The sequence below is a fragment of the Chenopodium album genome, chromosome 5 (assembly GCF_948465745.1).
Source record: "Chenopodium album chromosome 5, dcCheAlbu1.1, whole genome shotgun sequence".
In the NCBI taxonomy this organism is placed as follows: domain Eukaryota; kingdom Viridiplantae; phylum Streptophyta; class Magnoliopsida; order Caryophyllales; family Amaranthaceae; genus Chenopodium; species Chenopodium album.
Window position 1 is genome coordinate 12,433,221 of NC_137838.1, and position 61,017 is coordinate 12,494,237.

Genomic DNA, 61,017 nt, shown 5'->3' on the forward strand with positions numbered 1-61,017 from the left:
GTGCAAAATTCAAAAGTAAATTAGGAAGTATAATAAATAAAATTAAAAAATGGGTATAATGGTCTTTACATACTATAACAAAAAAAAAAAAAAAAAAAAAACAATATTTTGGTTCCCCAAAATATTAAAACAGGAATTATATTATGGGATGGAAGGAGTATACAATAATTAGAGAATATATGCTAAATATATTTTTACACTTAGAAATGAGCAAGTAGCTATAATTAGTCTATGCATGTAACTATGTAAGGAGTCTTATGTAGGGCTGTACACCGGTCCAAAATCGGACCTGACCCGGACCTGAATCAACAGGTCCGGTTCTGGTCCAGACCTGAAAAATTAGGTCCGATCCGGGTTTGGACCTGAATAGATCGAATTATTAATTTGTTCAATTTTTTTTTTCAAATAAAAAACTTGTTGGACCTATTTATGAACCTGTTTAGACCCGTTTATGGACCTATTTAGACTTGATATGGACATGTTAGGACCTGTTTAGACCTGTTGGGACCTGTTAAATAAATAAATAAAAAAAAAAAGCAGTTAGACGATTTCAGGTCCGTACCTGAAAATTCCGGGTTTTACCCGGACCGAACTTGGCCTGAAACTTGGAATCATGGATTTTTAAGGACCAAGATCGGACCTAAATTCACTGGTCCGGTTCCTGTCCGATCCGGTCCAATTCAGGTCCAGGCCAATGAGTGTACACCGTTAGTCATATGTATTATATCGAAATATTGACTATTGAACTTCTCATAATAACTCATTTGCACAAGCACATAACTACACAAGTGACACACACAAAAAGTTATTAGTTTCATATATAATCTCTATATATTCTTCTTTGCGCGGCGAATAGGGCTGTCAAAAGCTGACATGACACGATAACCCGACACGAAATAAGCGGGTTTGGGTCAAGTATTCTCAACCCGTTTACATAATTGGGTCGACACGAACCCGACACGAAATTAAACGGGTTAGGTTTGGGTTGAAATTTTCAACTCGAAACCGACACGCATAACCTATTTATATAAATGGGTTGAACGACAACCCGCTAACCTGAACCCAACACGCTTAATCTATTAATTAAGTAGTAAAAAAAAGAACAAAATTTTTATTCTAAACTTGTAATTTTGTAAATTGCCTTGGCACCATGTATACATTTAGGTAATTTTTGGCGGTTAATTTGGAGGATAAAATAGATTTCAACTTTTGTAAATTAAAATTTTGCTGTTAATTTGGGACAATTTTTATGTATGGTTGTGTTGCTAAAGCAGCCAACTTTAAATTCCTATAGTACTTTTGCTAAAATTAATAACTTTAAACTCTTGTAGTATTTTAAGTTTGAAATTGAATATTATAGTTTATTACATATTATATGGGTATGTAAAAGGTTACACGGGTAACCCGTTTAATAAGTGGGTTAGGTTTGGGTCAAGGGTTTTCAACCCGTTTAATAAATGGGTTAGGTTTGGGTCAAGGGTTTTTCAAGTCGTTTAACATCCACACGAACACGAACCTGACACGACACGACCCGTTTGACAGCCCTAGCGGCAAACATCATATTCTTAGTAGAAATAATTTATAAAGGAGTATGCAATGTAACTATATACCTATATTATATATTAATAAGGTGGTTCAAATTGAATTTAAGGTGATTTAAATTGGGTCAAGTCTATAATATGTTTTAGATTGAGTTTGAAATGGGTCATGAACAAGTTAAATTTGGGTCGGGTCAACAACAAGTCGAGTTGATTTCGGGTCGAATTAGTAACAATTTAGGTTAAGTCTAAGTCTGGTTAATAACAGGTTGGGTTGAAATTCAAGTCGGATTAGTAACATGTCAACTTTAATTTTGACAACTCTATAAATAACATTTAAACTTTTTTCTTTACTTAATAATAAATTAAATAAATTTGAATACTTTCTTGGCTTAGGCTGTTTTTATTTAAACTTTTCCAACAATAATGTTAGTTGCAACTCTGATCTTGATCTAGCTTTGATACATAAAATTAAGACGCTAGATTATTGATTCTAGATTACTTCATATTGTATGATAAAGAGCACAAATGACAAGCTTAAATTAGCTTGTAAACTCTGCTATTATTCAATCAGACAATCAGAACATATATAGTTAAACAAGGGATGTATAAGAAGATAGTGGGATATTAACCTATCTTATACCTTGCATACATACACTTTTATAACTGTTTAAATAATATAGATGTAGCTCAAACTTTTTCTAACATTAGGTAGTGTATCTTTCCCAATTTCTATTTTTTATCCTTAAGTAAACCATTATTGTAGGTCAAGCATAATGATCATCTCCCATCATCCAAAGGCACCAACTGCACAACTCTGCTTTGGCTGCTCGAAGAGTAGTTCATGCCGTCGTTTTCATAGCCGCCATTGTTGAAATCATCCGCCTTATCGCCAAGCAGATGTTCACTCTCTTCTTCGAGTAACACAGTGTTGTTTGCTGACCATGGATGAGCAGCACTGCCTGCTGTAATCCTTTCTAGTTCTCTTGCGACCTCCTTCATTGCTGGCCGATCCTCTCCTTTAAGTTTTAGGCACCTCCTTGCAAGATTAGCAACTTCCTTGAGTTGCTCGACTGAACCATCACTTACAATATTTTCATCAAGGATTTCAAACAAACGATCTTCTCTTAACTTCCTAAGAAAGAATACGGCAAGGCTTCTCTCATTCTCCGGCTTAGCATAACATATTGCCTTCTCTCTAGTTAGTAGCTCTACAAGAACAACACCAAAGCTATAAACATCGCTCTTATCAGTTAGCTCACCAGTTTGCATGTACTCTGGATCAAGATAACCACATGTCCCTTGTACCATAGTTCCTAACTGCTCTCGATCGACTGGAGCTAGCTTAGAAGCTCCAAAATCAGCGACTTTTGCTGTGCACTTATCATCCAAGAGTATGTTTGCAGACTTAATGTCCCTGTGAATTATCGGTATAGAAATTGTAGTATGCAAATAGGCCAAGACCTCAGCAACTTCTGCTGCAATTCTTAAGCGAATATCCCAAATAAAAGATTCAACTTTTCCTTCATCATGCAAATGATCATGCAATGTACCATTACTTATAAATTCATAAACGAGCAAAGGTACCTCCGTCTCCAAGCAACAACCTAACAGCTTTACCACATTCTTATTGTTGATTTGTGACAAGGCAACAACCTCGTTTATGAATTGCTCAACTTGTGTGGAATCTACCTTGAGGGACTTTTTGATGGCGACTACTTGGTTGTTTGGTAGTATTCCTTTAAAAACCATGCCAAAACCTCCGCGGCCAATGATGCTACTATCACTATAGTTATCTGTGGCCTTCTGAAGTTGTTCGATTGTGAACATACTAACCATACTACCAACTGATACATCTCGTCCTGAAAGTTTTTGCTGTAAAATATGACCACCATTTTGTTGAAAGCATTTCTCCCTCAATTTTTGCATCTTTTTGTTTCCATGTTGCCAATGGAACCAAAAGCCAGCCAACAAAAAAACAATGATCCCACCGCCAACACCTAAGCAATTATCATGCACAATGCTTAAGGGTTAAATGATTTAAATAAGGCTAGCATGTACTATTTCAAAATTGGAATTTTTGTTTATGTTTTTATAACCTATTACACTTGTGCAAATTTAACATTAGTAAAGCAACACTTGAACTATGAAAAATATAATTGACATTGGTTGTTGGTATGCACACTATATATAGCTTGATCCCATTAATGTTCTACAAATGTCACTCTTACCGGAAGAAAATAACAATGAAATTAAACTTCTCTTTCAACTCGATTTCAATTCACTCTTGGAAACGAAGATTTTATTATGTAGACATCCATTTTTATGGTGAAATAATATATGGTAATATATATATGTATATATTATTGTTTCATTGTAATGTTAACACTTATTAATTGCATGATATCTGAGGCAACATGAAATGATGTAAGTTGGGGCAACAAGGATGAATGACCATTATTAATTAGATAATCACTCAACAATTCAAGTAAGTGGCCGTTAAGATATTGTAAGAGGGTGTTTAGTATGAGTACTAGAAATGAGTGGAATGAATCATTATTTATCTCTTACCTTTTTATTTGTTTGGTTTAACTATGAAAAGTAATCTCTTAAACCTAAATCTACATTCCTTAGTAAGGTAATTATTACCTTAGATTTTAGACAGTTGACTAACAAATAGGTCAAAACTATTACTTAAACCATTATCAAGTAATGGTACTTTTAGCCAAGAGTGGGTAAGTCGTGGTATATAAGTAGATTAATTGTGGACTTGTGGTGGTCAAAACGAGTAGTATTTTAATATTGGATTTTTATTTATTTATTTTTTTTTTTTTTTTGGTGTTTAGAGAGCCACAAGGGCAGGGTGAGATTCGATCCCAGAATCTCCTGGAACCGGGAGGGAAGCTCTAACCACTTGAACTATCCCTCACTCTCATCTTAAGGTATATTATTGTAATGACAAATTTGTAACAAAACTATCATATGGACACTAAAATTTGATGAGAATAGGAGGGAAACAAATTTGTTGACCCCGTCAATGAAGGAATTTGGGAAGAATTGAACATACTACTAGAAAAGAAGAAAAATCAACGGAGAAATTGACTAGAATTGATATCGATATATATATAAACAGCCAATAAAGGAGGAAAGTTGCGTAAACATCAGATCGAAGAATGTAGAGCCTTACATGAATGATTTTAGATGCAATTGAAAATACTATGAAGTACTATTAGTTTTATCTTGAACAAAAAAAAAGGTACTACGGACCTGTTCACATATATTGAATTGAAGTGAACTGAACTAATTATTGGAGCTGAACTGAATTGAATAAAGTTGAAATGAATATTTTATGAGAGAAGAAAATTAGGAGCTGGATTGAACTGATTGGAGCTGAACTGAACTGAACTGAACTGAAATTAAGCTGAAGTGAACAAACCCGTACGTATTAGTTTTGTCTTTACTAACGACACGAAAAGTACTTTTTTTTTTTTTTTTTTTTTTTTTTTTTTTTTACAAGTATATTGTCCTAAAGCATGGTCACAGTGGTTTTTATTTTTTTATTTTTTTATACAAGTATATTGTCCTTAAGCATGGTCACAGTGGGTAAATCATTTATTCATTTAGTGAATCCAATTCGTAGGTATTTCCCCAATTAGAAGGTTATTGAACCAATTACAAATACAAGCCATGTGTTATGTGCATGCAACTTAAGTTAATTATCCTCCTTTAGCCTTCTCATTATGCATGCATTCCCCTCTAGTTTATAAATGTGGGGAAGCCAATTTGCTCGTTTGGTAGCTTAGAAAAGATTTAGAGCCTCATAAACTCTCATTAATATGCCATCTATGTCTCAACCTCTATAATATTCGTGGGCCAACTACCATTCTCATCCTATTAATAACAATAATCCATCCATATAGTTTTGATGTGTTTAACTTCTTGTCTTGAGCACCCAACAAATTCGTACATATTGATAATGAAATATATGATAAAGAAATGTAATTCTCTTCGTTTCTTTTCTTTAGATGAGAACTAATTATTTAACTATTCAAATGAAACGATAAAAGCAAAAAATTCTCTCGTTTTATTTTCCCCATTATGTATATGAGTTTTTATGAGAATCTATTAGTTATTGGACTCTTTGAATTTTGTTCTCTTGATAATACAACGCTTATATATATCACTTTCACTTGTTTAATTATGAGATTAGAGAATTATAATTTCATTGTAACAATTATTGAGATTTAATATTAATTGAGAATAAGGTATTTTGTACATACATTTATTATATTTTTGATGTTTATGTAAAGTACATACATCATGTAATTAAGGTTCTCTTTACAGAACTTTAATTATGTAGATATAGGATTTTGTAAAAGAAATGGGATATTAGACACCAAAATTAGAAATCTTGATCCAAATTTCTTGATCTCAAATGTGTCCTTAGGCCTAGTGGAATTGAACTTCGTACGTATCCAACTTCAAAGTTGGAATTGAAGGTTTTAATTCTGATTGATCGATTGATTTATATATGGACAATGATTTTATGTTATGTAATAATTAAATTTATATACAGTATGAATAACGAAAATAGGAAGACAATTTTATACTGATTTATGCGGTTCTTTTGGGTTACCTCATAGATTTTTTTTTACATAAATTCATCTATTACTTACTAGATATATATTCGAACTTAAAAACGAATTGAAAGGGAAAAAAAAAAGTTATATTTAAATATTAATGTATAAAAAAAAATTGCTAAAACCTTCTTATATAACTCATGTTTTTTATTTAAAAAATCACCTAATAATTTTTTTTTATTTTTTTTATTTTGTAAGAACATGATTTACGAAAGTATGGTTATTTTAAAACTTATTTACACTTTTGCGTCGGAATGAAACTTAATTACGAAATTACTGTCCACGTAGGCTCGGATAAGTTTTTATTTTATTTTTTTATTTTTCAAAGTAAAACCGCTACCTCAAGGAGCGGTTTATGTACTAAAACCGCTACTTGAGGTAGCGGTTTTACCCTTCATAGATTGATTAAATGTCTCTTTACTTAGAGTACTAATGACAAACCGCTACCTCAAGTAGCGGTTTTGGACTATAACCGCTACTTAAGGTAGCGGTTTGTCTCTAAAGAAAAAAATTACCCCAAATGTATCTCCAAGCCTACGTGGACTATATTTTCGTAAATAAGTTTCATTCCAATGCAAAACCGTAAATAAGTTTCTTAAAAGCTATATTTTTGTAAATCATCCAGAACACACCTTAATTTAAGTTTTTTTTTTTTTTTTTTTTTTTTCTTATGCCGTATTCCAATCTAGAACCTAATTGTATATCGCCATATCGGTGTTAAGACTTGGTCACGTAAAGGTTACGTGAATCACAAAACCACTCTCCTTTAATCCCCCACCCGCTTTTTCCCGCACAGCCTCACCAAAACAACTTCACCATTACCACCACCACCACCGCGTGCACTATCTACCACCCTCATCAAGACCACCTCACTGCCTTCACCAACTCAAGTTAATTTGTGCTCAGAAAATTATATATAAGGTGATTTCATAGAAAAAAAAAAAAAAAAGTAACTTATACTCACCAAGTATGATTATAGATTCCAGTGGCAGTAATACTTTCTTTTGGATTCTAACACAAGGACTTTCCTTTGTGCCATTGCCATTGAAGCTTTGCGGACATTGACAACGATAACTTCCAGGGGTGTTGTGACAATACTCTTGTTTTTCACAATTATGTAAACCATTGTCCGCACACTCATTAATATCTGGATAAACCCAATAAAGAATTAGCTGCAACATACTTTCTTTATCAACTACTCTCTCCGTTTTTAAATACTTGCTTCATTTCTTCATGCGCGGAGTTTTAGGAGAAATTGGAGAAAATATTAAAATATAGAGGTAATGGGGTTGGTGGAAGAATAAAAAAAATTGTAAAAAGCAAAAGTAATGGAGAAATTGAAGAAGAAAGAATATGAAATTAATAAAATATATTATTTGTTGGGTCCACTATGTGAGTAAAATAAATTAAATATTGTGAAAGAGTTCTAAATAAAGAAATGAAGCAAATATTTAATAACGGCTGAAAAAAAAAAGTGGAGCAAATATTTAAAAACGAAAGGAGTACTAGGTTATACACTAATATTAGTGTAAACCAAATGTATACAAAAGTTTTTCTATCAAATATACCAAAGTTGCACATAATAATTAACAGAGTTAGTAATTAATTAACGAATGAAATTGAAAGGATAAGTTAGATCACCTTGACAATCATGAAGGTAGGGATTAATACCCGTGAATCCAGGTTTGCACTCGCAACGGTAACCCCATTGCCCCGGCAAGTCATCAACACACTTGGTGTTACCCTTGCACAACAATTGCTCCCCTTCTGCTTTCGCGCTTTTGCAATCTTTAGTTCCAATTGACCAATCATATACCGCTGGATACAACAACTCGCTGGCATCTTTGTAAAGCGAGACATCTTTTTTTAGAAAAGACTGAATAGTGAAGAGCATTTCATCGGAGTGACTTTGTTGAAGATGATCCTTAGCCACCACAAACGCAACGCTGCACGGGTTGAAATCTACTACAAATGTGTGGTTCATGATAGTACCAGCTTTTAATGTAATGTTGGATACTCCGTCTGGAATAGAGGCCTGGCAGCAACCGAGGCCTTCGCATTTACTGCTCACATCTGATTCGCTAAAGCACCCCGTTATACACCCCGACAGAAACTCAGTTGTACTACTCATCATTGTTCCAGAGAACACAGCCATGGTATCGCACCCAATGGCGCCGGCTATGTTTTGGGTTGTCGATAGTGCAAATCTTGTGACACTAATCCACGATGTTGTATTTTGGGTTATCATACCATTTTTATCAAAACACATATATGAAATGTAGTTACTTACCCTGAATTCGCCATCTAGAGTGATTTTTACTACCTTGACACCTCCGTAAGTTGGAAACGAAGGGACCCTAGTGTGGTTGCAAGTGATATTGTAGAATACGCCGTCTTTAAGATGATGGTAGTGGCACTTATCCCCTATGCCGAAAGGATAGGGGATGGCGACGTCGCCGCATTTGTCAGGACAATCAGGAAGGGATATTTTTGTGGTAGAAACCGAAGCAACTTCTTGGCATATAGTTTGGTGTGGTAAAGACGACAATATTGCTAAAACGATTAGCAAGAAAGATATACCCCAACCAAATTCCCCTTTCAACATCGTTTTGTGCTTATTTTTGTATCGAAAGCTATGTGATGAACTCATGAAAAAAAAAGAGAGTGCAATTTCAGTTTAAGAGATAGTTTAGTATGGCTTAAAAGCATGTGAGGGGGGCAAAGATGAACTAGTTAACCGTCCTTTGCACCGCGTCAACTAAGTCGAGGTCTATGTTCCCTACCCTAATGCTTGAAAGCTAATAATATTGACTTACTTATGGAAATTGCTTTAGACTAAGGCCATGTTTAGTTTACCTTTAAAAAAAAAATATTAATATTCACTTAAAATAATATCAGTTCAGTATTATTAGGACTTGTTCGATTCATTTCAGCTCTAATCAGATTAGTTATTTTCAGTAAATCAAAAAAGGCCCGATAATGAGAATCGGTTCCAAGATCTCTTGAAATCGGGAGTAAAGCTCTAACTACTTGAGATATCCCTTACTCTTGTTGGTAAGAAGTGAAATTTTTTATTATCATTGGTAACATTATATTTTTGTACTTATTAAGTTACAACCCCTTCCCCACCCACCTGGTCACCAGCCCTCTCCTACATCCCCACCCCCGGCCGGCAAAGCCAAACCTCCCCCATCCCGATTCCCTGTCAGCAAGTTAATTTGAATTTTTTAAAGTTATTTTTCTAATAATTTAAGGGTAATGCTATATGTAGCCCTAAGGGCTATATATAAGCATTTTATATACTCTTGAAAATTGTATAAAATTAGGAATTCATGACAAAAAAAAAACACGCGTAAATCAGTGTAATTAGTATTTAGATTTTCATGATTTCTTAACTATTTACAATTTTCAAGTGTAAATTTAATGCTTATGTGTAGCCCTAAGGGCTATGTGTATCATTTTCCATAATTTAATTATTAAAAAACATAAACATTGTTGAAGTTTTTTTTTTTTTTAATAAAAAAGGTAATTATAGTAGATACTTAATAACACAATGTTACCAATGATAATGAAAATTTAGACTATTTACCACAGAGAAGAAGAGAAAATTGGGTGTTATAGAAGAAAAATTTTCAAAAATAATAAATTGATCAATAAAAATAATTTATGTTTAACAAAATTAGATTGAGTGAACTTGTCTTTACTAGGGCTTTTATTTACTTTTTTTTCCGAATTTTTTCATTTTGTTTTTGTGATTCCATCACTAACTTTTATATGCGGCTTATTATACCGTGTGGCTAACTGCCATAGGTTATGCTGTTGTATGAACGTGCCTAAACAAGAAAATTCAATCATCATGCACATCACGCATCTCGAGAAACCCTAATGTGGCTCAATAAGGCCTAACACGACCCAGAACGGCAAGAAACCCTAATCCTAACCCTAATCAAGTTAGTTAATCCTCTCCTATAAATACTAATCTTCACAGATTAGTGAGGTAATTAATTTTTTCTCGACTCTCTCTCTCTACAAACTTTCTCTCTAAACATCGTTGACTGACTTGACCGTCGGAGGGGCTTTCTCGGGAACACCCCCCGAGGCAGTTGACTTTCATTGTTTTGTAGGACTCGGTTAGTTAAACCCGGCGAGCGGGCTCCCCCACAACTCAGATCTCGTAATTCTTTTTGCGAAAACAGCTACTATTGTAATAAAGTAAGGTAATCCCATTAAAGTTATAGGATTTACTTAGTAATATAGTTAAATAAAGATTACTCAATAAGTAAAATTTAAAAAAGGGCTAATATATCAATATAATAGGGATAATTTTTTTTGGCAGATAGCCACACGGTTTAATTTGCTCAACCGCACAAAAAACACGCTAATCATCGATCAATAATACGATACAGCAAAAAGCTCATTGATTCTTACTTGATTATGCTAGGTCGATACTCCTTAGGCACCATAGCTCCATTATGTAGCAATTCAACTTCATCGATTGGAATATTGCAACATCGTTGTATTTTTGCACTATTTACACACTCCTCTCCATTTACATATTGTGCTTCATACATAACAAAAGGTAAATCTATATAACATCTTGTTAGATTTGTTTCGGTTTATATATACTACTCCCTCCGTCCCAAAAAGAACGACCCATTTGGGTTGATTACGCGGGTATTAAGGAAGTTAAGTAAAAAGAAGTAAAAGTATATTGGAAAGATAAATTTACATGGGGAAGGTTTTTTTTGGTTCCTTCTAGGGTTTTTCCCTTGGGAAGGTTTTCCTAGCCTCCATTGCTATGTTTTTTCAATTTCTTTGAAGGTTTTCCTTCTCTCTTCTCCCTTTTCTCTCCATCTCTTTTCCTCTTGGTCTCAGTTGTGAATCTTTGTAGGGGCTTCCACTGGTATTTTTACCGGTGGTAAGCCCAAAAAACCTTTCAATTGCTTTCAATAAATAGATCTCATCCTTGTGATGATGATTTTTGTCTTGAGTTTATTTTCTTTTTGTGATTTTCTTTTTGTGTTTGTTTTGTGAAAATTGAAGATTTAGGGTTTCATAATCTCTACAAGAATCCGGAGGACCACATGAGTATTTTCACTCAGACGACTATGCATCAGTTGATTTCAAGCCGAATCAGTGCGAACTCACAGATTGTATTGCTTCAGATGAAGTTTTTTATTAAGGCGATTGTTAATCAAATCTACGATGTATTTAGTTTTAAGGTGTGTACTTATGTTGAAAATTTTGATTTTTTAGGAATTATATGTAAGTGTCGTTTGGCTATATTTTATTAATGAAATCCCTTTTTTTCTTGTAAAAAAAAAAAAGAAGATAAATTTACATGGGGTTTGTAAACAAATAGAGAGAGAAAGTAATAAAATAACATGGAAAATGAAATTTTTATATAGGGAAGCTAATTTTGCACAAATATTGTTGCAAATTGGTGGTGTTTTAATGCAAATGGGTCATTCTTTTTGGGACAAAGTTTTGGCCAAATGAGTCGTTCTTTTAGGGAGTATTATTTTATAATCGAAAATTTTCTGACATTTAGTTGTAAAATCAAGAGTTTTAGTAGTCGCATTAGACATAGTTATAATTTAATTATGGGCGCGTATAATATGGGACTCGTACTATGAAATGAAATAAATGACAAAACTGCATAATTGTCAACGCAAGTAGTCGCATGAGTAAACGCAAATAACGAGGAGGGTATTTCACTCTTTATACACCCCATATGCGTTAAGGTCTTCTCTCGTGCATTGTCTAGCCAAATTTGTAATAGGTTTCATTAATTAATTATCAAAAAGTTGTTGTCCTTTATTTATTTTTCTAGGTATTTTCTTGACTAGTATGCTCTTTTTTTCTTTTTTGTGACTATACAAAAAAGAATGAAAAAAAGAGTGAAAATAACAAAAAGAGTTTATTTTTCTAATTTCTTGACTAGTGTGGTTTTGGGTTTTATTTTTTAATTTTTTTTATATTTTTTTATATATTTTTATTGTGACAATGTGACAGTACAAGTATAAGTTGAGAAGTATTCTTTGGGTTTTTGTCCCACTAGGCCACTAAAGCATTCATGGAATCATGGTACTAATATAATAATATTAAACCAGTAAAAAAAAAAAAAAGTTTCACAAAAATAATGTAATTCCAGAATGTGTTAAAAAATTTATTTAATTACAACAAAAATAAAGTTAAAATAACAAAGGGTTTAAAGGTTTTTGGTTCGGGTACAACGTAGATTGGACGGTTGGACCCATGAAAGTTGGCTATTTTTTTTTTTTTTTTTTTTTAAGATGGTATTGGCTGGTCTCATTCGTTTTGGGTCATTTAGTTGACTACTTGAGTATGCAATTTATTTATAGAAGTACGATTTTATACTATAATCAATAGTATTACATATGCTTTAGGGGCATGTTAATTATTACTCAAAATAATTAATGTTACAACTAGCTAAATTGAACTTTCAAGAGCTAAAAGGAAGTGAGTTGTAGAGGTCATGTAATAATTAATGTCACAGTATTCAATTGGCTGTGTTACTTGTGTATGTAATGTTACCTAATAGATATTATCGAAAGATAACATTTGTGACAAATATAGGATTCATTTTGTTTGAGAAAATATTGTTTTGGGTCAAATCAAGGTTCTACATGTTCATATTAGATATCAATTTGTAGATATTTTTACGAAAGGTGTTAACGAAAACGTATTTTGAATTTTTGATTAAGTCATAGCGTACGACCTCTTCCCGCTATAATTGTAAGGGTGTGGTAAATATTATAGAACACTATTGGAGGGCCCAATCAAGTGGGGACAAGGGGACAATTGTTCTCCATATTTTTAAGAAAAAACAAATATGGAGCAACTATAAACAATTTGTGTGCAGCACAATGAGAAAGAAAAAGATGTGGTGTAGTGGTTAAAGTGTACATTTTCAGTTATTTTTGGAGGTCATGGATTCAATTCCAAGACTATGTGTTAGAATATACACATTAGATTATAAAGTAGTTGGTTACTTGTATTTCTTGGCAAATGTACTTATTAGTATAAATAGCACAAATAGTATGATGTAATAGTATCTTTGTATTCTAACATTTTCATTCTAAAGAATATACTCTCATTTTCTCTCTCTTCCTCCAAGCTCCTTTCAAGCTCCTCAATGGCAGCATACTCTCTCATCTATTTTCTTCCTCCTTAGATCCATAATTGTAACATGGTATCAGAGCGAACGATCCAAGGTTCCTAGCTCCATAATTCCGCACAATTTTTCAGCTTGAATGTGAATTCCCAATTCATATTTTCCCCAAAATATTCTGTCGAATTTTCGGTAAAATCAAGTTCGCAATAGAGCAATAGGAGCTTTAATTCGTCCAATTGTCCTCTATTTTTAATCCCAATTTGTTTTTCGAACTTTAAAGCAAGCAATTGTCAATTCTTGGATTTTTCCCAAATTTTAGGGTTCTTCCAATTTCATTCTTTATTGTTCGAATTTGAACAATTTTCGATCAGATTTCTGGTGGATTTATGGGTGTTTAATTTCTTGAAGATTTCGATCGATTTTCTGGGTTTAGGTCATTCAAATTTAAGTTTGATTGGTTTGAAGAATTTTGATCGCTCAAGTTTTCGCTCAAATTTATGGGTTTCATGTTCTTGGCTTAGAAATTACAGATGCCTCGAATTGAAGTTTTTGTGTTTTGCCGCCGAAATTACAGTGAAGCAACCAGTGAAGTTCATTTTCTAAGTTCTTCGTTCTCGTTATTGGGTTCTTCGATATTCTTGTTGGTGGTGTTCGTAGCCACCTCTGCCGTCCCTGTGAGCTGCTGGCAGGGCTATTTCTCCGGTGGTGATTGAACCAAGTTTAGGTTCGTTTCTTGATTGGCTTAATTGGGACTTTATGCTAAATCTGGTATAATTCTCATGCTTTCAATCCTTGCTAGCTTGGTGATTTAGTATTTTTGGTGTATATTGATTAATTAGAGGTGTAGTCAGAATTTGTTGATTTTGTTATAGTTTAAGATTCTAGTTACTTTTGGATTTGGGTTGTTCTTGATTTAAGGTAGAATTGAAGTGTGTTTTGTGTTGTTGGATGTTGATGATGAATTTTGGTTTGGCGGTTTGATTATACCAATTTGGGATTGTTTCAAGGTAGTTTGATTTGCTGTTGTAAATATTAAGTGATGGTATAAAGTGTTAGTTTGGTGGATTTTTCGTGTTGAATTGATGATGATTTGTTGAAGTTTTGGCGTGACCAAGAAGGTCATTTGTGAATAAGTTGTTGTCCATAGAGGCATGATTTTTCCCATAGTGGCTTGTTGATTTTCCCATAGTAGAGGCTTTGATTTTCAGACCCATAGATGGTCATTTTTCCCATAGAGGCTTTGATTTTTCAGACCCATAGTTGGTCCTTTTGCCCATAGAGGCTTTGAATTTTGAGACCCATAATTGGTCATTTTGTTGTGCCTATAGAGGCTTTCTTTTATGATCCATTAAGATCAGTTTTTCAGACCCAATAGGTGGTCATTTTGAGATCCTTTGTGATCAGTTTTGGCGAGAGCCATTGAGGCTCATTTCTTCAAAGACCCAAGTGGTCAATCTCAGACCCGGAGAGGTCAAATATCCAGATCCTTTGTGATCATTTTCTTCTCTTTTTCAGCTTCCAAACACATTCTCTTCCACATTCTTTCTCTTCTTATTTTCCATTTACATTTGAGCTATAGTGTATTGTTATATTATTGTTGGAGATTGGTTTGATTGTTGAAGTTGGAGTTAAGGCGTACATTGGTGGTTTGGTTGTGTATACATCGTTAAGCTTTGAATGGTTTTCTACCCTTCTAAGCTTAGGGGGGATACGACATTGATGATTCCAAGGTGGTGATGAGTTCATCATTTCATAATGATAGGTTGATGGATTTGGTTTGGTGTCAGTGGTGGTTGATTTGATTGGTGATCGAGGAGTTGGGTATTGGTGGATTTTCAAGTTTGGTAAAGGATTTTTTGGTTTGGTGATTGTAATTTGAGAGTTGGGGTGCTAGAAATGGAAGAAGGCACTTTCTCAGGACTAAGAAATGGCATTCAAGTAAGGTTCTGGAGATATTTTAGAAAGTTTTTTGTGAAAGCTCAAGAGTATATTGCACCATGTTTCATGATTGTTGTTGTTGTTTCATAGATTCAGCAAGTTTAGTAAGTCCACTTCATCAGCAGTTGATGCTCCTAAATTACTAGCTCTAGATTGGTAACTCAAGCTTAGCATCACTATTCCCGGCCCCTTTGCTTAGCTCTATTTCAAACTGTCATAGTTGTTCCACCCATTACAGTTCGAGGGGGATGTTAGAATATACACATTGGATTATAAAGTAGTTGGTTACTTGTATTCCTTGTCAAACGTAATTGTTAGTATAAATAGCACAAATAGTATGATGTAATAGTATCTTTGTATTCTAACATTTTCATTTGAAAGAATATACTCTCATTTTCTCTCTATTCCTCCAAGCTCCTTTCAAGCTCTTTAATGGCAGCATACTCTCTCTTTTATTTTCTTCCTCCTTAGATCCATAATTGTAACATGGTATCAGAGCAAACGATCCTAGGTTCCTAGCTCCATAATTCCGCACAATTTTTAGCTTGAACGTGAATTCCCAATTCATATTTTCCCCAAAATTTTCTGTCGAATTTTCGGTAAAATCAAGTTTGCAATTGAGCAATAGGAGCTTTAATTCGTTCTATTGTCCTCTATTTTCAATCCCAATTTGTTTTTTCAATATATATGTACCATGTGTATGGTCCATATATATATATTCCTCCTTGTCCCATGAATAGCACCATAGATTGCTCAATGCAAATTTAGTACATATATAGTAACAGCAGAACAGTAAACTATTTTTCTTCTAAGCATCTCAAGTAATTTTACACGTCTTTGAGAACTACATCTTGTGAAGGCAAACTTGTGTTAGTTTGTCTATTTTCAATATATATGTACCGGCCATGCGTATGGTACACTTGACCTCAGTGCTAATGATGACTTAAACAAACTCATGTGTTAAGCTAACAAGTTTGTAAGTAGTTTATATTGTAGTCCATAATATTGCATTTTAAAATAGTACAAGCTTCAAGTATTTATACAACTAATTTAAAAGTTAGTATGATAATACAAACCTCCTAAACCTAAGGAAACAAATATAACCATTATTATTTCATGCAAGCGGGTGTATCATGTGCATGGTCACCCAAAAGAACATTACCTTATAAATAAAAGAATGTAACTTATAAATAAAAAAGAGCATTACCTAATGATAAAATAAACATAACTTATAAATAAAATAATATTACCTATAAAAAAAAGACCATAACTTATAAATAAAAGAACATTACATATGAATAAAAGAACATTAATTATAAATAATGGAAAAATGCTAGCTACATACTACCCAACCCCATGAAAGAAGATGATGAACAACAATGGTAGTGCCAAAATTTCAAATTAAACAATCAAGTAAGTTTATGATAATAAATAAAGCTTCATATGAACAATACGCAAAACACAAAATATAGGTAAAAAGAACAAGCATAGAGTTCACCATTGAAGCACAAGCTAGGGTTTCATATTCATGAAATAGAACAAAGATGGACAAAAAAGAGAAATCATACCTCAAATGAGTAGGAAACCCTTGTGAAGTGAATTTATAGTGGAAAACAAACTAGTAGAATTTTCAATTGCAAGTTCTTTAGCCAACAAAAATACATAAAATTCTTAAATCATCAAAAACCCAAAATTTTGGTTGCGAAATTCGGATTTTGAAGTGTTAAATCTAGTAAAAATGTGTTTGTGAGTGATGAATTAAGCATATAAAAAACTACTAAAAAAATCAAGAAATAAAATGAAAGAAGAAGTTAAAGAGAGAGGAAAGAGAGAGTATCTAAGATAGAGAACATTACATATAAATTTCTTCACAAAAAAAAAAAAAAAAAAAAAAAAAAAAAAAAAAAAAAACATTACATACAAATAAAAGAACATTAAATTTGTCCCAATATTCTTTTCAGCTCGTCTTGTGTGCGGCCGGCCACACCGTGTGACCACTTAAAGTAACCCCTATAACATTGATTAAGTAACCCCTGTAATACCAATCAAGTAACCTCTATAACAGTGACCGAGTAACTCTATAACAATGATAAAGTAACCCTTTTAACACTGATCAAGTAACCCCCATTACACTAGCAAAGTAACCCCTATAGTGGTTGGCCACACGGTGTGGCCAACCACATATAAGACTTTGTGTATTCCTTTATTTATATGTAATGTACTTCCTTCACATGGTACACCCCCCTCTAGGTACTATACTATTTTCACAAATATAAACTTAACAAGTATTCCATTGTATGTAGGTCAAGCACAGTAATCATCTCCCATCATCCAAAGGCACCAAGTGCACAACTCTACTTTGGCTGCTTGATGAATAGCTCATGCCATCGTAGCCATAGCCATTGTTGATGCAATCGTGGGCCTCACCAAGCAAATATTTACTCTCTTCATTTTGGAGTAGCACGCTATTGTTTGACAACCATGGATGAGTAGTCATACATCTAATCCTCTCTAGCTCTCTTGCAACCTCCTTCATTGTTGGGCGATCCTCTCCTTTAAGTTTCAAGCACCTCCTTGCAAGATTAGCAACTTCCTTAAGCTGCTCAATTGCACCATTACTTACAATTTTTTCATCAAAAATCTCAAACAAACGATCTTCCTTAAATTTCCTAAGAAAGCATACAGCAAGGCATCTCTCATTTTCAGGATTAGCATAAGACATCGCCTTCTTTCTAGTAATTAGCTCGACAAGAACAACACCAAAGCTATAAACATCGCTCTTATCTGTAAGCTCACCAGTTTGCATGTACTCTGGATCAAGATAACCACATGTCCCTTGAACCATAGTTCCTAACTGCTCTCGATCTACCGGAGCTAGCTTAGAAGCTCCAAAATCAGCAACTTTTGCTACGCACTTATCATCCAAGAGTATGTTTGCAGACTTAATATCTCTGTGAATTATCGGTATAGAAATTGTGGTGTGCAAATAAGCCAAGACCTCAGCAACTTCTGCTGCAATTCTTAAACGAACATCCCAAATAAAAGAAAATAATTTTTCCTCGTCATGTAAATGATCATGCAATGTACCATTACTAATAAATTCATAAACGAGCAATGGTACCTCCGTCTCCAAGCAACAACCTAAGAGCTTTACCACATTCTTATTGTTGATTTGTGACAAGGCAACAACCTCGTTAATGAATTGTTCGACCTGGGTGGAATCAACCTTGATGGACCTTTTGATGGCGACTACTTGATTGTTAGGTAGTAATCCTTTAAAAACCATGCCAAAACCTCCGCGACCAATGATGCTACTATCACTATAATTATCTGTGGCCTTCTGAAGTTGTTCAAATGTAAACATCCTAACCATACTACCAAGTGATGATACATCTCGCCCTGAAAGTTTTTGCTGTAAAATATGACCACCATTTTGTTGAAAGCATTTCTCCCTCAATTTTTGGATCTCTTTGTTTCCATGTTGCCAATGGAACCAAAAGCCAACCAACAAAAAAGCAATGACTCCACCGCCAACACCTGAACAATTATCTTGCACAATTAATTCTTAAGGGTTTAATGTAAAGCAAGCATGTACTATGTAGCTTAGTTATCATTTACATTACTCGTAGTATTTTAATTTACATGCGAGATTCTCACTAAAACTGACAAGTGTGGTTTTTTTTTGTCCTTCTGTGTGTTTAGAGTGCCACCAAGGCATGCAGATAGAGAATCAATCCTAAAATCTTTTGAAATCGGTAAGGAAGTTTTTAGATATGTTCTATTTACCAGATTTTCACTTATGAGAACTTTTTATCTTATCTGAAATTATTATCTTGGGTAACTGTTTATCAAATTTATTTTTTCATATGAACTTATCTAAATTTATGACACCTGAAATAAGTGAAAAATAAGATGAATAAAACAGATCCTAAGCTATCCGTTGCTCAAAGTGAGTTTCTTCTTAAACACAAGCAATAATGTAAATCTTATACTTCTATCTCTTATGCATTATTAATTATTGGAAATTTTGTCAGAAAAAACCATTTATAACAACTATTTTGTTGGAAAAAACCTTATAAAATTTTTTTGGCAAAGAGAAACCAAATTGTAAAATATTTTTGTTGAAGACAGCCAAGGATCTCTAATCACGCAATTAACCACTATTTTTTCCATAATTCTTCTAATTACTCATAACTCTAACTTAATATCTTTAATAATTAAGTTAATTTATAAATTAAAAAAAAAAAAAAAAAAACAAAACACCCTCACTACCACCAGCCACCCTGTCCTTGTCCCCCTCCCAGCAGCAGCCCCCTCCCCCATCCCCAACCACCGCCTGGAACCCCTAACCCCTCGCCAATCAGCCTCCACCGCCGAACCGACCCCCTTCCTTTCCCCCTTCTTCCTCGTCGTGACCACCCTCTTAAACCCTAACCCAAAAATTCCATCCAAAGAAACCACCAACACTAGATCTTCTTTGTATTTGTGAATTTTGATGTTGAAATTAGATGGGAGGAGAGAGATTGCGGCATTTAAAAAGGGATTGTTGAAGATCGAGGAGGGGATTTGGTTGTGTATGAAGCGTTTTCGTCGGGGTTTCAGGGTGGTTTCTAGGTTGTGGTTATGGCAGAAGGTGGTATTTTGGTGGGTGGTTTTCCGGAGGAGGGTGTTCGACTAGGGTAAAGGGAAAAGGGAGGAGATCGGTTCAGTGGTGGAGGTCGGTTCAATGGTGGAGGTTGGTTAGCGAGGGTGAGGGGATCGCCGCGGCGACTGAGGATGGGGGAGGGGGCTGCTCAGCTGCTGCCATGGGAGGGGGAGAAGGAGAGGGTGTATGGTGGTGATGAGGGTGTTTTTTTTTTTTTTTTTTTTTAAATTTATAAATCAACTTAATTATTAAAGAAATTAAGTTAGAGTTATGAGTAATTAGAAGAATTAAGGGAAAATTAGTGCTTAATTGAGTGATTAGAGATCTCAGGTTGTCTTCAACAAAAATATTTTATAATCTGGTTTCTCCTTGCCAAAAAATTTTTATAAGGTTTTTTCCAACAAAATAGGTGTTATAAATGGTTTTTTCTGACAAAATTTCCTTAATAATTCATACTTACTTCCTTTTTTAGTTGGCATGTACTCCTGTTTAGAAATTTTATTTTTAGCTAACACGTTTTCTTTTTGGGTAAGTTTTATACCTTGCATGACTAGCTAGTGTACCTCACTTGTTTTTATCATTTTCTCTCCTCTCCTCTCCTTAATATGTGTACTTAAATTGAACGTGTCAATTAAATAGAAATAGAGGAAGTAATTTTGTAAAAAAAATAAATAAAAAAAAGGTTATCATATCGACACTAAAACGAATGAAAATAGAATAGGATGGAAACAAATTTGTTGACCCCATCAATAAATGAATTTCGGAAAATTCAACATACTAGTAGAAAAGAAAAATCAACGGAGGAATTGACTAGATGATATCGACATATAATAAAAAGCCAATAATGGATGGAGGAAAGTGGCGTAAACATAATATTTACCTCAACCAAAAGCTAACCCTTATGGTTAAGGCGCAATGAATAAACTTATTACAATCAATATCATCAATGAAGAAGGGTTTCAAAAAACTAATATCAATATAATGAAGAATGTAGGTTTCTTTTTCCCTCTTTCCCTCACAGCATCACCAACACAACTTCACCGTTACCACCACCACCGCACTACCACCCTCCCCACCACCCTCATCAACACCAACTCACTGCGTGGTGTGTTCTCATAAAAAAGAAAAATATAGGGTGGTTTTGTACAAAAAAAAAAAAAAAAAAAAAAGGTTTTCTAAGGAGGTTTTTGGCAAATTATTTTACAAAAATAATGGTTAATGTATTAATGTACTCCAAACTCCGTGTATAATAAACTTTGATGGACTATAGATGTGAGAAGGGGCTGAATTCATTGACGGTAAAAGAAAATAGGAGGATGATCGAAGTAAGTAACATATACTCACCAAGTATGATTATAGATTCCAGTGGCAGTAATACTTTCTTTTGGATTCTGATACAACGACTTTCCTTTGTGCCATTACCGTTGAAGCTTTGCGGGCATGCACAATAATAAAGTCCAGGGGTGTTGTGACAATACTCTTGTTTTTCACAAGTATGTAAGCCATTGTCCGCACATTCATTAATATCTGGATAAACAAATAACCAAAACTGTCAATGTCCGCACATAACGAGTACATAAATAACAAAAATACTACCTCCGTTAATTATTTTGTGAAACTTTTGAATATTATTTGTGAGATATCAAATACACAAACTTTTAAAAAAATCAGGTGTTTAATAATTATTGTACATCTATAATAAAGATAAGCTTAAAGTGATCTAATATAACCCCTAAAATGAATAAAAGTTATTCCAATATGCATAAAAATAACCCAATACAAATAAAAAAATTTATCTACATTTTATTAGTAAAGAATCACATTTTAAATGACTAAAAATCAATTATTAACGATTGAATGTAATTAAATTACCTTTATTACCGTTCAAAAAAAAATTACCTTTATTAAACTTTTCTTGTTGTCTATTTATATAAAAATTGTATTATGTTTAAAGTTACCCTAAAAACGCAAAAAATTACCTTAAAATTAGCTAAAAGTTACCCTTATACTAATCGATGTACACTGATATTAAGATAAGTTGCACGTAATATTCCAAAATTGCACATAATAATTAACAAAGATGGTAATTTATTAATGAATGAAATTGATAGGAAAAGGTTGATCACCTTGACAATCATGAAGGTAGGGATTAATACCCGTGAATCCAAGTTTGCACTCGCACCGGTAACCCCATTGCCCCGGCAAGTCATCAACACACACGGTGTTACCCTTGCACAACAATGGCTCCCCAGCTGCTTGCGCGCTTTTGCAATCTTTAGTTCCAATTGACCAATTATATACTATTGGATACAATAACTCATTGGCATCTTTGAAATACGAGACATCTTTTTTAAGAATAGACTGAATAGAGAAGAGCATTTCAGAGTGGTTTTGTTGAAGCTGATCCTTAGCCATCACAAACGCCACGCTGCACGGATTGTAACCTAGTACATATTTGTGGTTCAACATACTACCAGCTTCTAATGTAATATTGGTTACTCCGTCTGGAATGGAGGCCAGGCAGCAACCGATGCCTTCGCATTTATTGCTGATATACGATTGGTTAGAGCACCCAGTTATACACCCTGATAGAAACCCACCTGTACTATTCATCATTGTTCCTGAGAACAAACCCATTGTATCGCACCCAATGGCACCGGCTATGTTTTGGGTTGTCGATAGAGCAAATCTTGTGACACTAATCCAGGATTTTAAATCATTGAATTTTGTACCTGACCTATCAAAACACAAATATGCAATGCTGTTGCTTACCCTGAATTCGCCGTCTAGAGTGATTTTTACTACCTTAGTAGCACCATAATTTGGAAACGAGGGGACCGTAGTATCGTTGCAAGTGATATTGTAGAATATGCCCTCAGTAAGGGGATTACCGTAGTGGCACTTATCTCCTATGCCGAAAGGATAGGGGATGTCGACGTCGCCACATTTGTCAGGACAACCAGGAAGGGCTATTTGAGAGTCTGTAAAAGAAGCAACTTCTTGGCCTATAGTTTGATGTGGTGAAGACAACAATGTTGCCACAACGATTAGAAACAAAGAAATACCCCAACCAAATTCCCCTTTCAACATCTTTTTGTGATTATTTTTGTAAAACAAATATGTAATTGTTGCAAAATAGAACAGAACCAAAGAAAGAACTAAGAGAAACAACTGATTTTCATTAATGGAGGTGTAAAGCTTTAATACATTTGAGAAGAAGAAGAAGAAGAAGAGCTAGGAAAACGAGAGAAAGAAGTAAATTGAATGAATAAAAGAAACTAGTACAGTAGGAGGTTATATACTGCTCTCACATTTAGTACAACCCCAACTAACTAACTTGTGCATTAAAACAGAAATAGCAAAAATATCCTAACCAACTTGTTGACGTGTACTCAAGTTGTTATAAAGTATGCTGACTCATTAGCTTGAATCTTGAATATGATTCACAGTAATAAACTCATGATTCATGAGTGTATTTTCACTTTCAGATCATAGAACTTAAGAATAAAATTAGTATGTCAGTCAATAAGTGTAGTATCTTAAAAGCATGTGACTGAGGGGGGGTCAAGATGAACTAGTCAACTGTCCTTTGCACCACGTCAACTAAGTCGAGGTCTATATTTTCCCTACTCTAAAGTCTAAAGTTCGAAGAGTAAAAATATTGACTTAGTTACCGAAATTGCTTTACACTTAGGCCTGGTTTAATTCACCTTAAAAAAAAATATTTAGTAAAATAAGTTTAGTTCAATAAAAGTTATTAACTCTAAAGAAAAAATATAATAGACAAACAGTAAAAAATAATCTCAATAAAGCAAAGTAATTTCACTTCAATAAAACTAATTCAGTTCAACAAAATAAGGTGAAGTGAACGACATCTTACTAGGGCTCTTCTTTACTTTTGTTTTGTGCTGAATTTTTTAATTTTTGTTTTTTTTTGTTTGAATAATTTTTTTTTAAGGATTTTTGACTTTTAGCACAAAAAAAATCAAGAAATACCACCAAAACTTTAAAAAGTTTTATTTTACCACCAAATAAAATTCTATAAATTGTTTTTACCACCTACCGTTAATAAAACTGTTAAATCTAACGGTTAAAAAAATCTTCAGTTTTCGGGCGCAAATCATGTTCTTCATAGGTTTAGGGGGGCATTTTAAACACGCAAAATGAGGCATTTTCAATCATTTTTTGTCAATTTTGACCTCAAATTTTTACAGCAGCAAAATGCCCCTTAAAACCACGAAAAATCATGTGTTTGGCACGAAAATCAAACAATTTAAAAAATTCCGTTAGATTTTTTATGGCAGGTGGTAAAAACAATTTTAATTTTTTATTTGGTGGTAAAATAAAACTTTTAAAAGTTTTGGTGGTAAAAAAAAAAACAATTTTCTTGATTTTTTTGGTGATAAAAGTAAAAAAAAAAAAAAAAAAAAAAATCCTTTTTTTTTTAAATTCTGTCAATAATTTTTATATGCGGTTGGATATACCGTGTGGGCGTGTGGCTAACTACCATTGGTTATGCTACTATGTTATTGCAATAGAGGTTACCCTATTAAAGTGATAGGTGTTACTTAATAATATACTTATTTAAGGGTTACTCAATAAGTAAAATTTTTAAATAATAGCAATCAAGTCCCTCGAGTAGGGTTAAGGAATTTTCTCTCGAGTTAGGGTTTGAGTCGAGTAATAGGAGACCTCTTTCTTGCATTCTTGTTAACAATTTTCCAGTTTTTCAATTCGATTTGATTCCTGAGGATTTCAAAAGAAGCATAATCTCCTAATGGCGAGTGATTTACTGCGAGATTGGGAAAAATTGAAACTCACGGATGATGAAACCTTGGTGATTGGGGGTTCGAATACGGGGGAGATTGATGAAAACCAGAAAATTAGGCTCGATCTGTCTCTTGTGGGAAAGATGCTAACAAATAAACCATATAATGTTGAAGCAATGAAGCGTATCCTCAAAGGAATGTGGAAATTGCAAGATAACATAGCAGTTCGCAGTGTTGACACGAATTTATTCTTCTTTCAATTTTTCAGTTTGGAGGACAAGAACAGGGTATTAGAAGGACGACCATATTGGTCTTTCGACCAACAATTGCTGCTGCTGAAAACTATTGATGGGGATGAACAACCTTCTGATATTGTGTTCGATTCATCCCCTTTCTGGATTCGTTTGCTGGATGTTCCCTTTGGACGTCGTAATGTAACCTTTGCACAAGAAGTAGGAGATGATGTAGGACGCTTTATGGAATTTGATGACTCGGACCCGATTGGATGGGAAGAATTTATGAGAGTGAAAGTCATGATTGATATCTCGAAACCTCTGCGACGTGGAATTATGGTTGCGACCAATTCAAACACCACAAAGTGGATAGGTTTCAAATATGAGAGACTAGGCGATTACTGTTATTTTTGTGGCAAATTAGGACACCTTGATAAGGATTGCTTGGAACAGGAGGTTATAGAGGGGAAAAATGCGATTGTGTTCCAGTATGGGCCTTTCCTGGTGGCCTCTCCGCATCAAAAATCTCGTGCTTCGATGGCTGACAGGGAGAAAGAACGAGAATGGGTGGAATCCCTTGCAAACCGAAAGCAATCTCACAGAGTAACTTACAATAATCCGAATGCTATTCGCCTTGGTCCTCCTAGTGCAGCAAGGAGGCTCCATTTCTCTTCTTCTGGGAATACCTCAATTGTTCCCAAAGCAAGAGAAGTAGCGCTGCGAGCAGTGGTTGATGAGAGCAGTAATAAAATTGTCCTTAGGCCAGGGTCAGTGTCAAGCCAACCTTCAACAGAAGAACTGAGGGATTCCATTGAGCATATGGGTGTGAGTGAGGGAGATAAGGAGAAGGAGAGCGAGCTGGGAATTAAAACACAGGGGAGGGAAGAAAAATTGGAAAGGAAATCATGGAAAAGAGCTGAATCTTGGGTTCGCATAGTAATGAGCTGTGTTTCTTCAGTCACATACTCCTTCATTGTTAATAGAAGTATTTGTGGCAAGGTTGTTCCCTCTCGAGGCCTTAGACAGGGGGATCCGCTTTCCCCCTATCTTTTCATTATTATTGCGGATCGCTTTTTCTGCCTTAATTAAAAAGGCCTCTGACCATCGAATGGTTCACGGAGCGGGTGCCAGTAGAAGATCTCTCACCTATTCTTCGCGGATGACAGCCTTTTCTTTGCTAGAGCCAACCGAGTGGAATGCTCACAGATAGTTGATATACTCAACATATACAAAGCAGCTTCTGGACAGAAAATTAACTATGACAAGTCGAAGGTGTCTTTCAGCAAAGGTGTATGCGAGTCGAAGAAGGATGAGCTGACCCAATTGCTAGGGATGAGACTAGTGAATGAACATGAGAAGTACCTTGGCATCCCAACTATTTTGGGAAGATCGAAGAAAATGGTGTTTGCCGCTTTGAAGGACAAAATATGGAAAAAACTGAATGGGTGGAAGGAAAAACTAATGTCAAGGGCCGCGAAGGAGATCCTAGTTAAATTAGTAATACAGGCTATTCCTACCTATCTTATGGGGGTCTACAAAATCCCCAAATTTGTAATTGAAGAATTAAGATCCATGGTTGCAAAATTCTGGTGGGGTCATACGGACCTCCGTCGCAAGGTTCATTGGCTTAGTTGGGATCGTTTGTGTCAGCCAAAATGCTTTGGTGGACTCGGGTTCAGAGACATGTCTGTATTTAATGACGCCTTGCTAGGAAAACAAGCTTGGCGACTCATTTCCTCTCCGGACTCCTTGCTTGGCAGAGTAATGAAGGGGAAGTATTACCCACATTGTGAGTTTCTGGAGTCTTCGTTGGGTTTAAATGGAAGTTATTCATGGAGTAGTATCTGGGGTGCTAAGGCACTTGTGAAGGAAGGACTCATTTGGAGGGTAGGTAACACCTGTGACATCAACATATACTCGGATCCCTGGGTAGCAGACGATCAGGGGAAGTTCATTCTTTCCCCGAGTGCTGATGGACTCAATTTGGTTAGAGACCTCATTGATGCGGAGCGGAATGAGTGGAATCGTGACATTATTGATGCAAATTTTAATGCTCGAGACACTTCCTGTATCTTGCAGATTCTAGTAAGCATTCGTGAGCCTAGGGACCAGCTAACATGGGCCTTTTCTCACGATGGAGTCTATTCTGTTAAGACGACTTACCTACTAGGGAAGTCGTGTAACCTTGAGCTTTTTCATGAGGTGTGGATGCTAATATGGGGACTTGATACAATTCCAAAAGTTAAACAATTTCTCTAGAGATCCTGCACTAAATCGCTCCCCACTCGTGAGTTGCTACACTATAGGCACATGGCTGAAACTGATGTTTGCCCCTGGTGCTGTACAAACAGTGAGACTACGGTCCATGCCTTCTTCTTTTGCAATGCAGTACGTGACTTATGGAGGGAATTGGACTGCGAGAGTCTGGTCCCTACTGATCCGAATGAAGACTTGAAGGACATGCTGGTACGTTGGCACAAACTTGATTCTAAAAGATGTCTAACAGGTGCAGCATTATTATGGTACATTTGGAGCAGACGCAACGATAAAGTTTTTAACGCGAAAGAAGTGCCTCATTTGGTTATTAAAGACAGAGTTCAGCGGCTCATTAATGACTGCATCAAATATTGCTCCAAGATTTATGGTGTGTCGAGAGGCAGAAAAGGTAGAAGCCCGAAGGTATGGAGTCCCCCCCTCCTGATTTTATAAAGATAAATTGTGATGCTTCGTTGCGTGATGAGGGGTGGGTTGGTGTTGGAGCTGTGGCTAGAAATGACAGGGGAGAAGTCCTATTTGCGGGAACAAGACGTTCTCGGGGCTGCTGGCCTCCCGAAATTGCTGAAGGCAAGGCTATTCTCTTTGGCTTAAAGCTTGCTCGAAGATATGGGTTGAAGCATGTGATTGTTGAATCGGATAGTCAAGTGACCATAAATCGCCTCTCGAAAGCAGTGACTTACTTCTCTGACTTTGATTCTGTTCTAGATGACATAATGTTTGTTAGCAAATTCCTTGATTTTGTATCTTGGTCTCATGTTCGTAGGGATGGGAATGTTGTCGCCCATTACCTTGCTAGGTTAGTACCGTTTGGTTCTGAGCAAATATGGCAAAATCATTGTCCCTCTGAAATTGCTCCGTATGTATTAATGGAAAATTTGTCCAAGCCTTAATTAATGGCACTCCTAACTTCCTTTCAAAAAAAAAAAAAAGTAAAATTTTTAAAAAGGATTACTCTATCAATATAATAGGTATTACTACTTTTTTTTCCAGACGACCACACGATATGCATGCTCAGCAGCACAAAAAAAAACCGGTTGATTTTCAATAATACGGTACCACAAAAAGCACATTGATTCCTACTTGATTTTGCTAGGTCGATACTCCGTAGCTCCATTATGTATCAACTTCATCAATCGGAATATTGCAACAAAATTTGTATTTTTGCACTATTTACACACTCCTCTTCATTAACATATTGTATTTCATATGTAAACAAAAGATAAATCTATATAACATCTATCTTGTTAGATTTGTTTCAATTTATACTTTTATTTCATATCTAATCTCATGGCAATAAAAAAAATTCTGACAGAGTTGTAAAATCAAGAATTTTGTAGTCGTACGTAGAACTGTCAATTCGGCTAAACGAGTTAGGTTTGGGTCGGGTTTGTGTGGGTCAAGTGAACTCGGGTCAGGTCAATTTGGGTTAATGTCGTAACCTATGCGGGTCAGATTTGGCTTGGGTCTTGCTTGAGTCGGGTCACGTCAGGCCATACATCTTATCGGGTTTAGGTCGGTTTTAAGTCAGGTCACTATTATGTCGAGTTACATTCGGGTCGGGTGAATAATAGGTTGAGTTTAATTCGGGTTTTAACGGGTTAGTTAAAACGAGTTAGGATCATTCTCGGGTTTGTTCAAACGATCAATAATTTGCGAGTTATAATCAGGTCGGGTCATTTCTAGGTCTGGTCAGATCATGTTCAGCTTCGGGTCTCAAATATTAGGTTAATTTGGTTATCGGGTTGATTTCAGGTTGGGTCATAGGAGGTTCGGGTACATTGTTTGGATCAGTTTGTTAACAGTTCATGTAATGGATGACGTTCACGTTTAATCATTATCAATTTCTTTATTTATTGTAAGAGAAATAATTTTAGATAAGTTCATAATCGACCAAATAAGTTTAAACTACATTTTTTTTTCACTTATTTTAGGATAAATAATTTCATAAAAGTTTAAATATGAGTTTGGATATTCTGGTGGTGCGGTACATAATTGAAATATATATGACAACATTGATGAATCAAATATAATATAAGGTGTTGACATTAATTTGGTTGTGCCAATTTAATACTTCATTCTTTATTATTAGCTTTATGATTTGAATTACAATCCTTCTCAATTAACTAGCTTCTCTAAGGGAAACATTTTAAAGCATTAATGTGCTACACTAGATTACTAGCTATAACAGTATATATAAGAGTTAAGATATGTGTGTGGTGAGGGAATTTTTTTTTTTTTTTTTTTTTTTTTTTTTTTTTTTTGGTGAGGGAAGTTGATTTAAGGAATCACTATGTAAGGAATGTTAAAGGTAGATTTGTCAATTTGAGTGTTAGGGTCGAGTTAGCTCGGTTCGGGTCCATTTGAGTCATTTGCAATACTATTCGGGCCGGGTTTTAGGTTAAAAACAGATCGAGTTGAATTCAAGTTGGATTAGTATCAGCCTAACAGGTCGGGTTGAATTCGGGTTGGGTTAGTAAAAGGTCGGGTTGGTTTCGTGTTTCAACGGGGTTAAAACGGGTTTGGGTCAATTTTGGGTCGGGTCGGTTGGTTTAGGTCAATAATTGATAGTTTATGTTCGGTTCGGGTCACGAATTCTAAGGTTAACTCGGGTCGGTTTCAGGTCAGGTCATATCGGGTTCAGGTCACCAATTTCTCGGGTTCAAACATGTCTGGTCATGTACCAGTTCGGGTAAAATTTTCAGGTCGGATCATCTTTTGACAGCTCTAGTCGCATGGTAAGCAAACTATGGAGAAGTTAATGACAAAACTGCATAATTGCCAACGCAAGTAGTCGCAGGAGTAACGCAAATGAGGAGGGTCTTTCACCCTATATGCGTCAAGGTCTTCTGTGTGAATTGTCTAGCCAAATTTGTAACAGGTTTACTTAATTATCAATAAGTTGTTGTCCTTTATTTATTTTTCTAATTTCTTGACTAGTATGTTTTTTCTCCTTTTTGTGGATTCCGTTTTTGTCACACCAAAGCATTCATGATGATGATGATACAATTTATTGTACTAGTAGTAGTACAACTATACAACCAGCATTATTTTTTATGTCCACATGATACCTAATAAATGAGCAATTAAGCAATAAGGGTCGGTTTACTTCTATCTTATTTTCGTTGAATTAAAATTATTTTTGCAAAACTGGATTTATTTTTTATGCTTCTCTGTTTTTTTTTTTTTTTTTTTCTTTAAAGAAACTAATTTTTACTGAGCTGAGATTATTTTTTCTAAATCGAAATTATAATTATTGAATATTTTTTAAGGTGAAGTTAAAAGGACCTAAATAGTCTTGAATTTTAATGGTATAAGATTGAGTATATATAAAATTGCCTTACATGCTCATTTTTCATCAGTTTGACCGCCACTAAGTTTTAGGATGGTGAATAGATTATAGTAAAAAAATTGTGTAAGAGCGTTTGTTTGGAGGTTAAAATTTTTAATTATAGAGAGTAAGGTAAAACTTTATACTAGTACTAGGTTAGGTCTCGTGCCATGCACGACAATTTAACTACTTTATTCAATAAAAGAAAAAAAAAATTATATTGAAAATAACATAGATAAAATACAACTATAATATACTTATTATATTATATTCTTATTTTGCATGTATAATGATATGAAACATGAAATATAACGAAAAAGACAATTAGACAAATAAGTATACTAAACTACATGTTAGACCATATGTGTGTTTTAAAAATTCAATGATAACAAAAATAGCAAAAATATCCTAACCAACTTGTTGACGTGTACTCAAGTTGTTATAAAGTATGCTGACTCATTAGCTTGAATCTTGAATATGATTCACAGTAATAAACTCATGAGTGTATTTTCACTTTCAGATCATAGAACTTAAGAATAAAATTAGTATGTCAGTCAAGAAAAGTAGTATCTTAAAAGCATGTGACTGAGGTGGGGTCAAGATCATGGGCGGATTCAGGAGGGTTCAAGAGGGTTCATTGAACCCCCAGATTTTTTGAAAAAAAGTTATAAGTTTTGGTTTTTTTATTTTTTTAAAAAAAAAAGAGAAAAAAAAGGTTAAAACAAATTTTTGTGAAGTAAATAAACAAATCTGTAACTCTGGCACATTGGTAAGGGAGTGACTAATAGAGTAGTGAGGCTCCTCTTGATCATGGGTTCAAGACTAGCCACCCTCATTTTTATTTATTTTTTATTTTTAATTTTTTTTCCCTTTCGATTTCTTCCGTTGTTCTTCACGAGTTAGTTCATAGTTGGGTCAATAATTTTAGGACTAGTATGTTGGTCATTTTGTTAAGTTAGAGAGTCAAATGAATTTAGAAGTTAATGAGTTTATTTAGTGGGTTTAATCATGGCATTATACTTTCAGTTTTTAAGCTTATTATTTGTTGTTTGTTAGCCTACCTATATGGCTCTTGTATTTGGTGAATTAAGCATGATGAATTATTATTGAGTTCTTTATTTTACTTGCTTCATACTTATCTGATATTATTATTGTTTTTATCCTTTAGTACGTATTAGTTTCAACAGTCCTCTACTCCTCTTAATTCTTAAATCTTTATTTGTTTGTAAATTAGTGATAATTAGATTAATTATTTATTTGTTTAATTAGTTTTGATATATTGTTGACGTACAAATTGAATTTAGAAACTTAGAATTTAAAATTTTTACTTGGTCTTTTAATTGATAATTAGAAAAATTTTACATTGTCAAATTTGTGTTTATTGGGGACTTGGGATTTTTGTTTTTTCGTGTAATATTGATTTTTTGCAATATAATTATAGATTTATCATTTATATAAGTAGTAATGTTTTAGCACGCTTTCAAAGTATAAAACTCGAAGAATGCTTTTGTAGGGGTTTTTTATTTATTTATTATTTTGTAACTGTTTAATCCATCCATTTGTATTAAAAAAATTTGAACATATATAAAATATTTAATTAATATATTAGCATATTTTGTTTTTTAAAATTCCGAACCCACAGTTCGGAATTCCTGGATACGCCACTGGTCAAGATGAACTAGTCAACTGTCCTTTGCACCGCGTCAACTAAGTCTAGGTCTATATTTCCCCTACTCTAAATACTACAAGAAAACAAGGAAATAGCGACGGACTAGTTACGACGGACACTTTATTCCGTCGGAAAAGTGAAATTTTCCGACGGATTTTTATTCCGTCGGATATTTCCGACGAAGTCAATAATTCCGTCGGAAAATTTCACATTTCCGACAGATTTTTCCGTCGGAAATTACATTTTCCGACAGATTTTTATTCCGTCGGAAATTTCCGACGGAATATAATATTTTTTTTTAAAAAAAAACCCCCCTTAAGAAAACCCTAATCTACTCTTCCAGTCTTCCGCCCCCTTCTCCCTTCCTCTTTCCTCTTTCCCCTTTCCCCTTCTCTCTCCTCTCTCCTCTCTCCTCTCTCCTCTCTCCTCTCCCCTCTCCCCTCTCCTTCTCTATTCGTTCTCTGCGCTCTCTCTCCTCTTCTTTCTTCTTCTCTTTCCTTCTCTTCACTCTTCGTTCTCCATCCCCGTTCTCCTTCTCCTCTTCGTTCTCCTTCCCCCTTCTTTATCCTCTTCTTTCCCCTCTTTATCTCCCACCACCAACGTCGCAGCAGTACCACCAGCACCGACATCAACAACAACACCAACATCAACAATAACACCAACATCGACTACGAATCAACAACAATTTCCTCCAATTTCGCCCTTTCTCTCTCCTCATGAAGAAAACAAAGGTTTTTAGGCCAAATTCAACCGTGAAAACTCTAGATCTAGAGTTTTTGTGGTCGAATTTGGCCTCCTAAACCCAAATTCAAGGTTTTATTATGTCGAATTAAGGTATGTGTAATTTTTTTTGATTTTTTTTGTTGTTTTATCAGATTTTTTTGAATTTTGGTGTTCGAATTTTGGGGGTTGGGTTGAGATTCTTTTTTTTTTTTAATTTTTGGGTTGTGGTTGGCTTGTTTCGGTGCCGGTTGTGGTGGTTTTAGGTGGGTGGTTGATTGTAGTTCGGCGGAAGTGGTGGTTTTAGGTGGGTTTCGGCGGCAGTGGTAGTTTAGGTGGGTGGTGGTTAGGGTTGTAGATCTGGGTTTATTTGGGTGGGTTAGGTTTATGGTACAGGTTTTGGTGGTTGGGTAGTGGGTGGTGGTGCAGGGTGGTGGTGCGATTTAGGTGGGTGGTGGTGCAGGCTGGTGGTGCGATTTAGGTGGGTGGTGGTGCAGGCTGGTGGCGCGATTTAGGTGGGGGTGGGGTGGTGGGAGGCGGTTTTTTTTTTTTTTTTAAAAGCATTTTCCGACGGAATTTCCGTCGAAGATTTCCGGCGGAATACAGTGTGTCGGAAATTTCCGACGGACTTTCCCGACCCTGGAATTCACTTCCGACGGAAAACAAGGTGTTTCCGACGGGAATTTTCCGTCGTAATTCGCCTGTTTTCTAGTAGTGAAAGTTCGAAAAGTAAAAATATTTACTTAGTTACCGAAATTGCTTTACACTTAGTCCTGGTTCAATTAACCTTAAAAAAAATATTTAGTAAAATAAGTTCTGTTCAGTAAAAATTAGTAACTTTTAAAAATAATGTCAATAAGGCAAAAATTATTTCACTTCAGTAAAACTAATTCAGTTCAACAAAATAACGTGAAGTGAACGAGATCTTACTAGGACTTTTCTTTACTTTTGTTTTGTGCAAAATTTTTTGATTTTTGTTTCTTTTTTAAGGATTTTTTTACTTTAACACAAAAAAACAAACAAACAAAGAATACCACCTATGGCTAATAAATGAGCAATTAAGCAATAACGGTCGGTTTACTTCACCTTATTTTTGTTGAAATAAATTTATTTTTGCTAAAATGGATTTATTTTTTTATGCTTTTCTGTTATATTTTTTCTGTAAAGAAACTAATTTTTACTGAATATTTTTACTGAATCGAAATTATAATTATTGAATATGTTTTTTAAGGTGAAGTTAAAAGGACCTAAATGGTCTTGAATTTTAATGGTATAAGATGGAATATGTATAAAATTGCCTTACATGCTCATTTTTCATCGGTTTGACCGGCACTAAGTTTTAGGATGGTGAATAGATTATAGTAAAAAAAAAATTGTGTAAGTGCATTTGTTTGGAGATTAAAATTTTTAAATTATAGAGAGTAAGGTAAAAGTTTATATTAAAAAAAATAAACAATGTGAGAGGAGAGGAATAATAGTAAACAAAGTAGGATTGAAGCTCATATGAGGATAGAGGTATAATTAAAAATAAAACAAGATGTCCCTAAAAAGAAGTGATCCACCTAAATAAAGACGATCAATTTAGAAAAGTGATGATGCACTTAAAAGAACAGAAGGAATATATAGAATTTGTAATAGGTAAAGTCTAGAATAGACCTAGTGTACAATAACTTATTGTATACCTAACCATTTATTATATCATACTATATCATACGAAATGTAATTATATCATTTTAAAAGTGATTATAACATTCAGAAACTAATAATGTAAATGTATCATTCAATAATTGAATTCATCATTAAAAAAAGTATGAAACAGTAATTACATCATTCGATAGATAATTATATTATCCAAAAGATAATTATCATCAAAAAAAATTATATCATCTCACTAATTGTTTAAAATACGATTATATTAATCAAAATATGACTCACAAAAAGATAATTATATTATCTAAAAAAAAAAAAAAAAGTAATTTTATCATCTACAATGTGACTAGATTACTTAAGAGTGTCAAATTTTGGGTCTATAATAATTTATTGTAGACCGAGACCTGTTGTTTGTAATATAAATTGAAGAATATTTTAAATAATATATTACTAATTTTTAAAATAATTTTTAAGTATCTTTAAAAAAATAAAAAAATAAAAATTAAGTGATGTCTTCATTTTTTTTTCTAACTAGAATGTGCCCGTGCATTAGCACGGGTTATAATTAAAGGTAGGATTAAAAAATACAAAGTATACAGATGCATATAGTCTTTAATAAAACATAAAATAGTAACAACAACAACAAACCAAAAAAAAATGGTTAGTAGTACTCCAATATTTTTATAGAAGTGATTATCGAGTTATTAGTTATTAAAGAGTTATTTCCATGGATAATCTTATAAGAAAACAAAATTCCATAAATACGCTACATGTTAATAAAATTCTCGATGTATCTAGACCTATCAAAGCTGACTCGACTCGAAAAACCGACCCGAACCCAATCATTAAACGACCCGTTTGAACCTGAAAAAATGGTGACCCGATCCGAAACCAACTCTAGACCCTAGTGAATTCGAGAATTTGAGACCCAAACCGAACATGAACTAACCTGGAGATGACACGACCTGAATATAACCAATGAATTATTGACCTAAACCAAACCCGACCTGAATCGAAATTGACCCAAACCTGTTTAACCCGTCAAACCCGAATGTAACCCAACCTATTAATAACCCATCCCGAATTTAACCCGACTTGTTACAAAACCGATCCGAATTTAAACCGACCTGTTATTAACCCGACTCGAATTTTACAAATCCTATTACTATCCTAACCCGAAACTCAATCCGATCTGTTACTAACCTGATCCTAAATCAACACGACTTGTTATTGACTGAACCAAATTCAACCCGTATTGTTCTTAACCCATTTAATTTCGAACTAAACCTACCCTGTTATTGACCAGATCTAATTTCAAATCACCTTAAATTCATTGTAGACCACCTTATTAATATTGATCAAAGTATAGTTATATAGTTACGTTGTTTTTGGTTTATTTTTTTTATGAATTTATTACGTAAGTCTTATCAAAACTTATTTGAACTAATTAGCTCGAATTGAACTTATTTGAAATTATTTCTCTTACAATAAATGAAGAAATTGGTAATGATTCACTAGTAGAATAAACGTAATGGGAAGCCCCAAATGGCAAGCGGTTATGCAATTCCGTTTCCAAAATTATAAATGGCAAGCGGTTTGGGCTAAACCGCTTGCATAATTGTAAATGGCAAGCGGATTGGGCTGAACCGCTTGCAAAAGCCCAAATGGCAAGCGGTTCGTACCGTGAACCGTTTGCCTTTTAAAAAAAAAACCCTACCCATTTTAAATACCAACTCACGCCCCTTTTTTTCCACTCTCATCACTCCAGCCGCTCTCTCTCCTCCTCTCTCTCCTCTCTTTCTCAGTTCTCACTCTCCTCTCTCAATCTCTTTCGTTCTCACTCCTCCCTCCATTTCTCACTCCCTTCATTTCACTTTCATCTCTCAATCTCCATTTCTCATTCTCCTCGACCAAAACCCGTATAAATTTCGAACAAATTCGACCAAAACCCATATAATTTCGACTAAAATTCCGACTAAAATTCCGAGCAGCTTTGGAGCAAAAATTTGAGCAATTTTTGAGCAAATTCGTGCAAATCGTGTGGGTTTTCAAGTTTTTTAGGTCAAATTCGACCATGAAAACTCTAGATCTAGTGTTTTCATGGTCGAATTTGACCTTTAAAACCAAATTTTCAAGTCAAAATTGGTGTTTTGCTTGGGTGGGTTGCGGGTTAGGGACGGTGGAGGTGTGGGGTGGTGGGTGGCTACGGGCTGGCTGGAGATGTAGGTTTTTTTGGGTGGGTTGCGAAGGGTGGAGGTGTGGGGTGGTGGGTGGGTTATGGTTTGGGTGGAGATGTGGGTTTTGATTGGGTGGGTTGTGGGTTACGGAGGGTGGAGGTGTGGGGTGGTGGCTAGGTACGGGGTGGGTCAGGGTCAGGGCTTCTGGTGTTAGTGAGGGTCGTGGTGGGTGGTGGTGCTGATATTTGTGGGGGTCGGTGGTGTGGATTGTGGTGGGTCGGTGGTGTGAATCGTGGTGGGTCGGTGGTGTTGGTGGTCGTGGCTGGTGTTGGTGGTCGTGGTTGGTTTTTTTTTTAAAGTATTTTTTTTTATTTATTTTTATACAGAGCTAATTTTATTAGTTGTATTAATTTTATTGTTGTATTAATTTTTTTTTGATGTAAATGTAATATTACAACAAATAATTAATAAAAATATTAATGTTTTTACATATATTTGGTTTGTGTATCAATTTATGTGAAAAAAACAAAAAAAAAAATTATTTTATTTTGTATACCCATAATGGGCAGCGGTTTGGCGCCAAAACCGCTGCCCTTTCTCTAGTAATGGCAAGCGGTTCTGAACCGCTTTCCATTTAAATGGCTAATGGCAAGCCCCCTAAGCGCATGCGGTTCAAAACCGCTTGCCATTAGGGGGTTTGAACCGCTTGCCATTACGTTTATTCTACTAGTGATTAAACGTAAACGTCATTACATGAATTTTTAACAAATTGACCCAAAAAATGTACCCGAACTCAATGTGACCTGAAATCAACCCAAAACCAAGATTAACCCAATATTTGAGACACGAACCCAAACATGACTCGACTTAAAAATGACCCGACCTAATTAGAACCCGCAAATTTTTTACTTGAACCGAACTCAACTCGAACCCGAGGATGACCCGATCGACCTGATTATAACCTGCAAATTATTGACTTCAACTGAACCCGACTTGAACTCGAGAATGACTTGACTTGGAAACGACCCGACTTGATTATAACCTGCAAATTTTTTACTTCTATCAAACCCGACTCGAACAGATCGACATAAGAATAACCTACAAATTATTGACTTCAACCGAACTCGACTTGAACTCGAGAATGACTCGACTTGAAAATGACCCGACTTGATTATAACCTGCAAATTTTTTACTTCTATCGAACCCGACTCGAACAGATCGACATAAGAATAACCTGCAAATTATTAACTTCAACCGAACCCAACTAATACCCTAGAATGACCCTAACTCATTTTAACCCGTGAAAACCCGAATTAAACCTGACCTATTATTCACCTGACCCGAATGTAACCCAACCTATTATTGACTTGACCTAAACCTGACCCAAAACTGATAAGATGTATGACTTGACGCGATCCAACTCAAGCATGACCCAACTAGAACCCGACCCGCATAAGTTACTACATTAACCCAGATTAACCCGATTCGAGTTGTTAAACCGCTAATTTAATTGACCAACGAACAAATATCATCTTCATAAAGCCAAATTTCAAAAACAAACTTAATAAGCATGATAATGAGGGAATAAACAATCAAACGCAACAAACATATGATTATGCTATATAAAAACTAAAATAGTTAAAGCTTATAAAATTAATAAGGTCAGTATACTAAACTATATATATATGTATAATGATAAATATAATTAAATGAATAATTTGGAGAAAAAGGTCTTATCTTTATTATGAATATATTTATAGGAGGGAAATTGGAACACGTAAAAATACACAAATTAAGTTAAAGAAGTGATGATTGAAACTAACCTTTATAAAATCTCATAAAATACAAATTAAAAAAGTTAAAAGGAATAATCATTTTTACAGATCTAATCCTCTCAAACTTCAAAAATTATGACAATTTTCTTCTAAAAAAATTGATATAGCTACAATCAAATGTATTGTATGAGCATTGAATTTTCACCTGCAAAATACACATAATCAGAAACAATAGAAAAAAAATTAAATCAACAGAGTTTTATAAGAGATAGAAAGACAGAAAATAGAAGGAAAAATAACAAGATCGATTACCAAAGACTAAATATCTAGCAGAGTAGAATGTAAAATTTTGAAAACAAAATCAACAAAAAAATCCAGAGTCTAACAAATCGAAAAATACAAATTTGTTAAAACGAAAGGTAGGATAAGATCAAGGTAATAATTAAAAAAAATGCCTGGTCTTCTTCAAGAAACGTTGGGTAGTTATGCAGTTTCCATTTACTACGGAGTAATATATATATATATATATATATATATATATATATATATATATATATATATATATATATATATATATATATATATATATATATATGTTTTATTTTTTTTGAAATTTAAAGTAGATAGAATTTTGGAGGGATTTCTTGATTAGTATGCTTTTTTTTTTTTCTTTTTTGTGGACAATATAAGATTGAAAAGTATTCTTCGCATCCCACAAAATTATTCATGATGATGATACCATTTATTGTACTAGTAGTGGTACAACCAGCATTATTTTTTATGTCTACTTACTTAATTTGACACCTAATTAATGAGCATTAAAACAATAAGGTCCGGCTCACTTCACCTTGTTTTTTTGTTGATTTAATATTATTTTTACTGAATTGATTTTATTTTTGCTGCTTCTCTATTATATTTCTTCTTTACAGAAACCGATTTATACTGAGTTGAGATGATTATTACTGAACCCAAATTATATTTATTGAATCTTTTTTTTTTTTTTTTTTTAAAAAAAAAAAGGTGAAGTGAACAGGACCTAAAAGGTCGGTCTTGAATTTTGATGGTATAAGATGGTGTATTGTAGACACTCATTTGTGTCTCCCCAAAACCAAACCCAGTGATGAGTACCTTTCACGTCGAATCATAATCGAATGAAACGAAAGTGTGGAAAGGTCTAGTGTTGCGGAAAGTTTTATTTCTTTTCTCTTCTCCCTGTTTTGGAAAACTTTATTTTAAGAAAACAGCCAATCCAGTTTGGTTGGTCCATGATATGGGTCCAATAGTGGTGTAGTTGGATGGGGCTTGCAAAAACCTTTCCAATGATATATTATAAGCCCAATTCCGATGAATATTGAGGAAGTTATGGCCAATTTACTAAACTGGGTCCGGTTTGAGCTTTATGTACGGCCCAATGATCTAGGGGAGGGCCTAATATGATTTATCATTCCTAATGCAATTAGGAATGGTTTTAGTCTTCTAGAATCTTCTAGAATCTTCTAGAAGGTTCTTTTCATTCCTAATTCAATTAGCATTGATAAGTTGACTTTGTTAACTTTTCAGAGTTTTAATCAAGAACAAATAGCATTTTCGGAGAAATTATATTATTTTATCTTTCAGTACGGTAAACTTATCAGATTTTCAAAAACGCGTTGGAATTAAGACTGGCGTCCAACCCCAGGCCTTGGCGCCTGGAATCAGGCTTGGTGCCAGACGCTAGCCATTGGCGCCTGGCGCTAGCCACTGGTCCCTGGCGCTAGCTAGCCAGGGTTGGCGCCAATCCTGTTTTGCGATCTTCATACTCTGTTTTGTTAAATTATCTTTTTTGGCTGATTTTCTCTATAAATATCGTATTAAAAACTCCGTTTTCATTCATCATCTACATTCATTCACCAATTCTCCTCATTCTTAAGTTTTCATCAACTCTCTTCATTCACAAGTTTTCATTCACGAATCCTCATCAACAATTAGTTTTAATTAGCTTTTAATTTTAAAGAATTAATGTTTGTTTTTTTGGTGTCAAAAAAACAAACATTAATTCTTTAGCATTCTTTTCTTTCTTCAATTCTTTCTTGCTTTTTCATATAAAATTCCGCATTCACAAGATCTAGAAACACCTAGCCATATTCGAGGTTGCCTTCGCCCTAGACGTGAAAGGTTTTAATTTCTGAGGGTTTGGTCCCAAATCTCTCTTTCAATTATTTAATTTAATTGCTTTGATTATTATTTTCCTTGAAGTTACTAACGTATGTATTTTGTTATTAGAAAGAGGTACGAGGCATCCAAGTAAATACTTTAATGGTTTTAATTGATATTATGATGTAGATATCATGTTTATATTGTTATTATAATTCCTAGTATCATGTCTAGGGTATTTTTAATATTAAATATGATTCCTATGATGCTTCCTATTCTCTTCCTAATATTTATGATTGTTAGTATCATGTTAGGGTTAAAGATTTGATTTTTATTGTTTAGTGACATGCTAGGGTTTGTTATTAATCTTGTTAGTATCATGCCTAGGATCTTGCTATGTTTATTATGCTTTAATATTAACATGAACATTATTATGATTATGATTGTTATAATTTATGATGATTATGAATATTATTATTATTATTATTATTTTGATAATGATTATTTTATTTATGATTATTATTGTTTTGATTATGATTATAATTTTATGACGATTATAATTATTATCATGGTTATTTATTATGTTGCTTGATATTTTATTGCTATTGCTTGATCATCTTTATTGCATGTTTAAAGGGAATTGGTACTTGTAACCACGCTTGATAAGATGATTAATAATCTTGTTTAGGGTTAATATGATTATAATTCAAGTGATCGCCAATAATAGTTTATTTGTGCATTAATATTCAACCAACATAGATAAACAGGTTTAGGGTTAATCCTATTGATTGTATGTTAATCAGAAAGCGCACATGAATACGATCAGAATAAAGTAGAGGCCTATTATTAGGGCAGGTTCAATCTCTTTTAGGTTGGAATTGTACCTTCATCCCCGAACCCTTATTTGGTTCATGACCTTATGGAGTTGACGATCTCTTGGATCGTTAAGGGGTGTAACCTTCACCTCGTGAACGGTTTACAAGTTCCTTAAAAACTTGTTGGCGACTCTTTTGCTCTATGTTCTTCCCTTTTGGACGCCACCGTACTTTAGTGTATGATCACAGTGGGGTTCAAGCTAGGGGGATTTTAAAGGGTTGAAATTATTCCCCACAGTTTTTGGCGACTCCACTGGGGAGGATTTCTATTTTAATTCCTGAATTTGTTTCGGCAATGATTTAGAATGAGTGGATGAGACTCGAAAAGTTCTAAGTATTTCATGTGCGTAATTTTGATTAACATTATTGTCATATGCATAAAAAGGTTCTCATTGGAAAGACCATCCGTAATGAGTCAAAAACATAGGATTTTACACGTAGGAAATTTGAGAAATGTCTTTCACAACTAGGACTGAAATAACACCACGAGAAACTGGATGATTTTATTGAGCACAAAAAGCTGCTGAGGCATGTGGGAAGTAGCGTCAGGGGCCAGAGCTTGGCGCCATACTTTTAGCCGTAGCGCCAGACGCCAGTATTGGCGCCAGGCGCTACAGTTAAAAGTTGGCGCCAGTCTCTGTTTGCTGGCGCCAATTTCCCCTAATACCGAGCCAGAAATATGCGTTCTAATTTCGACCGGTTTTTCGTATTGTTTGCTCGATCCTGCTTCCTGATTGAATTTTTTCTCACTTTTCTGAAACCCATATGTGTTCTACATATGGACATAACCTTCTGGGAATTCATGCTCTATCTACCCGATTGAACGCTCCTGGCAACAAAGGGTACATCTGAGATGTTGAATTCACCAAACCATGGAAGTGAGTTTTTTCTAAAACTCGCGGTGTCCCATCCACACGCGTTAACCCTTCACGGTTAGGCTTCTGCGCGGTGCATCCGGACAATTAACCATGGACCCTCTATTTACTAAACCATATCCCGAACTTTAGAGAACTAGAGCCATGGTTAGGTTGCGAACTCATTGCATCATATTGTGCCTACTTGACTAATTGTGCATTATTTGTTGTGCATATATATTCTATGTTTCTCTTAACCGTTTGTTGATTTGTGTTGAGACTAAAATTAATGACTTAAAGAACTTTGCCTAATTAATTAATTAATTAATTAATTTGAGTCAATAAAGTTGTTTTTTTATCGGAATTGACCTAGTAAGACTTTAGGCATACCCCAACTGACTAATAATACCGAAAACAGTCTCGGACCGAAGCTCCAATATTGGCGCCAAAGTCTGAGCTGTAGCGCCACATTATAGTGTGTAGCGCCAGACATTAACTAAATTATCTGGCGCCAACCACCATAGTGTGACGCCAGTCCTGTCGCTTGGCCGACAGTTCGGATTATTGGTCGAGTCATCACCTAGGGTCTAATTAACCAGTTTGCTAATTAATTCGGTTAATTTTCGCTGTCAATAACACCTTGTCAAGTCATTAATCGAGTCTTGGTCACATAGTCTAGCCACATGGTCATGACACGAGTCTTAACATGTCACCTACACTCACTAGTCTTAGCACACACTTTGAGTATATGTTACCATGACCATGTCTTAGGTTCATGCATTAGTCGGTCTTTCCGTCATTTGAGTTGAGGGGGTACATTCTATTCTTAATTCTTCACATCCCTCCACCTAAATCTTCTTCACATTCTTCCATCTTTCTTCACCTCCTCCATCCAATCGCATGTTGAATAAAGTTTGAGTCAAATAATTAACAATAAGTATCCCCAAATTCCTTTCCCACAGTACTTGGTCGAGGAGAGAAGGGCGATTAATCAAGGACAACCTCTTTATTCAAGTCTCGCTTTTTGATAAACCGATTCGTCAAAAGAGGAAGGCTAAGAAGATAATGGCAACTCAAGAAGAAGTCAATGATCTTAAGAACCAATTGGCTACTGTGACTGAGACACTGAAACTTCTCGCACTTAAGGTCGATGATCCCGTGAAGCAACAACAGATGGATCTCATGCAAGAGATCGAGTCTAAGCAAGCTATCTAGTGACTATAAATTTCAGGGCATGAGTTCACAAGGGGTCTCGCTGGACAAAGAACTTCTTCCGCATAAGTTCAACGCCACTGACATCCCTAAATTCAAGGCAACAGATAACCCTTACTTTCATCTTAGATCTTTCGAAACTATAATGAACATTAAGAGTATCGACAAGAAGGTTTTCCCCTCTCTGTTCCCACTATCTCTTGAAATCGTTTGCCAACAATGGTTTTTCTCCCTTGACAAGGAAAAAACCTCTACCTGGGAATCAATAGTGAACGCTTTCGTTGATAGGTACAAGTGCAATATCCAAGTTGAAACCGACCATAGACAACTTGAGATGCTAAGACAAAAAGAGAATGAAGGCTTTACTTCTTTCTTTAATAAGTGGAGGGAAACTTCCGCCAAGATGATTGAGGTCCCACTGAAAAAGAATCCGTGAGGATGTTTATCAAGAATCTCCAAGAAAAGTATTCAAAGCACATAAAATATCAACACAACTTGACTACTTTCAAGGCCGTCTATGACATAGGTATCGAGATCGAAGATGACCTCGCAAAGCAAAAAGCTACTAACAATAGCAACCACGGTGGCTGGAAAGGAAAGAAGAGCGACAATCCTTCTTCTTCCGAAAACGCCCACTCTAGTAATAATGTTGGTACCTTTGACCATAATGATGTCTTAGCCATGGACAATCAAGGATCTAAAAGGAAACCCAGGCGAGAGTTCACATCCATTGGAATGACCTACGATGCTGCTTTCGATCGTCTCTATGATCGAGGATTAATCAAACCTATTGGCCCTACCGAGGATCCAACACCAGAAAATCGATCTTCGAGATGGAATCCAAATTCCTATTGCAAGTACCATCGAGGAAACGGTCATACCACCGATGAATGCTACAGGTTTCAAAACCTCATTCAAGATCTCATAGAAGCAAACAAGATCCCATTGCCTCTAGCTAGCGAGAAGACTGGGTGATGATGAAGCGAACAACACAAGACAGAGGCGAGTTGCAACGACAAGATTTCATGACCTCTTTTTTCTAGTTCTTTTCATTTTTTCCTTTCCCCAATAAGTCTAGCATAGGCACCTTTCTTTTCCTTTAGATTTATTTTGTAGGATCATTATTTATTTTCTTTTAATAAAATGAGCATTTATTTCCTTATATATGATCATTTCATTACATTGCATTCAAAAAAAAAAAAAAAAAAAAAAAAAAAAAAAAAAAACCATGTCGAATTAAGCACAAGGTATACCAATGATTTAAGGCACCCCTTTGTAGCCACATCATATCTCCTTTCACCTTTCAAATATACATCCTTTTCTCATAAGCCACTTTGAGCCTCGTCTAACAACAAACCCTTCTTTTTTCAACCTACATCTACCTAACCTTGGGATGGGATGGTGTGCAACTTATGCAATTCTAAAAAAAGGGCTTGAGTGATTCAAAAAAATTAAAATAGCAAAAAGTAAATAAAAGTGTACAAAAGGGCAAGTGTTCCAATGTCTTTGATATGAAAATATCTTCGATAAGAACACGTCTCAGATTGCGTCTCTTATCGAGTGCTCGGTACCGTGCCTGAGAAACATGAATGCCAAGTGAGTGATAGACCGCATGATCGGGATTGTCCACACTAATAAAAATAAAATAGATGCTAAAGCAAAAGATGAAAGAGAGCGCTAAAAGAAAAAAAAGAGTAGAAAACCTCAAGCATAAAAATACAAATATTCAAAAGCAAGGTTGCACACCTTGGGGGCTTATCTAGGGTCTTGAGCCTTTATCCCCTTATTCTTCAAACCTTTAGCCTAACCACGTTACAACCCTTAAAAAGACCTTTTTTTTAGGTATACACACTTGTGCGAGGTTCGGCTAGAGCTACGTTCGGCCTGATTCCTAATGGATACGTAGGCAACCTCACATCGAGGTGCGGCCGTAATAAACATGCATTCATATTCACATTCACACACTTACACCATGATCATATCAAGAGATCCCCTATGCTCATCCCTATTCATTTAGAGCTAGACTTGGGGGCTTGATCCCTACATCATTAGCTTACCTAGCCTAAGAGTCACCACCATTTGACTCTTTTCAATAATATATTTTTCTTAGCTCTTGCGGCCTAACTTTAGTGTCACTATCACACATACATGACCAAATATACTTCCCTTAGGAACCCTTTGTCATTGAATCTTAACGTTGAAGCATGCCTTGTCGCATCACTCATCACTCATAATTGTCATTGCATCACGAAGTATGAAGTGCTTAGCCTCCGTGCCTAAGTTACCAAAATGCTTTCATCATTGAGTCAACAGTTGAGATAGCCTAGGATGAATTAATCCTTGAACCTTGAGAGATAGTATCAAACAATATTTGACTAAGCTCATTCAACATGCATTCGAAAGCTTCGATTCTTTTTCGCGTCTTTCTTTTTCGGGAGAAAGTCGGTACCCTCCACAAAAATGACGGAAAATTTTTGTTTTTTGCATTTTTGAGTCGCACGATCACATTACAATGCACACACGAGTCTAACACATGTGTCAAAATCTTTGAGTCGAGTCAACCTCGAGTCAAACATATCGAGTCAAGTTTATACCTTGAGTTGTGTCAAGTCGATGAGTCAAGCAACATTAAGCCTTAGGTCAACCCTAAGATAATTAAAGATTGGCAAAGTTCTATAGTAAAAAATAAATACAGGTGCAGCAGAATAAGGAAGATCCTACTCCAATTCTTGGCGCCAGAAATATCTCAGCAACGACAAAGCTCGAAGCCTCTCAGAAAGGTGATTTCGATTTCATACAGCAACTTCGGGTTCCTTGGTACGCTAGTTAGCCCCTATAAGCAATTTGACATGATTAAGTAGCCGGTTTGATTACAATTGCAATAAGTGATCGACCTGACAAAAGATCGTCTCACTTAGCTTAAGCGCCTAAGTATTGGCTCATCACAAGCGCCAAAGCATCGGTTCAAAAGCAAGCACTTAAACGACAATGTTTCCAGATATGAATTGTCGCACATTCTTATTAAACGACAAAGTTTTTCCAAAAATTGGATTGTCATCCCTCACTGACAATATTTCCAAAAATGGATTGTCGTGCATCTTCTTCAACGACAATTTTTCCAAGATTGGATTGTCATCTCTGGCAAAGTTTCCAAGCGTGGATTGTCGTGCTCCTTCTTTATTGGCAAGTTTTTCCAAGTTCGGATTGTCATACATTCATAGATCGCTGGCAAGTTTTCCGAGATTGGATTGTCACACACCTAGTTCCCTATGGCAAAATTTCCTAAAGGATTGTCGTAGGTCTCTACTCATCATAAATTTCGGCAAAAGTTCCTCAACGTGGATTGTCTTCCGCAAATGGCAAATTTTCCCGAAGTGGATTAATCTAAACAATTAATTCTTTAGCATTCTTTTCTTTCTTCAATTCTTTCTTGCTTTTTCATATAAAATTCCGCATTCACAAGATCTAGAAACACCTAGCCATATTCGAGGTTACCTTCGCCCTAGATGTGAAAGGTTTTAATTTCTGAGGGTTTGGTCCCAAATCTCTCTTTCAATTATTTAATTTAATTGCTTTGATTATTATTTTCCTTAAAGTTACTAACGTGTGTATTTTGTTATTAGAAAGAGGTACGAGGCATCCAAGTAAGTACTTTAATGGTTTTAATTGATATTATGATGTAGATATCATGTTTATATTGTTATTATGATTCCTAGTATCATGTCTAGGGTATTTTTAATATTAAATATGATTCCTACGATGCTTCCTATTCTCTTCCTAATATTTATGATTGTTAGTATCATGTTAGGGTTAAAGATTTGATTTTTATTGTTTAGTGACATGCTAGGGTTTGTTATTAATCTTGTTAGTATCATGCCTAGGATCTTGCTATGTTTATTGTGCTTTAATATTAACATGAACATGATTATAATTATGATTGTTATAATTTATGATGGTTATGAATATTATTATTATTATTATTATTTTGATAATGATTATTTTATTTATGATTATTATTGTTTTGATTATGATTATAATTTTATGACGATTATAATTATTATCATGGTTATTTATTATGTTGCTTGATATTTTATTGCTATTGCTTGATCACCTTTATTGCATGTTTAAAGGGAATTGGTACTTGTAACCACGCTTGATAAGATGATTAATAATCTTGTTTAGGGTTAATATGATTATAATTCAAGTGATCGCCAATAATAGTTTATTTGTGCATTAATATTCAACCAACATAGATAAACAGGTTTAGGGTTAATCCTATTGATTGTATGTTAATCAGAAAGCGCACATGAATACGATCAGAATAAAGTAGAGGCCTATTATTAGGGCAGGTTCAATCTCTTTTAGGTTGGATTTGTACCTTCATCCCCGAACCCTTATTTGGTTCATGGCCTTATGGAGTTGACGATCTCTTGGATCGTTAAGGGGTGTAACCTTCACCTCGTGAACGGTTTACAAGTTCCTTAAAAACTTGTTGGCGACTCTTTTGCTCTATCTTCTTCCCTTTTGGACGCCACCGTACTTTAGTGTATGATCACAGTGGGGTTCAAGCTAGTGGGATTTTAAAGGCTTGAAATTATTCCCTACATGTATGTATAAAATTGCCTTACATTCTCACTTTTCATCGGTTTAACCAAAACTAATTAAGTTGGATGGTGAATTGAATATAGTAAGGTAAAAGTTCATCAAACAAAAGAAGGATGTGAGAGAAGAAGAATAAAATAGTTAAACAAAGTAGGATTGAATACCATGTGACGATAGAGATATAATTAAAACTGAAAAGCTTTTGCATGAAACCGGACTCACCGTGAGTCCAATATCTAACATTAATAAGTTAATAATCTAATGTCAATATTAAAAAATGAATATCAAATATTAGATTATTAATGTCAAATATTAGATTCTTAATGCAATATATTAGAATATTATTTTTAGGTATTAAATTATTATTGTCATATATATTGGACTCATCGTGAGTTCGACTCACCCAATTTTTTTCGATTAAAATAAAAACAAGATATCCCAAAAAGGAAGTGATCCACCTAAATAAGGACGATCAATTTAGAAAAGTGATGCACTTACAAAAATAGAGGGAATATATAAAATTTGTAATATATATGTATATATATATTGAAGAATATTTGAAATATTATATTACCAGGCCAATGTTTAAAAATAATTTTTAAGTGATGTTTTTAACTTTACTCCATGACATGTCAACGAAATGAATCAATTTTTTTTTTTTTTTTTTTGCAAAGATTTAATTCTTCGTATAAGGGATTTAATATTTAGTCATTGAAGGGGATAATATCCTAGTAATAAACCCTAACGTAGTCAAAGGAGTTTGGTCCGTTCCATGGAAAATCGATCACATCATCACCGGCATCCTCTATCTTCTTCAAAGGTTTCAGCAATGGGCCGGGATATTAACCATGTTTACATACATACAAATAAAGCAGCAAATTGGATCGCGAATGTAGGTCATCTTGTTAGTGATAACATGGACATTACTCTTTGTACTTCCTCATCTTTGTACCCTCTGATGCATTATGAATTCCCTTTGTGAGGAGGGGTTCCTAATGTTTTCTTTTTTCTTACCCTTAAATAAGAAATAAAAATAAAAAAAAAACACACTGTAGACACCCATTTGTGTCTCCCCAAAACAAAACCCGGTGATGAGTGCCTTTCACGTCGAATCATAATCGAATGAAACGAAGTGTGGAAAGGTCTAGTGTAGCGGAAAGTTTTATTTCTTTTCTCTTCTCCCTGATTTTGAAAACTTTATTTTAAGAAAACAGCCAATCCAGTTTGGTTGGTCCATGATATGGGTCCAATAGTGGTGTAGTTGGATGGGGCTTGCAAAGACCTTTCCAACGATATATTATAAGCCCTATTCCGATGAATATTGAGGAAGTTATGGCCAATTTACTAAATTGGGTCCGGTTTGAGCTTTATGTACGGCCCAATGATCTAGGGGAGGGCCTAATATGATTTATCATTCCTAATGCAATTAGGAATGGTTTTAGTCTTCTAGAACATTCTAGAAGGTTCTCATCATTTCTAATTCAATTAGGACTCTTCAGAGTTTTAATCGAGATCAAATAGCATTTTCGATGGAATTATATTATTTTATCTTCCAGTACGGGAAATTTATCAGATTTTCGAAAACGCGTTGAAAAACAGTTTGGCGTCCAACCCCAGGCCTTGGCGCCAGGCGCTAGCCATTGGCGCCTGGCGCTAGCCACTGGTGCTGGCGCCAATGCTGTTTTGCGAGCGTCGGACTCTGTTTTGTTAAATTATCTTTTTTGGATGATTTTCTCTATAAATATCGTATTAAAAACTCCGTTTTTATTCATCTACAATTCATTCATCTACAATTCATTCATCAACAATTCATTCATCTACGATCATCATCTTTCATTCACCAATTCTCCATAATCAAGCATTCTTTAGCATTCTTTCTTTCTTGCTTTTTAACACAAAATTCCGCATTCACAAGATCTAGAAACACCTAGCCATATTCGAAGTTGCCTTCGCCCTAGACGTGAAAGGTTTTAATTTCTGAGGGTTTGGTCCCAAATCTCTCTTTCAATTATTTAATTTAATTGTTTAGATTATTATTTTCCTTGAAGTTACTAACGTGTGTATTTTGTAATTAGAAAGAGGGACGAGGCATCCAAGTAAGTACTTTAAGGGATTTTATTGATTAATTGATTTATGATGTAGATATCATGCTTAGATTATTATTATGATATTCCTAGTATCATGTCTAGGGTAAATTTAATATTAAGTATGATTAAAAGTACGATGCTTCCTATGTTCTTCCTAATATTAATTCATGTTAGTATCATGTTAGGGCTAAAGATTTGATTTTTATTGTTTAGTGACATGCTAGGATTTGTTATTAATCTTGTTAGTATCATGCCTAGGATCTTGTTATGCTTTAACATGATTATTATTATTAATTATAATTAATATTATTATTAATGTTATTGATTATTATTATGTTGCTTGATATGCATATTATTTTATTCTTTATTGCTTGATCGCACCTTTTATTGCATGTTAAAGGGAATTGGTACTTGCAACCACGCTTAATAAGATATTTAATAATCTTGTTAGGGTTAATATGATTTATAATTCAAGTGATCGCCAATAATAGTATATTTGTGCATTAAATTCAACCAACATAGATTAAACAGGTTTAGGGTTAAACCTATTGATTGCATGTTAGTCAGAAAGCGTACATGAATACGAGCAGAATAAAGTAGAGGCCTATTATTAGGGCAGGTTCAATCTCTTTTAGGTTGGATTTGTACCTTCATCCCCGAACCCTTATTTGGTTCATGACCTTATGGAGTTGACGATCTCTTGGATCGTTAAGGGGTGTAACCTTCACCTCGTGAACGGTTTCAAGTTCCTTAAAAACTTGTTGGCGACTCTTTTGCTCTATCTTCTTCCCTTTTGGACGCCACCGTACTTTAGTGTATGATCACAGTGGGGTTCAAGCTAGTGGGATTTTAAAGGCTTGAAACTATTCCCTACACACACACACACTTCGTATAAAAAGATACGAAGCATAACAAATTCTTACAACAAAAAAATAATACGAATTACATAAAATACGGGATGAAAAAATACCAAGTATTTAGAATTATATTTTTGTTGATTTTTTAATAGAAGAACTAAGATGTCCGATTATAAAATCATATAATACAAATATTTTTGGCAAGAAAAGAGGGATAGTTGTTTTGGAGGGAAAATATTGCATCAAAAATTAACATGAGTGATGAGTCATTCTTGGTGTTTCCTTTAGTTATATGTATACATTTATAATACGAGTAGTTGAGTTTGTGCATTGACAAACGTGACTAAAAAAACATTGTAACTAAAATGAAATAGAGGAAGTATGTTATCTAGAAAGACATCATTTGGACGATATGATTCTGGATCTGAAGCATATAAACTTATAAAGGCATTGAAGCAAGTTTTGGGCACACAACAAATATATAATAGAATGGATTGCTAAAACCGTCAACATTTTTTTATCAAACTACCAACAAATAAAGGCATTGAAGCAAATAATGTTGGGCACACAACAAATATATAATATAGTGGATTTCTAAATGCCGCCAACGTTTTTTTATCAAACAAACAACAAAAGTGACATGATGAAGGGACAAAATTATCGTTATTCATCCCGGTTTTGGGTGTTTTTGTCCCTCGAGAGAGTTACAGCTCGAAGACTGGTCCAGCGCAGTCCGTATCTGCAAAACACGGAGACTCCGATTGGTAGGAGCTTCGCCTCCGACGATCAAGTTAGAACGTGTTGGAGAGAGTAAAAAGTGCGGAAAGGTAAAAGTAACACTACTAGAAATAGGCTAAATAGCGACGGAAAACTTGCGACGGACCTGATTTTCCGTCGAAAACTTGAAAATTTACGACGGAAAACGTTTCGTCAATCTTTAGCGACGGAAAATTTGAATTACGATGCATTTTCTCTCGTAAATTTTCCGACGGAAAAAAATTCCGTCGTAATATAAACTTCCGACGGAATATTAAACTTCCGACGGAAAATTAATATTACGACGGAATTGTTTTCCGTCGGAATGGCTGTGTTCATTTTGAAAATCAAAACTCGGGCTTGACCTAAAAATAAAGGGTGAAACACGAATTGGTGCAGAGAGAGAAAGAGACGGAGAGAGAGAAAGAGAAAGAGAAGGAGAGAGAAGTAGAGGGCGGCGCTTAAACTGCCGGCGACGGAAACACCTGCCGTCAACGCACACCCGGCGCCGAGAACGAAAGAGAGAAAGAATGGTGAAAGAAAGAGAGAGGAGAACGAGAAAGAGAAAGAGAAAGATAAGGAGGAAGAGAGAGTTGTTGAGGAAGAAAGAACGGCCCTGGTGGTTTCCGGCGACGCCGCCACGTCTAGGTAAGTGTGTTGCCTTCGTAAATTTGTTTTTTTTTTTTTAATTTTGCAAAAAAAACCACCACCGGCTAACATTTAACCACCACAACGCAGCCTATGCGGCACACCTCTGTCCCCTACCTGTGACTGAACCACCTGGTCGTGGTTGTTTCCGGCGACGCCACTTTCCCCTTAAAATTTAGTAAGGTTCCTTTGATTTCCCCCTTTTTTTTCAATTTAATTTTGTTTACTTATAAACCCTTAATTATTTTAATTTTTTTTTAATTTTTTTGTAGGATTTGTACAATTCAGTAAGAGCTACGCCACAGCTTGACGTTCATTATTTGCCGGCTTGTTTTCCGTCGAGCCTCCGTTGACGCTGCTGGTTGTTGCCGGCGCCGCGTCTAGGTAAGTTGTTTTTGTTTTTTGTTTTCTTTTTTTTTTATTCGTTTTTTTTAAACACATTCAAATCTGACTTGACCACCACAACCGCAGCCTCCCTTGACCACCACAACCGCAGCCTCCGGCCTCCTCCCTTCCCTCGCCGTGGCTGAAGCAGTTGGTAAGTTGTCCTTTCCCCAATTTTTTTTTATTTTTTATTTTAATAATAAACCCTTATTTATTTAATTTAATTATTTTTTAAAATATTTTGTATGTAGGATTTGTACAATTAGCTGGTTTAATTGTCAAAAAGAAGTGCAGATCTAAAGGTTAGTCACATTACAAACCCTAATATAACGTATGTATGTTAGTTTGGTTTGGTTTTGTTTAACATAACTTAGTTTCGTTAAGTTTATTCTAATATAATGTGTTTTAGTTTAGTTTAGTTACTTTTTTTTTTGTAAGTATGTTAGAAAAAGGCTTATTTGCGTCGCTCATTTATAGTGTATTTGCGTCGCTTCTATGAGCGACGCAACTGCTCGCGACGCAAATGACTTAAAAGTCATTTGCGTCGCTCCTAGGCGCGACGCAAATAAGAGTCATTTGCGTCGCTCCTTTATAAAGGAGCGACGCAAATGACTCTTCTGATAAACTTCTTTTTTGTTATTTGCGTCACTCCTTTATAAAAGAGCGACGCAAATGACTCTTATTTGCGTCACTCCTTTATAAAGGAGCGACGCAAATGACTCTTCTGATAAACTTCTTTTTTGTTATTTACGTCACTCCTTTATTAAGAACGACGCAAATGACTCTTCTTATAAACTTCTTATTTGTTATTTGCGTCACTTGTTTATATAGGAGTGACGCAAATGACTGAGTAGACAATACAAAATTGCTGTATTTGCGTCACTTATTTGTTTAATGAGTGACACAAATGAGGTGAATTTTTTTTTTTTTAATTATAATAATTGCCTTGTATATGTTTGTAGTACCAGTTTTCCTTACTAGTGGTATAAAGTAATATGCTAACGCTAATATAATTGAAATTAAAATGCAATATTATTGAATAATGCAAATGTAAATTTCGGCAGAGTCTCCTTTGTAATTTGGCCTACCCATAAAATTGGGAATGACGGCATTATATTAACAACCTGTCCAATAATTTACATCTCAATATCATAGACATTATACTCATCATCCCAACACCAATTAACCAAATTCATTCATTTCAAGCCTATAATCCAAAACAAGAGTCCAACATGCGATAAGTGTAAATCTAAAGTTCAACATTACATATAAAATACTCTGCCCAAATATCTCGAATCTCATTTATCTCCTCCTCGGTGTACGGTGTAGTTCTTGAAAAATCCTATCAACACAACAAATATACAAGATGAAAGTTTTAATTCAAGATTGTAGCTAACATCAAATTGTATTTATCAAACAAAAATGAAATATTTGACAACTCATACCTGAATAATGGATTAATTTGCAGACATGATGAAGATTAATGTATAAATGTATTGTATATTTACCTGATCAGTACATTCCTGTATAATCTGTTACTAATAATGTGACTTAGTCACCACTCTGTAGTCTCTCCAGTTATCTTGGGATTCTGTGGTTATGCTATCCTTACGATCAGGCAGGGAAAATCAGCAATATACTGACCAGACAGAGAACACGAAGACTCGGGTATACTCTACTAGAACAATAAATATTCGGACAGGCTTGACAGCAGGCGAGGGTAGACGAATACAGGTACATTATGTTGGTGCCTAAGACATGTTATCCTACTGATAAGGTTTCAAACTTATACCTCCCCTCTACGGCCTCGAGTCAGTTAAGGTGTTCATATTGTGTATCAAACTCTTTTCGTTAAACCGGAATCATAAGGATCCATTACATAAGTAATCTTACCCTTAACCAGTCAATTATACTACTTGTATAAGTTCCAATTTCCTAAATAACATCCTTTGTTAGGGTAAGGCCTGTAAAAATATATTATCATAAAAATAAAGTGGGAAAAAATTCAATAGAACTTACAGTCTAAAATTAAAAATAAAGAAAAAGACAAATTACTTGCAGTTATCTGAAATAATCTGTTTCATGTAAATAATCAAATTACTAACAGTTAAAAGTGAATTGCCTCGTCTTATGAATTCATGATGCTTCGTGATTGAAATGAAATAGATTAAAATTACTCGTAATTCAAAATTTAAATTGTAAAATCAGTGGCAATTATAAACAATTAAAATAGAGTGAAATTACTTACCGTAAACTGCAATGCCTCAGGATTTAAAACTCTGTTATTGCATGCTTTTGATTTGTTCCATTATCAGTCAATTCGTGCTTCCCATCGCCCATTATGATGATGCCTACAAAAAAATTAAATGATAAAAAATAATTTTAATAAGACATTCAAAGAATCATAGATGTCACATGACCCATAAAATTAAAGAAAAAACAATGAATGTTCAAAGATGCAAACCAGCAGCTCAAAGATGCAGCTGCAAACCAGTAGTATATTGCAAAACAGCAACTGTAAAAATCTACGGACTAAATGTACTAGCTGAAAACATGCAGGTGAATATATTAAACCAGTAGAATTGAGATGAGCCTCAATGAAAATTCAATGACTGAAATTATAAAAATTCAATTAAATCTGCCATATAATTTCTAATTAATGAACTAACACTAAACCTGAAATTAAACTAAGTCATTGTTCAAGTTAAATGCTACATTCTATCTACCATGAAAAGATTGAACATAAATAGAAGCAATCTTACCATAGGTGAAATTGACTTCAAAAATTCAACAATGTCGAGCCGAAATCGAACTTCAATTGTTGTTGCTGTAATTTGCTTGAACTTCCTCGGGTTTTTTGGGGCGAAATTAAGCGATTTTTCCACTCGAAAATTTCAGTTATTGCTCGAATTTTTTCGGCAGGATTTTTAATTGAATTTTTTGGGGTTTCTAGGGTTCGAATTCGTATGGAATTGAGTACATTTTTTGCTCGAAATGGGGGATTTTTGGTCGGAAATAATCAATTTTTCTAGGGTTTAAGGGTTCGAATTACTTAGGGTTTTTGGTCTAAATTTTTGCTCGAAATTGCTCGGATTTGCTGCCGATTATGGGTGTTGAACTTGATTGCGATTTTGGATGTTGAATTTGCTGGGGAATTGCAGTTTTTTGGGCGAATTTGTTGGATTTCAGGGTCGAATTTGTGGGTGTTTTTCTGTAGAAATTCACTGGAAGCAACTCTGTTTTTTTCTTTTTGTTTAGTGAATTAGTGAAAGGTAGGCGTGAAAAGCTAAGGTCAAAAAAGCGCAGAATATATAACCTAAAATGCAACAGAGTTATTTGCGTCACTTAATTATAAAAATGCGACGCAAATAACAAAATCTGTAATGCTGAAAATTTGTTATTTGCGTCGCTCATTTATTAAAAGAGTGACGCAATTTATTCACTCCCTTATTTGCGTCGCTTGTCAATAAATGAGTGACGCAAATAAGGTTATTATATGCGTCGCTTCAATAAATAAGAGCGACGCAAATGATAGAAAGCTTACATACACTTGACTTTTGCGTCGCTTCTTTAATAACAAGCGACGCAAATAACTTTAAAGGATGGTAAAAATATACATTTGCTTTGTTCTTTAGAATGAGTGACGCAAATATGGCGACGCAAATGAGCCTTTTTCTACTAGTATTAGTTTAGTTTAGTTTAGTTTACTTTTTTTGTAAGTATGTTAGTTTAGTTTAGTTTATTTTAATATAATGTGGTTTAATTTAGTTTAGTTTTACTAAAGTATATTAGATTAGTTTAATATTATGAAACTTTAGTTTAGTTTATTTTAATATAATGTGGTTTAATTTAGTTTAGTTTTACTAAAGTATATTAGATTAGTTTAATATTATGAAACTTTAGGTACGTTTTGTTTGTTTTGTTTAATATGATGTATGTTAGATTACTTTAGTTCATTATAATCTAGTTTAGTTTTGTTTAGTTTAATATAATGTTTCTTACTTAAGTTTAATTTTTTATAATGCATGTTACTATATTTAATATTATGATATGTTAGTTTAGTTTGGTTTAGTTTGGTTTGATTTGTTTATATTAATGTTATGGTTTTATGATATGTTTGTTTATGTTAAGTTTAATTATGATATATTTGTATAATTTTTTGTATGTTAGTTTAGTTTTAATATCTTTAAATAAATCATTTGCATAATCATATGCCTAGATACCCGTTCAAGGCATACACATTAGGAGTATGTCTTGAATAGTCCCCGGTTGGGACTGTCCTTGTACGTTTATTCTCACTTAGAAGGTGAATGTATTCCTTTGTTTTAATTCTAAGGAAGATCCTTGCTTGTCATTTCTCTACAATGTTCTCTAGGTACATATATAGGTGTTTCTAATCGCCTATATTGTGTACTTGGGGAACTGTAGGGAGATGCTGCCGGATTTTCCATAGAATTGAAATTCTGGCATACATTCACTAGTGAGATTGAACGTACAAGGATGGGTTAGGTTGGAGTGATAAGGACCCTTGGAAATAATTTCTCTTCTCATTTGCATTTCCATAACAGTTTGATCTATAATGAATATATATTGTGCTTTATGACTAATGTGATTAATGGCATATGTGTTAGTTGTGTAGAACTTGTAATCATGAAACGAAAAGAACGTAGCTGGTTGTACGAAAGGAAGGTTGGGAATTCTATTAATCCTGAGTTCTTGAAGGGGGTAGATGAATTCCTTAAATATGTGGAAGATCATCCCGAGAGTAGCAACCCGAATGAAGTTAGGTGTCCATGTTTTAAATGCAAAAAAAAACGTCTTTGGGATCCAGATACGGTCAAACTTCATTTGTATCGCAGCGGTTTTTTACCTAATTACTATGAGTGGATGTGTCATGGGGAAGGGTTTCCAGGAACTCGTAGAAGGCAATCAAATGAATATCGTGAAATGGTTTTGGATGCCTTTGGTCAGTCTCAAGATCAAGGCCATTCCGAAGAGCCACCTGTTTCATTAGAGGAGGAGCCTAATGCACAAGTCAAGCCATTTTTTGATTTGTTAAGGGCTTCTGAACAACCGTTATACGAAGGGAGTTCATTGTCTGTGTTAGAGATGGCTTCTAGAATCACTAGCCTAAAGTGTGAGTATAATTTTCCGCACAGATGTGTTGATGGATTTGCTTCTTTGGTTAATGAAGCGATTCCTAACAACAACCACATGGCCGAGACATTCTATGAGGTTAAGAAAATTGTTAAGGGGTTAGAGCTGCCCCATGAAAAGATTCATGCATGCCCGAAAGGATGTATGTTGTTTTGGAAAGATGATGCTCAATTATCTACATGTAGGGTGTGTGGCAGCGACCGATACAAGAAGACTTCTAAAGGTAGCTTAGTGCCTTTGAATGTTCTATTTTATTTCCCTATCACACCTAGGTTGCAAAGGCTTTTTGCAACTAAAAACATTTCTGAGGAAATGACATGGCATGCTAAAAATCCTCGAGTTCAAGGCACAATGGCACACCCTAGCGATAGTGAAGCGTGGAAACACCTATATAGTTGCTTTCCTGAGTGTGCCTCTGAACCTCGTAATGTTCGACTTGGCCTATGTACGGATGGATTTGCTCCACATGGTCAGTTTGGGGGACAGTATTCATGTTGGCCTGTCATTTTGACCCCTTATAACTTGCCTCCGTCAATGTGTATTAAAAGACAGTTCATGTTTCTTTCGTTACTCGTTCCTGGTCCTAAAAACCCTAAGGGAAACTTGGATGTTTACATGCAACCGCTCATACACGAGTTGAAACAGTTGTGGGAAGTTGGGGCAAATACTTACGATATTTCGAGAAAACAAAATTTCAATTTTCGAGCAGCCATCCTATGGACCGTTAGTGACTTTCCGGCTTATGGTATGTTATCTGGTTGGACCACAGCCGGTAAGAAGGCTTGTCCATATTGCATGGAAAGAAGCAAGGCATTTTGGCTCGAAAATAGTGGTAAGGTTTCTTGGTTTGATTGCCATCGTCAATTCCTTCCGACAAATCATCCTTTTCGAAATAGTAAAAATGCATTTTGTAAAAACAAAGTCGAAAAAGGTTCACCACCTCACATCATGTCAAGAGAGGAACTTTGGGAATGTGTGAAAAACCTCCCGAAAGCAACAGATGGCCCCGAGGCACTGAAACGTCTCAAGAATGCAAAAAAAAGGGTGGTTCAAGCAAAGCACTCTATGGGACCTTCCATATTGGAAACATCTGCTTGTTCGTCAAAACTTAGATGTCATGCACGTTGAAAAAAACTTTTTTTATCAGTTGATTCACACTATAATGGACGTGAAAAAGCTATCTTGTGACACGTCATCAGCTCGGAATGACATTGCTAAATACTGTAAACGGCCCCAGCTACATCTTCAAGAGGATGATATAGGAAAAGAATTCATGCCAAAGGCTCCATTTGCTCTTGACAAGGCTCAGAGAAAGGTTTTGTGTGAGTGGGTCAAACAGCTGCGGTTTCCTGATGGTTACGCTTCCAATTTGAGCCGATGCGTTGATTTGCAATCACGTAAGTTACATGGAATGAAAAGTCATGATTGTCACGTGTTCATGGAGAGGTTGTTGCCCACTACTTTGAGAGAATTGCTCCCTACCCATATATGGAATGCAATTACAGAGATAAGCCAATTCTTTCGCAATTTATGTTGCTACACAATTATAGTTAGCGACATGGAGCGATTGGAAAAAAATATAGCTGAGATCCTGTGCAAGCTTGAGAAGGTTTTCCCCCCATCTTTCTTCAACTCCATGGAGCATTTACCAATTCATTTTCCATATGAGGGCAAGTTATGTGGACCTGTTCAATATCGGTGGATGTATCCTTTCGAAAGGTAAATCAAAGGTCCTTTCTCAACTCTTACTTTCATCTCTTCCATTGCTTTTCATTACTTATACTTCTACGACTACATAAACATAATTACAGGTTCCTCAATCACCTGAAACGAAAAATTGGTAATAAGGCTCGTGTTGAAGGTTCCATATGCAACGTTTATCTCACTGAAGAGATATCTGCTCCAATTACTTTCAGCCCTCAGTTGACACAAAAACACGAGATCTAGGTCGAAATGTGAATGCTGATGTGGAATCCCCGGCTGACAACGATGAAATCCCAGAGCTGTTCACGGTGGATAAGGGTCGTGTGTCAAATTTGGGTAAAACTCGTTATTTAGATGACAAGGAACTCGAACGTGCTCATTTGTTCGTTTTAAGAAATACCGGCATTCTTGGTGAATACGAAAGGTATATATGTTTAGGATAAACTTTTGAAAATCCCTTAAATTTAATATAATTGCTGCAATGATTAACCATGTGTCATTAATCTATTAGGCAGTTTGAGGACTACATTCTTAGTACTCGAACTTATTTACGTCGAGAAGATGTCATGGAAAAATGCGAAACTGAATTCCCTGATTGGTTTCATCACAAGGTGATAATACTTTTCGAACATTGCATATCGATTAATTTGTGATAATATAATATAATATATTTCATTTCAATTAGTGTGACATTTGTATTCGTAACGGTTATAGGTGAGAGAACAAAAACCAAGTTCCGATGTGTTGCGAGCATTGTCTATGAGGCCTTTCAAGCGTGTTCGAACTTGGAACCAAATATTTGTCGGTGGCTTTAATTTCCACACACAGTCCTATGGAAAACACAAATCTACGATGAATTACGGGGTGTGTGTCTCAAGTGAGGACGGTGGAGAGTACTTTGGCATTTTAAACGACATAATTGAACTTGTCTACACCGGTCCCGAAAAAGAGTACAATACTATTTTGTTTAGTTGTAGTTGGATGGATTGTGGTAAAGGAATGAACATTCATGAACAATACAATCTTGTCGAAGTAAATCATAATAAGAAGTATCCCAAGTATGATCCATTTGTCTTATCTTACCAAGTGTCTCAAGTGTATCATGCATCTTACCCTAGCCTTAAACGTGATCGAGTTCAATGGTGGGCTGTATTTAGAACTCAAGCAAGGTCAGTGATTGATGCTCCGGTGGATTTAGAGTTTTTGCAGGGTCCTTCACCACAAGTACATGCAACGCTTTGTCCACCAAAT

The 61,017-nt window shown here is 34.9% G+C and overlaps 3 protein-coding genes across 3 annotated transcripts; 1 reads left to right on the forward strand and 2 right to left on the reverse strand.

Moving 5' to 3' along the window:
- Positions 1-2,115: 2,115 nt before the first annotated feature.
- Positions 2,116-8,783, reverse strand: LOC145632607 (wall-associated receptor kinase 2-like). Its single transcript, XM_081684960.1, has 4 exons — positions 7,820-8,783; positions 7,133-7,325; positions 6,995-7,050; positions 2,116-3,538 (listed from the first exon to the last, which is right to left on the reverse strand). Exons 1-4 carry the CDS (start codon positions 8,781-8,783, stop codon positions 2,319-2,321), a joined length of 2,433 nt encoding a protein of 810 aa, XP_081541086.1. The 3' UTR covers positions 2,116-2,318.
- Positions 8,784-16,996: 8,213 nt separating this feature from the next.
- On the reverse strand, positions 16,997-23,137 carry LOC145630460 (wall-associated receptor kinase 5-like). The gene is made up of 3 exons (XM_081682717.1): positions 22,026-23,137; positions 21,244-21,426; positions 16,997-18,791 (listed from the first exon to the last, which is right to left on the reverse strand). The coding sequence occupies exons 1-3, from the start codon at positions 22,987-22,989 to the stop codon at positions 17,572-17,574; spliced, it is 2,367 nt and encodes a 788-aa protein (XP_081538843.1). The 5' UTR covers positions 22,990-23,137; the 3' UTR covers positions 16,997-17,571.
- A 4,074-nt stretch (positions 23,138-27,211) lies between these two features.
- On the forward strand, positions 27,212-55,250 carry LOC145632608 (uncharacterized). The gene is made up of 5 exons (XM_081684961.1): positions 27,212-27,580; positions 27,643-28,034; positions 28,931-28,985; positions 54,475-54,639; positions 55,221-55,250. Exons 1-5 carry the CDS (start codon positions 27,212-27,214, stop codon positions 55,248-55,250), a joined length of 1,011 nt encoding a protein of 336 aa, XP_081541087.1.
- The last annotated feature ends 5,767 nt before the right edge of the window (positions 55,251-61,017 follow it).

What these genes read in the sequence shown, in the direction of transcription:
- LOC145632608 (XM_081684961.1), top strand. Translation starts at nt 27,212, where the DNA reads ATGGCTGAAACTGATGTTTGCCCCTGGTGCTGTACAAACAGTGAGACT. An exon ending in GAAAAGGTAGAAGCCCGAAG is followed by an intron (nt 27,581 to 27,642) that starts GTATGGAGTCCC and finishes TTGCGTGATGAG; the next exon opens with GGGTGGGTTGGTGTTGGAGC. An exon ending in GCGAGGGTAGACGAATACAG is followed by an intron (nt 54,640 to 55,220) that starts GTACATTATGTT and finishes TTCCATTATCAG; the next exon opens with TCAATTCGTGCTTCCCATCG.
- LOC145632607 (XM_081684960.1), bottom strand. Translation starts at nt 8,783, where the DNA reads ATGTTGAAAGGGGAATTTGGTTGGGGTATATCTTTCTTGCTAATCGTT. An exon ending in CTACCTTCATGATTGTCAAG is followed by an intron (nt 7,326 to 7,819) that starts GTGATCTAACTT and finishes GGGTTTATCCAG; the next exon opens with ATATTAATGAGTGTGCGGAC. An exon ending in CGGTGGTGGTGGTGGTAATG is followed by an intron (nt 3,539 to 6,994) that starts GTGAAGTTGTTT and finishes ATAATTGCTTAG; the next exon opens with GTGTTGGCGGTGGGATCATT.
- LOC145630460 (XM_081682717.1), bottom strand. Translation starts at nt 22,989, where the DNA reads ATGTTGAAAGGGGAATTTGGTTGGGGTATTTCTTTGTTTCTAATCGTT. An exon ending in CTACCTTCATGATTGTCAAG is followed by an intron (nt 21,427 to 22,025) that starts GTGATCAACCTT and finishes TTGTTTATCCAG; the next exon opens with ATATTAATGAATGTGCGGAC. An exon ending in GGAATCTATAATCATACTTG is followed by an intron (nt 18,792 to 21,243) that starts GTGAGTATATGT and finishes ATAATTGTTCAG; the next exon opens with GTGTTGGCGGTGGAGTCATT.